At 46.3% G+C, this 71,214-nt stretch overlaps 3 protein-coding genes and 1 non-coding gene across 7 annotated transcripts; 3 read left to right on the top strand and 1 right to left on the bottom strand.

Moving 5' to 3' along the window:
- The first annotated feature begins 11,938 nt into the window (after window positions 1-11,938).
- LOC130842741 (U6 spliceosomal RNA) lies at window positions 11,939-12,047 on the top strand. Its single transcript, XR_009050539.1, has one exon. It is a non-coding gene; the product is annotated as a U6 spliceosomal RNA (small nuclear RNA).
- Window positions 12,048-34,686: 22,639 nt separating this feature from the next.
- Window positions 34,687-41,459, top strand: WAS (WASP actin nucleation promoting factor). The gene is made up of 12 exons (XM_057718380.1): window positions 34,687-34,848; window positions 35,218-35,358; window positions 36,460-36,546; window positions 36,648-36,750; window positions 36,863-36,904; window positions 36,997-37,050; window positions 37,695-37,869; window positions 38,799-38,841; window positions 39,044-39,197; window positions 39,407-39,813; window positions 40,073-40,187; window positions 41,202-41,459. Exons 1-12 carry the CDS (start codon window positions 34,717-34,719, stop codon window positions 41,255-41,257), a joined length of 1,509 nt encoding a protein of 502 aa, XP_057574363.1. The 5' UTR covers window positions 34,687-34,716; the 3' UTR covers window positions 41,258-41,459.
- Window positions 41,460-45,815: 4,356 nt separating this feature from the next.
- Window positions 45,816-57,773, top strand: SUV39H1 (SUV39H1 histone lysine methyltransferase). Of its 4 annotated transcripts, none has more exons than XR_009050494.1 (6): window positions 45,816-45,871; window positions 47,999-48,144; window positions 49,429-50,078; window positions 55,109-55,255; window positions 55,350-55,479; window positions 56,214-56,349. XR_009050494.1 is itself a non-coding variant. In XM_057719297.1 (6 exons), the coding sequence occupies exons 1-6, from the start codon at window positions 45,853-45,855 to the stop codon at window positions 56,345-56,347; spliced, it is 1,239 nt and encodes a 412-aa protein (XP_057575280.1). In that variant the 5' UTR covers window positions 45,816-45,852; the 3' UTR covers window positions 56,348-57,773. The 4 variants fall into 4 exon arrangements, 3 of the variants coding, with proteins under 3 accessions (XP_057575280.1, XP_057575279.1, XP_057575278.1); XM_057719297.1 differs by having other exon boundaries at window positions 49,429-50,091; window positions 56,214-57,773; XM_057719296.1 differs by lacking the exon at window positions 45,816-45,871 and adding an exon at window positions 46,265-46,562 and having other exon boundaries at window positions 47,058-48,144; window positions 49,429-50,091; window positions 56,214-57,773.
- Window positions 57,774-65,517: 7,744 nt separating this feature from the next.
- LOC130842712 (RNA-binding protein 3-like) lies at window positions 65,518-66,222 on the bottom strand. Its single transcript, XM_057719414.1, has one exon. The coding sequence runs from the start codon at window positions 66,164-66,166 to the stop codon at window positions 65,696-65,698; it is 471 nt and encodes a 156-aa protein (XP_057575397.1). The 5' UTR covers window positions 66,167-66,222; the 3' UTR covers window positions 65,518-65,695.
- Between the last annotated feature and the right edge of the window lie 4,992 nt (window positions 66,223-71,214).

The following is a 71,214-nucleotide window of genomic DNA, read 5'->3' as shown; positions in this document are numbered from 1 at the left end:
CCCCGCATGCATAGGCCAAATGGCCAATAAAGTAAAACAAAATAAAGAGTTGTTTGCCAAGGTGACCAATAAGCTATTTTTATTTGTATCATCATGAATTTGTGGATTTTAAACAGGTTTAGGGACTTCCCTGGCGGTGCAGTGGTGAAGACTGGGCGCTCCCACTGCAGGGGGCAGGGTTAGCCCCCTGGTCCAATCCCTGGTCTGGGAACTAAGATTCCACGTGCCGCCCTGTGCGCCCCTCCGCTCCCCCAAATAAACAAAGAGTTTTTATATTTCATGTATTTCAATCCATTACAATTACAACCTTGTTGATGCTCAAATTGTCCCATCTACAAATCAGTGGGATTGTCTTCAATTTGGCTTCTGAATCAATCACTCATAACTTCTGGTTTTTCTGTTCCAACAAAGCATTCCTTTCTTTCTTCATTTTGTTTGCTCACCTGGCTTGAGGTTTTGTTACATTTTCCTCTTGGTGGCAATGTTGCTCCAGAAATGCCAAGAAGGCCGCAATTCCCTCACCCCACCCCCATCTATATTGCTTCTTCACCCGCCTTTCGCGTCTGAAAAAAACCCCAGGGTGCTGGAAAGGAAGCTGGAAAGGTTTGCAGGAAACCTGCTCACTGCCGCACTACTTGCCTTTCTTTCTCCTTTGAATCGCAAATAATTCTGAGGTCTAAACTGCAAAGTCTCAGAGATCACTGCTAGAATTCCATTTCTACTCGACCTAGGCTTTGTAAATCCGCATTTAGTTAACCTTACATTAGATCGCCGCAATTTTCCGAAGTTGTCAAGAAACGCTGGAGGGTTAAGGCGTAAAGGAGGGCATCCCTAGCCACCAAGCCCTGAGGTCCCGGGCCTCACACACCTGCCAGGCTCCGGCTGTCCTCCTCTGTTTGTGAATCCAGACGCGAGGTGGTTCTCAAAGCGAGGATGCAGTCGCACACTGGGAACGTGTTAAAAATGTAAATCCTCAGAACCCACCCCAGACCCACTGAAGGTGAAAACGGGATGGGGCCCTGTACCCTAGGTTTTAACAAGCCCTCCAGTGGATTCTGAGAACCAGTGCACTAAGCCAGGTGTGCTAAGTGAGAAATAGCTATTTGGGGCAAGTCTTCAAAGGCCGGGTCAGAGGGTCCCCAACAATTCATCAGTGTGTACCACACGATGCTCACGCAGAGGACATGCGCATGCGCTCTAGTGGAGGGATACAATTTTGTCGTGGTTTTTTCATCATATTGGAATGTGGGGGAAAATAAAATAAAATAAAATAAAGTAAAATAAAATAAAATAAAATATTGGAATGTGGGCCCTTTCCCACCCTATTAAATAGCTTTCCATTGCTTCTTATTTCTTTTACTTTCTTTCCAGAAATGGCATTTTCTTTTATCATTAGAAAGGTAATCCACACTGCTTGCAAGTTTTTCAGAAAAGAAGGAACTACATTGTAGAAATAAATGACAAACATAAACCCAACATCCTAGAAATAGTTCTCATTTCTGTACTTTACATGTTTATATATTTCTAAATTTCTGTGTTGGTATTTACAGAAATATATTTTTGTAAAATTGGGTTCACTTGTACATGTTATTATATTTTGGATCATACTTTTTCACTTCTGTATGTATTGTTATAAAATATGCAGTTTTCCAGTAATGATAACTTCTGAATGTGTATTTCACAATTTTAAAATTAAAATGTAATATTTGATTATAGTGAAAAATTCAAAAATATAGAAACATAAAAAATAAATATTTGAAATCGCAACCTAACTTTCTAGAAATATATCCAATGTTATCATCTTGATTTGCATAATTTCAGGCTATATCTATTTGTATACAATCATTCAATCATATCTAATGCATATGCACATAGATACAAATGAGCAGAGTTTCATCAGGTCAAGCCATATATTCATCTTGTAAGATACATCTAAGTATTGGGTTGGCCAAAAAATTCATTCTATTTTTTCTATACATCTTAAGATCATATCACATACAGTGTTTCATGCCCTCAATTCATCATTTACCCTTATATGATAGCAATGCCCTTTATAGTTATTCTCAAGTGCCTGCTATTTATTTTTTTATAGATTAAAAAAAAACCCTAGTGTTTATTCTGATTGGAAAGTCAACACATTCTTTTACAAAGTTTAGAAAAATTAGAAATTATAAATGAGAAAGTCATTTACTTTTCTCCCTCATAGAAAATTACATGTTTAAAATTTCTAGGTACATTCATTTTCTGCATGAATGATATTTACATTTCACATAAAAATGGAATGACTTTCTACAGAGTTTTATATAATATTTCTCCAATCCTCATATTATGATCATTACTCAAGTTTGTATTCCAAAAATTATCTAAACCTAAACAGGCTAATCCTATTCCTTAGACTTAATTACTTTTATATTTAATTAGCAGGATAATTTAATTAGTAGTATAACATCTAATTTTAATCTATCCATATATGGCTATAAATATTTTTACAACAAAATATCAATGTATATGTACATTTGTTTCACTTCTTGGATTGATTTAGGGGTTTTTATTCTTTTTTTCCCTCAATGGCTTAGAAGTTATATTTTCTCTTTTTTTGTTTTTGTAATATATATTTCTTTACCTATTTAGGCTGCACCAGGTCTTAGTTGCAGCACGAAGGATCTTCATTGCAGCATGAATAATCCTTTTAGTTGCAGCATGTGGAATCTTCAGTTGCAGCATGGAAACTCTTAGTGGCAACATGCATGTGGGATCTAGTTCCCTGACCAGGGATCGAACCTGGGGCCGCTGCATTGGGAGCACGGAGTCCTAGCCACTGAACCATCAGGGCAGTTCCAGAAGTTATATTTTCTATTCCTATTATTTTAATGTTTGTATAGAATTCTTAAGAAACTAAAACCTACATTTTCCTACCACTGACTAAAGCTAATCAGGATCTTTATTGCCTGCTTTTTAAAAGTCTGAGGAATCACTTTAACCAAAACAGGTTTATCAGCATCACAGGACACTCTTCTTCCTCCCATCTCTCCTATTAATATTTTTGGTAATTTAATGTGTAGCTTGTTATCAAAAGTTATCAGAAGTGTAAAGTATATAATTACTGTTATCTTTTTTGATGGTCAATGTTTGTTTATCTATACCAGCATTCTGTACCAATTTCTTTGCTCACCTTTGACCCTTGCATCCCACTACTTCCTTGTGTTATTTTCCTGTTAGGTGGAGTACATTCTTTCTTTTAAAAAAAATTATTTTTATTTATTTATTTTTGGCTGCGTTGGGTCTCCATGCTGTGTGTGGGCTTTCCCTAGTTGTGACGAGCGGGGGCTTACTCTTCCCTGCGGTGCACAACTTCTCAGTGCAGTGGTTTCTCTTCTTGCGGAGCATGGGCTCTAGGCACACGGGCTTCAGTAGTTGTGGCACGCGGGCTTACTTGCTCCGCAGCATGTGGGATCTCCCAGACCAGGGCTCAAACCCGTGTCCTCTACATTGGCAGGCAAATTCTTAACCACTGCGCCACCAGGGAAGTCCCTGGAGTACATTCTTCAGTACGTTTTTCAGCTTGGGTCTGTGGGCATTGATCATCACATCCTTATTTGTCCAATCATATTGGACAAATCATATTGTCCAATCATATTTTGTCCTACTCGTTAACTGGGTAGTGATATAGATCTAGGTTTAAAGCTATTTTTCAAGCTACTACTCCAATCAGTCATATAACAAATTTATTGAGTGTCCACTAGGTGCCAGGCACTGTTCTAGAGACTGCATACATCAGAGGAAAAACAATGAACAAACAGCTCTCATCTTCACCCTCCGATTGAATGAGAAATGAGATGTCACTTTGATCCTATTCTCACAAATTTAATGTCCTTTTTTCTTTTACCTTTTAAGGATTTTCTCTTGATACTTACACTTTTGAAGTTTCACTGCCATCTGTGAAGGCTGGAGAAAGCCTCATGCTATGTGAATTATAAATGGCAGGACTACTGGAGCAGATGGTGGAAGAAGGATCAAAGAAGCGGGCGTGCTGGAGGGGATAAATGATGTGAAGCTGGAAAAACGCCAGAAAACCCTACAGGATGACTATGTCCCCTGGCAGAGCTCCTCCCTTTACCGAAGTGATGAGGAATGCCATGGCAAAGGGGCTCCAGCCTCACTTAAAGTATGGGTGGGGACACTCCTCTGTCAGACAGTGGGAGCCAGTCAGGGAAATGGAAGTGCCAGTGGGAAGTGCCAGTGGGAGCTGGTCAGGGAAGGAGGTGGATGGGGCAAGGGATGGGGGAGAGGTGGGGTAAACAAGAAAGGCCTTGGGATCAGCCTGGGGTGGTCCACCCATCCTTCAGGTTGTCCAGCATGAAGGTCCATAAGGGATTCAAGATCAACAAAAACATCTACTCTTCTTCTTACTCAAAAATAAAATTGTGTTTATCAGAAAACTTACAACACACAAATAAAAGGGAAGTAAATGGGAAAATACACAGAAATAAAAGCCAAAGAGTTAATATCTTTAATATGTAAAGAATCCTTACAAACCAAAAAAAAAAAAAAAAAAAGGTATTCAAATTTTTTAAATGGGCAAAGGGTGACAAATTATTTTTTTAAAACACCACAAGTGGTCAAAATACACATGAAAATATATCCAACAGCTGCCTGATAATCAAAGAAGTGTTATTTCTCTGTGATGCCTTCTTTGATTCCCACCGGCTCAAGTGATCATCTCCATCTCCTTGCTCTGTGCTCTCACGGCACTGTCAGTGACTTATGTGTTATACAGTGTAGGTTATGTCTAAACCTCTAGCTCTCTGATCTGCGTACTCTTCAGAGCAAGGGTTGTGTCTTTTATTTTGTTTTGTTTCTCAAACCACAGAATGGACTTTTATCCTTTTATTGTACAGTTCTATGAATTTTACCATATATTTTGTGTGAGCATCACAGTAATCAGGATACAAAACATTTCCATCACTCCCCAAAACTCCTTTATACTATCCCTTTCTAGATACACCCCACCTCTACCCCAAACCTCTGTAAACCACTGATCTCTTCCCATCACTAGAGTTTTGTGTTTTCAAGAATGTCATATAAATGTAATCATAAAGTATGTAATCTTTTCAGACAGGTTTCTTTCATTCAACATAATGATGTTGAGATTTCTTCAAATTGTGCTGTGTATGAGTAATACTGGAATAATATTCCATTATGTGGACACACCATAGTTTGTTTATCCGTTTATATATTCATGGATATTTGGATTGTTTCCAGCTTTGGGAAATTATGCTTAAACTTGCTATAAACATTCATGTACAAGTTTTTGTGTGAATATAAGTTTTCATTTTTCTAGGGTAAATACCCAGAAGTGAAATTGCTGGGTCACAAGGTAAGTGAATATTTAACTTTACAAGAAACTGAATCATTTCCAGAGTGGCTCTGCCATTTTGTTTTCCCACCAGCAATGCATGAGGGATCCAGTTTCTCCATATCCTTGCCAGCATTTGGTGTTGTCAGTATTATTTATTTTAGTCATTCATTAGAATGTATCTCATCATGGAGGTAATGTGCATTTCCTTAGTGGTGATTATGTTGAACGTCTTTTTATGTGTTCATATTCCACCTTGTATTCTCTTTGGGTACATATCTATTCAAATCTACTCCCTGTTTTAAAAACTGGGCTTGTTTTTTTTATTGTTGAGCTCCAAAAGTCCTTTACATATTCTCGATCCAAGTTCTTTGCCTGAGGACTTCTCTGGTGGTGCAGTGCAAATGCAGGGGACACGGGTTCGATCCCTGGGCCGGGAAGATCCCACATGACGCAGAGCAACTAAGCCCATGGGCCACAACTACTGAAGCCTGCGTGCCTAGAGCCCGTGCTCTGCAACTAGAGAAGCCACTGCAATGAGAAGCCTGTGCATCGCAATGAAGAGTAGCCCTGGCTCACCACAACTAGAGAAAGCCCGTGCGCAGCAGCAAAAGACCCAACGCAGCCAATAAATAAATAAATAAATTTATCTTTTAAAAAAAGTTCTTTGTCTGATGTGATTTGCAAATACCTTCTCCTAGTCTGTAGCTTCATTCTGTTCATTCTTTTAACGGTGTCTTTCAAAGAGCAAAAGTTTTTAATTTTGGTGAGGTCAAATTAATCATCTTTCTGTTATGGATCCTGTATTTGGTGTCATGTCTAAGAACTCTTCCCCTAATTTCTGGTTACCAAGATTTTCTCCCATGTTTTCTTTTAAGAGTTTGATAGTTTTATATTTGACATATAGCTTTATGATCTGCTTTTGTTAATTTCTGTCTATAGTTTGAGGTTTCCATCCAGATTCATTTTTTGCACATGGGTTACTAATTGTTCCAACACCACTTTTGGAAAAGACTATCCTGCTTCCACTGAATTCCTTTTGCAACTTTGTAAAAAATCAGAGGTAGGTGTTTATGTGAGTCTATTTCTGAAGCCTCTGTTTTGCTCCATTGATCTATGTGTCTGTTCCTTTGCCAGTATCACCCTGTCTTGAGTACTGCAGTTTTACCAAAATTCTAAAAATTGAGCAGTGTGATTCCTCCAACTTTATTGTTCCTTTTCAAAATTCTTGGGGCTGCTCTAGTTCCTTTGTCCTTCCATATAAATTTTAGAATCAGTTTATCTAAATCTACACAAACTCTTGCCAGGATTTTGACTGGTATTAAATACTTTGATCAGCTTGGGGAGAACTGACATCTTTCCTGCATTGGGTCTTCCAGTCACTGAACACAGTATGGGCCTCCATTTGTTGAGCTCTTGTTGATTTCCCTTGGGGAAGTTCGGTGGTGTGGCAGGGGTTTGCTGGGGGTGCACACCATCTGGTGGAAGTGGAGGCTGTAGGGAATGTTGGTTTCTTGGAAAAACATGTTCAGAGTGGTCTCGAACTGCCAGTGGGCCGCCTGCAGCGCAGCCTGAGGCCAGCATGAACTGGTTGACCATGACCTGGTGCCTCAGCTCATTCATGTTCAACGACGCGCCTTGGGCCGGCGTGGGACACCACCGCCCTGGACTGGAGCCCGCACCTCTGGACCCTCGCCTGCCCTCAGTCCACCCGGCGAGTGCTGTGTGTGGTCCTGATTGTGCAACCTGCCAACATCACTAACACACAATTCTTAAAATGGTTTATAATACCCAGCTGAGCCACAAGGGTAAATTCTTTAACTTCACTGCACCTTGAAAAGTAGGAGTATTTCTTGTTTGCAGTAGAACCGAATACCGAGTGTCCTATGAGCATCCAGGCCAACACCTCTGTCAGTCTTGGGATGAAGTTACTGGAAGCTTCAGTGCCAATGGGATGCCCCAATTAGCCTAATGGTTTGCCTCTGAAGTGCAGGTTCTTTGTTTTACCAAGAAGTTCCTGAATGGTCCATAGTTCCCTCTGATCTGAATGAGACCTTAGAGGGAAGTGAGAGAACACCTAGCGGTCTCTTCTCTATGTTCCAACTCAGCATCACACCTAAGATCAGATAATATGAAGAAAAATTAATCTGTGCAAAGCATAATCAAGGATGGTTTAGTTAAATTATAGGCTTTATTTCTGCACACTTTGTTGGTAAACATAAAATTCATAATCAATGTAAGTAACACCCAGAGGCCTCTAAGTATTTAATGGTTAGAAATCAAACCCAGGGCTTCCTAGGTGGTGCAGGGGTTGGGAATCCGCCTGCCATTGCAGGGGACATAGGTTCAATCCCTGCTCCAGGAAGATCTCACATGCCGCGGAGCAACTAAGCCCGTGCGCCAAAAAAAAAAGAAAAAAGAAAAAAAAGAAATCAAACCCATTTGTGGTAGATTGTGGAAAAGGCCCTAATTCTCCACTCTTCCCTGTTTCCATGTCCCTGTGCAAAGTGACTTCACATCTCCTCCCATCAAGAGGTGGGGTCTCTCACCAAGTGGGGAAAGCGGGGAGGGTTGGGGGGGAATGAATTGGGAGAGTGGGATACCAAATTGTACACTCTAAATATATGCTGTTTACTGTCTGTTAAAAAAAAAAGACTGGGACGGGGAGGGTGGGGGGGAGTCGAGGGAGGGAGGGAATACAGGGATATGTGTATAAATACAGATGATTGAACTTGGTGTACCTCAAAAAATAAAAAAATAAATAAAAATAAAAAAGAGAGAGAATGTGAAATGCCGAGACCAGCTCGGCGACTCGGGGCAAATGACGGGTGTCGCAAGCTTAAAGAAAGACACAGATTTAAGAGAAAGATGGGACCAGGGGACTCAAGACCTCTAGGATCAAGAGCCCCGCTGATTCATCCCACGTTGCTTTCATTGAGCTCTGGGCATTCAGGAAGCAAGATAGCAAAAGGTTCTCACACTCCCAGTTCTGTCCCACAATCAAGGTTTTCTTTGAAGTAACCAAATTTCTTTTTGTATATCTTTTTGCACAAAGGGCCTCACATGATTGGGGGCAGTGGTCTTTTGCAAGAACAGCAGAAGGACTATCAATGCGTGCGCTTGCACAGATCCTTGCTGTGATGAGAGGGCAGCTGCTATTGGCCAGGTCTCTGTTTGCCTCCTGGGTCCTGATCTGAGCTGGGCGTGGGAAGCAAAGCAGCCATGGGGGCAGGAGACCTCCCTCAGAAGGGGTGAGGGTACAGGCCCCTGCAAAGTTGGGGGGGTGAGGGTCTGTGCCCCACCTCTGTTGGCCCCCAAGTTCTCTCCTGATGGCCCCTCTGCGACTGTGCCTGTCTTAGGTTGTTCCTTCCCTGAGGAGTCTTACCTGTCTCTGGCTAACCAGCCATACTCCGGGGCCAAGCAGGGTGATGTGAGGTGTGCAAGTGAGGGAGGGGCAGCACCCCCAGAGAGGGTCAATTCTCTGTCTGGCGCTGACCCGGTTTTCCTAAGCCCCCACCCTTAGCTCCTCTGCTGCTCAAGCAGGACATCCTGCACCCAGTTGCTCGGCCCACACACTTGAATTACTTTTAGCCATATTTTCTGTAACATTTTCAAGGCTTCAGAAAGACTTCTGAATGTTTTCCCACAGTGAAAAAAAAGAAAAGCATTAAGATTAGACCACAGCACCTTCTGCCTTATCAACTATATTTTAAGAACTGTATTGGATTAATTAGCACTTTTGAATCAAAGAAAATATTTTTAATCCAAAAAAAAAAAGAGGTGGGGTCTCTTTCACCCCTTGAATATAGGCTGCCTTAGGACTTGCTCTGGCCCATAGGACAGTAGCAAATGTGATGAAAGCAGAGGCTTGAGGTATGTTTACATATGGTGCCCTTGGGAACCCTAAGCTTAGGCTAGCCTGCCAGGGTGGAGGTGAGCCAGGCCAGCAGAGGCCTCTCTTATACCTACCAGACTAACAACTGCCAGATATGTGAGCGAGGCCATCTGGTACCCTCCAGCACCAACTGAGCTGGCCTACGTACACCAGAAGAACCACCCAGCTGACCCACAGCATCATGGGAAGTAATTTACTGCTTATTGTTTGAAGTCACTAAGTTTTGGGGCTGTTTCTTATGCAGTAAAAGCCAACTAATACACAGTTCTTAAAATGATTTATATAACACCAACATAAAAAGGAAAAAGATATTTTTAACTAACCCCTTGTTATTGTTCAAGAATCATCAAAAATGTCTTTGCATAGAGCTTCTTCTTTGTTTTTGGCTTTTGTTTTGGGGTTTGTTTGTTTGTTTTGGCTGCACTGCGTGGCATGTGGGATCTCAGTTTCCTGACCAGGGATTGAACCCGCACCCCTGCTTTGGAAGAGTGGAGTCTTAGCCACTGGACCACCAGGGAAGTCCCTAGAGCTTCTTATTTGAAATGAAGGAAATGTTCATTTCATTAGTGTCAGGAACAGGGTGACGATGTCTGTTCTTGACATTTCCATTTAACACTGTAGTGGAGATTCTAGCCAGTACAATCAACAACTACAAAAATAAAAAAAGAAAGGAAGGAAGAAAGAAAGACAGACAGACAGACAGACAGACAGACAGAAAGAAAGAAAGAAAGAAAGAGAAAGAAAGAAGGGGGAATAAAGCCATGCACAATGAAAGGAAGAAGTAAAACTATCTTCATTCATAAACAATATGATCCTATATGTAGAAAATCCTATCCTAAGAAATCCTTTTTTTAAAATTAATTAATTAATTTATTGGCTGCGTTGGGTCTTTGTTGCTGTGTGCAGCCTTTCTCTAGTTGCAGCAAACGGGGGCTACTCTTCACTGCAGTGCAAGGGCTTCTCATTGCAGTGGCTTCTCTTGTTGCAGAGCACAGGCTTCTAGGTGCCTGGGCTTCAGTGGTTGTGGCACACAAGCTCAGCAGTTGTGGCTCCCCGGCTCTAGAATGCAGGCTCAGTAGTTGTGGCACATGGGCTTAGTTGCTGTTGCTCCACAGCATGTGGGGTTCTCCCGGACCAGGGCTCGAACCCGTGTCCCCTGCATTGATAGGGAGACTCCCAACCACTGTGCCACCAGGGAAGTCCCAGAAATCCTTTAAAAAATAACCACTAGAACTAAAAAGTGAGTTTAGCGAGGTTTCAAGGATACAAGATCAATACACAAAATCAATTGCAGTTCTACATACTAGCAATGAACAATCCAAACAAGGACCTATGGTATAGCACAGTGAACTATACTCAATATCTTGTAATAACCTATAATGGAAGACAATGAAAAAACAGAATATATATATATATATATCAGAATCACTTTCCTGTACACCTGAAACTAGCACAACATTGTAAATCAACTATATTTCTGTAAGAATTAAAAAAGGAAAACAATTGCATTGACAGCTATATCCAAATTAATAAAATACTTAGGAAAAAATTTAACAAAAGAAAATCAAGATTTGTGCTATAAGAAGTTAAAACATTGCTGAGAGAAATTAAAGAAGGTCTAAATAAATGAAGAAACAATTCATGTTCATGGGAAACACTCAGTATTATTAAGGTGGCAATTTTCCCAAAATTGATCTATAGAGTCAATGAACTCCCTAAGAAAATCCCAGAAGGGTTTGTTGTAGAAATTGACACGCTAAACTTAAAATTTATATGGAAGTACAAAGGACCTAGAATAGCCAAAACGATTTTGAAAAAGAACAAAGCTGGAGGACTTCTACTACCCAATTTCAAAACTTACTATAAACCTACAATAATCAAGACAGTGTGGTATTTGCATAAGGACAGGCATATGTATCGATGTGATAGAATTGACAGTTTAGAAATAGCCCCTATATTTACGGTCAATCGATTTCAACAAAGGTACTAAGATAATTCAATGGGGAAAAGACAGTCTTTTCAACAAACGATGCTGGGATAATTGGATACCCATACGCAAAACGTAAACTTAGACTGTTATCTCACACCGCACACAAAACTTAACTCAAAATGGATTGCTAATCTATATGTAAAACTATAAAATGTTTAGAAGAAAGCATAGGAGAAAATCTTTGCAAATTTGAGATTAGGCAAAGAGTTCTCCAAAAAGACACCAAAAAAAATCCATAAAAGAAAAAAGCTGATAAATTGGACATCATTAAAATTTGAAATGTTTGCACTTCAAAAGACATCACTGGACTTCCCTGGTGGCGCAGTGGTGGAGAGTCCGCCTGCCAGTGCAGGGGACACGGGTTCGAGCCCTGCCCTGGGAGGATTCCGCGTGCCACGGAGCAACTGGGCCCATGCGCCACAGCTATTGAGCCTGTGCTCTGGAGCCTGTGGGCCACAACTGCTGGGCCCATGTGCTGCAACTGTTGGGGCCCACGCGCCTAGGGCCCGTGCTCCACAACGGGGGAGGCCACTGCAGTGAGGAGCCTGCGCACCATGGTGAGGAGTGGCCCCTGCTCGCAGCAACTAGAGAGGGCCCGTGTGCAGCAACGAAGACCCAAAGCAGCCAATAAATAAATTTAATTAATTAATTAATTAATTAAAAAAAAAAGACATCACTAAGAAAATGAAAAGACAGTGCTTGCTTCAGCTGCACATACATTTACTAAAACTGGGACACTACAGAAAAGATTAGCATGTCCCTTGCACAAAGATGGCATGCAAATTTATGAAGCATTCTATATTTTAAAAAAATTAAAAAGTAATACCCATTAGAATGAAAAAATATACTAATTACAGAAATATTTAGCATGAAGAGTAAAAAATTTACTACCTAAAATTTCTATTTGGGACTTCCTAGGTGGTGCAGTGGTTAAGAATCCGCCTCCAGTGCAGGGGACACGGGTTCGATCCCCAGTCCGGGAAGATCCCACATGCCGCGGAGCAACTAAGCCTGTGTGCCACAAGTACTGAGCCTGCGCTCTAGAGCCCGTGAGCCACAACTATTGAGCCCATGTGCCATAACTACTGAAGCCCATGCGCCTAGAGCCCGTACTCTGCAACAAGAGAAGCCACTGCAATGAGAAGCCTGTGCACCGTAACAAAGAGCAGACCTCGCTCACCACAGCTAGAGAAAAGCCTGCACAGAGCAACGAAGACCCAATGCAGCTAAAAATATAAATAAATAAAATAAATAAATAAATAAAATTTTTAAAAAATGGAAGCAGTGGCTCTAGACCACTTGCTTGAGACTTAAAAAGATAAATAAACACAGATAATACCAAGTGTTGCCAAGGATGTGGAGAAACTGGACCCATACATTGTGGGTGGGAATTTAAAATGATACAGTTATTTGGAAAGGAGTTTGATAGGTTTCTTGAAAATTTATTCATAAGCTAACCATACAATCCAGCAATTTCGCTCCTAGGAATCTACTCAAGAGAATAAAACCATGTCCACACAAAGACTAGTATGTGAAGCAATTATACTCCATTAAAGAGCTTAAAAAAAAAAAAGACTTGTATGTGAATATTTATAGCAGCATTATTCATAATAACCAAAATCTAGAAACTCTCTGTATGTCCATGACTGGTGAATGGACAAAAAAACGTGGTATATCCAAACGATGGGTCACTATCCACAATAAAAAGGAAAAAATATGAATACCTACTACAACATGGAAGAACCTCAAAAACATTATACTGAGCGAAAGGAGCCAGATAGAAAGGCCTATGTATTGTATGATTCCATTTATGTGAAATGTCCAGAAAAGGTAAATCCACAAGGAAGGAAAGGCCAGTGGTTGCCTGGGGCCGGAGGGTCGGGAGTGGGGAGTGACTACAAGTGGGCTTGAGGGAAATTTTGGAAGTGATGAAAAACTCTGAAACTGGATTGTGATGATGGTGGTATGAGTCTATCAATTTATTAAAAATCATTGGATTGTATACTTACAATGGGTGAATTTTATGATATGTAACTTATACCATGATGAAGCTATAAAACATGTGCCCGGACCCAGGAGAGACGGCCAGGCTTTATCTTGCCCCAGCAGCCACAGCAACACCAAGCACAGTGTGCACCTGGAAGATAAGCCTCATGAGAAACCAGGGCTGAGGGGCTGCTGCTGCCACCACTGTTCTCTTGACCAAAGACTGTTGACTTCCTCAAGGACCTGCTATTAGAATCGTGAGAAGCTTTTCTGGGGTTCCTCGCAGCAAAATATTTCATTTTCTTGGCTTGTAATCGGACTTTTCCAGGCTTCCACAAATAGACCATGGTTTCTGTGTTCTCTCTCTGTTTCCTCCCAAATCATTGCCAATAGCTAGTGAGGTGCCGTCGCAGCAATTTCTTCACTAAGAAGGCATCACAGGTGCTGTTGGGCCTTAATACCATCAAAAAAAACCTTTTGTTTACCTTTGGGAAGAAATTCCTATTTCCCTCAAAAGGTCTTCCAAAATTTTACCACTACCCCCAAACTTATTTCCTTTATCTTTCCAGCAGATGTCCCATCCTACATGATCTGGGACAGTGGAATTCTCGTTACCTTTCTTCTCTCCTTCCTGCTCAGTCTTTGACATCTTCACCTCCATTACTACTTCCTTCTCTGGATCTCTGGAGCCCCAGAGATCATCTTTTTTTTAAATGTCCTTTCTCCTTTTTTTTTTAATATGAAAAAAATTTTTCTTTCTTTTATAAAAAGATAGCAAGAATACTTCGAAGTTCAGCCTCTGAACTTGGTAAAATTGAAAGCTGGCCAACCTCTACCCCCCTTCCACACATGCACATACATGGCGCTACCTGTTTTTTTGAGGAGGGGGAGGAGGATCTCATTAGTCCGTCAAAAATTTGACTAGCGTCCATGTTATATACTTAAATTCTCTTGCACTTTAAAAATGTACATAACACGGAACTTCCCTGGTGGTCCAGTGGTTAAGACTCTGTGTTCCCGATGCAAGGGGCACGGTTCTACCCTTGGCCAGGAAACTAAGACGCCTCATGGCACGGCCAAAAACATTAAAAATAAATAAAAATTTCAAATGTATTTTATATTGATAATAAATTAATCATTTATAATAAAGTCACCATAGTCTCCATATTGTCTCTGAAAGATGGCAACCTTTGCAGAAGGGTGGATTCTGCTAAAGGAACAATAGGAAAAATAGTAATAATAGCTAAAAGTTGGTTGCTGTGCCATTGCTTCAAGGAGATGGCCAGAGGCAATCCTGGAGGAATGAAGTGAAGAAGAAATGGGGAAAAAAAAGAAGGAAAAGAAGAAATGGGAGCCAGTAGGTACCCAGAACCCTGCCAAGGTGTCCTGGGGACAGCAGTAAACTTCCTCACCCAGAGCTGAGGGGACGTCTAAGAAAGTGCAATTTATGTGTTTGGTTTATGTTTTCTGCTGTGGGGCCCAATGTTATCATCCTTCTCCTCTGGCCCTAGAAACACACAGAAACAAAAGAAGGAACAAGAATTCTGGATACAGTGGAATTAGAGCTGGAGGCGATTACAAAGACATATGATCTAGGCGGTAGCTGCCAAGAAGTAAATAACACGCAATGTAACAATAAAAACAAAAAAAAAGAGTGATATGATGATGACAGAGAGAATACAAGGTAGGAAAACTTGGACTCTTGCCTAAGGGCACCTTGTTTAACTACATGGGATTGAATTGCACCTGCTTCCGTCAAAATTTTGTTCTCTGGCAGCCTCGTTCCTTGCTTTCTAGCCTTGCTTAGCCCTGTTTCCAAAATGTATGTGTCTGTGGTCACAATATGTTAAGGGAAATAACTTTCTACCTGTATTGGTTTATCTCGATTCTGCCCTTTATCTTGCATCCCTGTGCCCTTTCTCAACCAGAAATTTCTGGAGAGGAGAGCCCAGGCCTGTTTCATTATCCTTCCACATTGCCTGGCAAACTAGCCTGTGCAAAAAGGTATTTAATAAATATGTTTTGAAAAACAACTTCTAATCTCTTCAGAACCATTGGAGAACTGCGAGGCAGAATGCAGTGGCTGATTAAGGCCTAAAATGGATGCTATTTCTAATGTAAAGATTTCAAACAAAGGTGCAATGATTAGTAAGGGAATTAATCAAAAGGATGAATCTTCAGCAAGATCCCAATAGGGTTTCCCCTTGGATTCCAATCAGACATTGACTTTGGTTATTCATTTTCCCAGAAGGTGGCAGCAGGAATCTCTTCTTAGCCCAGGCATTGCCAAGCAGCGCCTTTAGGAGGTCACTCTGTGAAAGGTGATGACAATTTTGGGTTAGAGCTTCAGCCTCGGAGACACTGGTTTCTTCTCTCTTACAGGTGTGTGAAGGGCGTAGGGCCTTAGGTAGCAGGGAGAGCAGCCAGACTTCTCCCTAGCTGTCTCCCAAGTAGAAAGCCAGTGATTCAACAGCAGGCTGAGAAGACTCCCAGGGCCAGGTCTGGGGTACCCTTTGTTTCACCTCTTTTCCCATGCAAAGAACCAAAAGAGAGAAAAAGAAAAAAGAAAAAAACATTGAATGACAACAATTAATGGTGTCAAGCAAGTATCATCAAAGACAATTTAAGAATTGCTCATCTGTGTGGGAAATAAAAGAATAAGACAAAAGAGTACTTAGTGGTTTCCTTTTCACCCATTAACTATTCTCCATTTGGAAAGAATGGCTGACAGTTTTTACTATCTGGTCATTCAGCCTGATTAATGCTTACGAATGAACAGTTCAGAGATTTGTCGAGGGAACAGTTTGCCTCAAAGAATAGAGTTTTGTTTTAAGAGCTTTTATTGAGATACAGTCAACATACAATAAACTGCATGTATTTAGAGTGTACAATTTGGTACCCCAATCTCCCAATTCATTCCCCCCCAACCCTCCCTGCTTTCCCCACTTGGTGTCCATATGTTTGTTCTCTGCATCTGGGTCTCTGTTTCTGCCTTGCAAACTGGTTGATTTGTACCATTTTTCTATAGTCCGCATATATGTGTTAATATACGATATTTGTTTTTCTCTTTCTGACTCACTTCACTCTGTATGACAGTCTCTAGGTCCATTTATGTCTCTACAACAAAGCATATAGTTTTAACTGATCATGACCATAACCTCGTTTTTAATCATAACTTTGTTTATAATCTCAGAATCCCAATATGCCTAACATGACTGTGGAATTGTTTGAAAATTAATCTTTTCTTCTTTAAATTAATTATTTATTTATTGGCTGCATTGCGTCTTCATTGCTGCACGTGGGCTTTCTTTAGTGGCGGCGAGTGGGGGCTACTCCCCCTTGCGGTGCACGGGCTCCTCATTGCGGTGGCTTCTCTTGTTGCAGAGCATGGGCTCTAGGCACGCGGGCTTCAGTAGTTGCAGCACGTGGGCTCAATAGTTGTGGCTCATGGGCTCTAGAGCACAGTCTCAGTAGTTATGGCTCATAGGCTTAGTTGTTCCACTGCATGTGGGATCTTCCCGGACCAGGCACTGAATCCATGTCCCCTGCATTGGCAGGTGGATTCTTAACCACTGTGCCACCAGGGACGTCCCAGAAATTAATTTTAAAAAAAAAATACACACACACACACTTTTTTTTTAGAGCAGTTTTAGGTTGACAGCAAAATTGAGCAGAAAATTCCCATGTATCTCCTGTCCCCCACCACAGCCTTCCCCACTATCAGCATCTCCCAGCAGGGTGGTACATTTGTTACAATTGATGAAGCTACATTGACAGAATATAATCACCCAAAGTCCATAGTTTACGTCAGGGTTCACTCTTTTTAAATTTTTATTAGAGTATAGTTGATTTACAATGTTGTGTAAGTTTCAAGTGTACAGCAAAGTGAATCAGTTATACATATATACGTATCCCCTCTTTTTTACATTCTTTTCCCATATAGGTTATTACAGAATATTGAGTAGAGTTCCTTGTGCTATACAGTAGGTCCTTACTAGTCTATTTTATATATAGTAGTGTGTATATGTTAATCCCAATCTTCTAATTAGGGTTCAGTCTTGATGTTATACATTACATGGGTTTGGACAAATGTTTAATGACTTGTATCCACCATTACAGTATCATACAGAGTATCTTCACTGCCCTAATAATCCTCTGTGCTCTGCCTATTCATCCCTCCCTCTGTCCTAACCCTTGGCAACCAATGAACTTTTAACTGTCTCCACAGTTTTCCTTTTCCAGAATGTCATATACTTGGAATCAAACAGTATGGAGCCTTTTCAGGTTGGAGTCTTTCACTTAGTAATATGTGTTTAAGGTTCCCTCATGTCTTTTTATGGCTTGATAGCCCTTTTCCTTTTACCTCTGAATAATGTTCCATTGTCTGGATGTACCACGGTTTATTTATTTATTCATTCATCCACTGAAGGACATTTTGGTTGCTTCCAAGTTTTGGCAATTATGCATAAAGCTGCTGTAAACATCCGTGTGCAGGTTTTTGTGTGGATATGAGTTTTCAGCTCCTTTGGGTGAATACCAAGGAGTGCAATTGCTAGATTGTATGGTAAAAGCATGCTTAGTTTTCTAAGAAACTGCCAAACTGTCTTCCAAAGTGGCTGCACCATTTTGCATTCCCACTAGCAATGAATGAGAGTTCCTGTTGCTCCACATCCTCCCCAGCATTTGATGTTGTCAGTGTTCTGGATTTTGGCCATTCTAATAGGTCTGTAGTGGTATCTTATTGTTTTAATTTGCATTTCCCTGATGACATATGATGTGGATCATCTTTTCCTATGCTTATTTGCCATTTGTGGATCATATTTCATATGCGTCTTTGTATATTTTCTTGGGTGAGATGTCTGTTCAGGTCTTTGGCCCATTTTTTAAAAATGTTTATTTTTATTTATTTGGTTGCACTGGGTGTTAGTTGCTGCAGGCAGGCTCCCCAGTTGCGGCTCATGGGCTCCTTAGTTTCAGCAAGTGGGCTCCTTAGTTGCAGCTCCAAGGCTCCCTAGTTGTGGCATGTGAACTCTTAGTTGCGGCCTGTGAACTCTTAGTTGCAGCATGCATGTGGGATCTAGTTCCCTGACCAGGGATCGAATCTGGGCCTCCTGCATTGGGAGTGTGGAGTCTTAACCACTGGACCACCAGGGAAGTCCTTGGCCCATTTTTTGAGCAGGTTGTTCATTTTCTTTTTTTTTTTTTAAGTTTAATTATTTTTTTAATTGAGATACAGTTGACATATACCTCTGTATTAGCTTTAGGTGTGCAACATAATGATTTGATATATGTACACACTGTGAAATGATTACCACATTGTCATCTTTTTTTTTTTTTTTTGGCTGCTGCACTCTCACCTCTTTGCCTCAAATCAGAGGGGTAGAGATGGCTTCTCCTCTTCCATGGGACCCTTCCCCTGGGCTCTGACCCCTCTTGCTTCTTACCTCCTCAGTGATCTTTCTCTCAGCTATCCTCTCTTGTGTTCCTACTAGCCCTTTACCTTCTGCAAATTAAATAGCTCCCATGGAACCTGAAGCTATATATATATATATATATATATATATATATATATATATATATATATATATATTAAGGTTAATTGATTTTGTTTTATTTATTTATTTATTTATTTATTTATTGGCCACACCACACAGCTTGCGGGGATCTTAGTTTTTCGACCAGGGACTGAACCCGGGCCCTTGGCAGTGAAAGTGCAGAGTCCTAACCACTGGACCACCAGGGAATTCCCTTCTTACATTAAAAAAAAAATTTATTGGAGTATAGTTGACTTACAATGTTGTGTTAGTTTCTGCTGTACAGCACCTTCTTACATTTATTATTTATATTTTTTTACATTTAGTATGTATGCCTTTCTCATTTCTTGCCTCTAATTGTCACCAGCCTATATACACTAACCTGGGCATTTTAGAACAACTATGCACAGTAAATACATAATATCTACAAATCCTAAGAATTTTATAACAACAAATGAAAAAGGGATTTTCTCCCTTTCCCTTTTAATTTGGTCCTCAAGTTGCATTGTTGAAGCAATGTGCTCAAATTGCTTTTATTTTCCTTAATTAAAGCCACAATATTGTCTATTCTTATCTGTAAAGAAAAAAAGATACATTACAGAAGGAAAAGTAACATAAAAAAGCAATAGTCCTTTTCCTTTCATGATGACGAAAAGAACATAAAGAATAAATTCCAGGGACTTCCAGTGGTTAAGACTCCACACTTTCAGTGCAGTGGGTGCGGGTTCGATCCTTGGTTGGGGAACTAAGATCCCGCATGCTGCGCAGCCAGCCAAAAAAAAAAAAAAGAAAGACAAGAAAGAACAAGAGTTGTTGAGGATGTGGAGAAAAGGGAACCCTTGTGCACTGTTGGTGGGAATGTAAATTGGTACAGCCACTATGGAAAATAGTATGGAGGTTTCTCAAAAAATTAAAAACAGAACTATCATATGATCCAGCAATTCCAGTTTTGGGTGTTTAAGAAAACGAAAACACTGATTTGAAAAGATATATACACCCCTATGTTCACTGCAGTATTATTTGCAATAGTCAAGACACAGAAACAATCTAGGTGTCCATTGATGGGTGAATGGATAAAGAAGATGTGGTATATATATACAATGGAATATTACTCAGCCACAGAAAAGAATGAAATCGTGCAATTTGCAACAACATGGTTGGACCTTAAGGGTATTATGCTAAGTGAAAAAAGTCAGAGAAAGACAAATATTGTATGATTTCCCTTATATGTGGAATCTGAAAAAAAAATGAGCAAATCAAACCAAACCAAACTAAACTCACAGATACAGAAAATAGCTTGGTGGTTGCCAGAGGAACTGGGGGTTGGGGGTGGACGAAGGAGGTCAAGAGGTATAAACTTCCAGTTATAACATAAATAAGTCAGGGGAATGTAATGTACAACATGGTGACTATAATCAATAATATTGTATTGCATATTTAAAAGTTGCTAAAAGTAAAATCTTACAAGTAAATCTTAAAAGTTCTCATCACAAGAAAAAACATTTTGCAATTTTATATGGTGACAGTTGGTAACTAGACTTATTGTGGTGATCATTTTGCAATGTATACAAATGTACAATCATTATATTGTATACCTGAAAGTAACATAATGTTATATGCCAATTATACCTCAATAAAAATGTTTGTTGAATAAATGAATTTTGATTAGGCAGATCTAATACATTGTATAAATTTTACAGGTGATCCTCTCCTGCCTAAGATTGAATCCAAAACTCTTGTGTGATAACCTCATTGAATTATTTTAAAAGAATAACTGAGGGACTTCCTTGGTGGTGCAGTGGTTAAGAATCCTCCTGCCAATGCAGGGGACATGGATTCCATCCCTGGTCCGGGAAGATCCCACATGCCGTGGAGCAACTAAGCCCGGGCTCCACAACAAGAGAAGCCACTGCAATGAGAAGCCCGCACACCACAACGAAGAGTAGCCCCCGCTCGCCACAACTAGAGAAAGCTTGCGCGCAGCAACAAAGACCCAACGCAGCAAAATTTTTTTTTAAAAAAGAAAAGAATAACTGGTTATCGAGGATGGGTATTGCCTACCAAATCACTTTGATCAGTCCACATAATTAGGCTTTTCTCCTTGAGGTCCCTGGCCAATCTATGGTTCTACAATCCACACCAGCATGCATGCACCTGTCTGTGTGAGTGTGCATGTAAAGTATATACACACACGTGTTTGTCTGAAGAAAGGCCGTGTAAAGGTCACATAGCTGTTAGGAACATTTTCAGCTCATTAGCTGAGTTTCTGGAGGTTTCTCCGCCTTGTGGTTCAGCTTTCCCTCTGCCAAGTGGGGATGTGTTTCAGTTTCCTATTTCAATGAAGGTTTAGAAGGATTACTGTGATACCACTTTCTTGAATGAAAAATGTCACTTGACCGCAGGGAATAACTTTGAGGAAACCAAAGGCTGGAAGTTGAGAGTTAATATCTCAAGCCAGTATTATTAGCATGTAAGCCTCTATGTTGATCAAAAACAAACCTACTCACTGCTTAATCAAAATATGAAATGGAAAATCCTAGCCTGAAATTCAATGCTCATTTGGGCAGGGAAATAATAGACCTTTTAAATAACATCGCATTAGAGAATGTTTTTGAAAGTTCAGCAGAAGTCATACGGAGGGATTTCCTCTCACCCTAAATGCCAACAAGTTCCTGATGGAGTTTACTTAACAATACGGATTTGGTTTGAAATCAAGTGAAAATTCCTAGTACTCTTTGGCAGTGGAAAGAGTTCTGTAATAGCCTGGGCAAACATATTAAAACAGCTAGGCAATTTTTCTTTGCATTTTTCATAACACTTTATTTGTGGTTTTCTTTTGTTTTGTTTTTGGCTGCACTGCACAGCCTGCAGGATCTCAGTTCCCTGACCAGGGGTTGAACCCAGGCCCTGTCAGTGAAAGCCCAGAATCCTAACCACTAGGCCACCGGGGAACCCCCATTTGTGTGTTTTAAAATGATAATGAGTGACTATAATAATAAACAGTGAGTTGTTTGAGGGTTGTAGGATTATCACAGAGGTTTTCCATTAAAATATATAATTTAAAAAAAATTTTTAAATAAAAAAATAATAGTAATAAATGCATGGTTGATTTGCATTATGAGCCAAAATATTATGACAAGATTATATACTTCAGTAATATGTAAAATGGTCTCTCCCTGATACAGACATAATTAAAATCTTTAAGAGAAGGGAACAGTAATAGAAATAAATGCCAAATAAAAATCATTTAAAATTAAAAGATACCACAATATATAATTTTTAATATTTGAAAGCTGTTATTTTTAAAATGAAAATTTAAAACAATACATTAGCTGACCTATCCCAAAGTCTGCATCTCTTTTTTTTGTGTGTGACAAATATTCCTGGCATAGACAATTTATCCTGTCTTGCATTTGACCTCTGTCAAATCAATAGCCAGTCAATTTTAACTGTCTGTTCTCTATAGATCTTGAAGGATACTGTTTCTCTCTCTCTCTCTTTTTTTTAAGGATACTGTTTCTAAATTTGAAATTGTATAGCTAGCACCTTCAACTTAGTTATTCAGACTAATAACTAGGTGTTCAAGTGATGTATCGTCACTTGCCCGTAATATACCTTGCAGTGACACTTCTTTGGCTGAAGTCTCATAATTGCTTCTTTTTAAAAATAAATTTATTTATTTACAGTTGCGTTGGGTCTTTGTTGCCATGCACAGGCGTTGTCTAGTTGTGAGCGGGGACTACTCTTCGTTGTAATACGTGGCCTTCTCTTGTTGCAGAGCACGAGCTCTAAGTGCACAGGCTCAGTAGTTGCAGCACCCAGGCTTCAGTAGTTGCAGCACGTGGGCTCAGTAGTTGTGGTGCATGGGCTTAGTTGCTCCACAGCACTGGGGATCTTCTGGGACCAGGGATCAAACCCGGGTCTGCTGCATTGGCAGGTGGATTCTTAACCACCGTGCCACCAGGGAAGTCCAGAAGGCTCATAATTGCTTTAAAAAAAAACTTTAAAAAAAATATCCAGTAGTTATTACCACAATTTCAAAGTCAGCAAATACTGACTCTGAATCTGGGGAAAGAGAATTGAAGTGTACAAGTGTTGAGTGTCATAATGGGCCTCCTAGCCATGGGGCTGGAGTGTCTTCTCTGCCTCTGTGTGGGAGATCCCTGGTCTACGGACAAGAACTGATCCTTCGGCTGCCCAAAGTTTGCTCTTTAGGAATATTGTCAGGTTCACTCAGCCCTAGCCAGGGAGAGAAGAATGCTGTGTCAGTTTAGTTACTGTAGCAAAGCAAAGGACTACAAAACTTAGTGGCTTTGCACTACAACAGTATATTTGCTCACAATCCTGTGGGTAGGCAATTTGAGCTGGGATCAACTGGTGGTGCCACTCTTGGATTTCCCTCTGCTCAATCACGCGGCTGCAGTCAACTGGAGGATCGGCTGGGCGGGAAGTTCCAATGGTCTTGCTTACATGTCTGGCAGTTGCTGCCACTATCAGCAGGGGTGCTTTGGTTCTCTGTCACACTCCCTCTCATCCTCCAGACCAGCTTCCTCAAATGGAGGGCTCAGGGCAGCCCTGCGCTAGGGCCCAAGCAGAAGCTGCAAGGTCTCTTGAGGCCTAGGCTCTAGATTTCACATAATGGCAGTTCTGTTGCATTCTCTTGGCCAAAGCAAGTCGCAAGTCCAGCCCAGGTTCAAGGGGTGAGGAAATAGACTCCACCTCTGGATGGGGAGCTGCAGAGTCACATTGCTAGGGGACATGACTACAGACAGGGGAGGAATGTTTGTAGCCATCTGTATTAATCTGCTTGGGCTATCCTAATGGAGTACCACGGACTATTTGGCTTAAGCAACAGAAATGTATTTTCTCAGTTCTGGAGGTTGGAGGTCCAAGATTAAGGTGTTGGAAGGTTTGGTTCCTGAGAGCCTCTCTCCTTCGTTTAAAGATGGCTGCCTCCTCACTGTGTCCTCACCTGGCCTTTTCTCTGTGCGCATGCATCTCTGGTGTCTCTTCCTCTTCTTATAAAAACACCAGTTCTGTTGGATTAGGGTCCCGTCCTTATGATCTCATTTAACCTTAATTACCTCCTTAAAGGCCCCATCTCCAAGTACAGTCACACCAGGGGTTAGGACTTCCACATACGAATTTTGGAGGCACACGATTGGGTCCATAACTTTATCTTTGCAAACAACCTACGCAATGCATTTAGTTACAAACCAATTACAAGATATTTTACTCCATTTACTTGTTTTGATTTCAGTACGTGGTTTATTTCTTTTGGGAGAGTAAATCTTTGGAATGAGGCTCAGAAGCTGTCTAGCCACTAACTGCACTGCAGCTTGGCATCTGTTTTTACTCTTTGTGAAATCCAAACCTCTAGGACCTTCAGGGATATCACAGGCAGATATTCAGAGCTTTGTGGAGGGAGGAGAGATTCTGTTTGGTAACTGGCCTCACTCATTGCTGAATACTCGGCACTGCTGCAATTATTTTATTTTTTATTTTTCAAAATTTATTTATTCATTCATTTATTGGTTGCATTGGGTCTTCATTGCTGCACAAGGGCTTTCTCTAGTTGCGGCGAGCAGGGGCTACTGTTCATTGTGGTGCACGGGCTCCTCACTGCGGTGGCTTCTCTTGTTGTGGAGCACAGGCTCTAGGCATGCAGGCTTCAGTAGTTGTGGCACATGGGCTCAGTAGTTGTGGCTCATGGGCTCTAGAGCTCAGGCTCAGTAGTTGTGGCACACAGGTTTAGTTGCTCCTTGGCACGTGGGATCTTCCTGGAGCAGGGATCAAACCCCTGTCCTCTGCATGGGCAGGCAGATTCTTAACCACTGTGCCACCTAGGAAGTCCCTGTAATTATTTATAGTTAAAATTTTACATGAGGAGTTTATCTTTGATAAGTCTATTACTAATTATCAGAAAAAAAGCTGTGAAAGGATGAATATTTTTCTTTTTTAAATCCCTGCCCCCCAGAACGTCCTGGGCCTGCATCTCACTGCCCCATTCCACTGTGTAGCTCGCCCCCACACCCAGCTGCCTAAGTATTTGTAAACACTGACAAACTAACTTGCAGTCATAAATCAAAGAAAATCAAAAAGTTGTATTTCTTTAAAAGATTTTGGGGACTTCCCTGGTGGTCCAGTGGTTAAGAGTCCACTTTCCAATGCAGTGGATGTGGGTTCAATCCCTGGTCGGGGAACTAGGATCCCACATGCTGTGGGGCAACTAATCGTGCAGCAGTGAAGATCCTGCATGTCGCAACTAAGACCCAGTGCAGCCAAATTAATTAATTAATTAAAAAAAAGATTTTGTGGGAATTTCCTTGGCAGTCCAGGGGTTAAGACTCTGTGCTTCCACTGCAGGGGATGCAGGTTCGATCCCTGGTCAGGGAACTAAGATCTGGCATGCCGTGCACATCAAAAAAAAAAAAAGATTTTGCTTTGATTTCAAAAGACCATTGTTGGCAACAAATAAGTTTTTAAAGCTTCCCGTCCAACTTGCAGCACTCACACAAGCTATGCTAACACTATGCATATGAACATCTGGGCAAAAGACCTAAATAGACATTTCTCCAAAGAAGACATACAGATGGCCAATAAACACATGAAAAGATGCTCAACATCACTCATCATCAGAGAAATGCAAGTCTAAGCCACAATGAGGTATCACCTCATACCAATCAGAATGGCCATCATCACAAAATCTGGAAACAACAAATGTTGGAGAGGGTGTGGAGAAAAGGGAACTCTCCTGCACTGTTGGTGGGAATGTAAGTTGGTACAGCCACTATGGAAAACAATTTGGAGGTTCCTTAAAAATCTACAAATAGAACTACCATATGATCCAGTAATCCCACTCCTGGGCATATACCCAAAGAAAACCATAATCCCAAAAGAAACGTGTACCATAATGTTTATTGCAGCACTATTTACAATAGCCAGGACATGGAAGCAACCTAAATGCCCATCAACAAATGAATGGATACAGAAGATGTGGCATATATATACAATGGAATATTACTCAGCTATAAAAAGGGATGAGATGGAGCTATATGTAATGAGGTGGATAGAACTACAATCTGTCATACAGAGTGAAGTAAGTCAGAAAGAGAAAGACAAATATTGTATGCTAACTCACATACACGGAATCTAAAAATGGTACTGATGAACTCAGGGACAAGAACAAGGAAGCAGATACAGAGAATGGACTGGAGAACTCGAGGTTTGGGAGGGGGCGGGGGGTGAAGGGGAAGCTGAGACGAAGCGAGAGAGTAGCACAGACATATATATACTACCAACTGTAAAATAGATAGCCAGTGGGAAGTTGTTGTATAACAAAGGGAGTCCAACTCGAGGATGGAAGATGCCTTAGAGGACTGGGGCGGGGAGGGTGGGGGGGACTCGAGGGGGGGGGAGTCAAGGAAGGGAGGGAATATGGGGATATGTGTATAAAAACAGATGATTGAACTTGGTGTACCCCCCCAAAAAATAAAAAAAAACAGTTGATTGAACTTGGTGTACCCCCAAAAAAATAATAAATAAATAAAATTTAAAAAAAAAAAGATTTTGCTTTGATTTCAAAAGACCATTGTTGGCAACAAATAAGTTTTTAAAGCTTCCCGTCCAACTTGTAGCACTCACACAAGCCATGCTAACACTATGCATATGAACATCTTTATCACCCAATTTGATGAAAGCTCTAATGATCACAAGCTTATAAACACACGCATTGGGTTCTCCCATAGTTGCCAAAATTAGCCAATTAAAAAAAAATTTTTTTTCTTCAAGTTGCCTGTAATCAAAGTATAAACAAGTTGATGATGATGAAATCTATATAATTTAAAGGGGTACAGACATACAGTGCAAGCTATATTTTCAGAAGTTTTTTTTTTAAGCATTTTATTTTATTTAAATAGGCTCATCCTTTTATTCATAAGCTAAAGATCTTCTTTTGCCTCTGTCTTCTTTAATTGTATCACTTCGGGGTATATTTCTGTGACAGAGACTATATAGCTTATTGCATGTTAGGTTATACCATACTATAACCATTAGGGCAAGATCCCAAACAAAAATAATTCACACCTCACCAACTATGGCCCCTGAGTGGAGATACTAAATTGAAGTATATATCTTACAAATCCAGCCACCATCAGAAAGAAACATTCAGTGATGACCAAGTGCCCACACTTCAACCAACCCTTTCATTTGTTCTACCCAGCACCCCAAGTGCCCATATACACACTTAAAATAACAATATTCATAGGATTAGAGCCGATACAAAGGTCAGCTTGTGTTTTCAGCAGTGGAGGCAGTGCTGGGCATACACTTGGAGTTTCCAAGCAAATTAAGGGAAATTTGTCCTATCTGGCGAAAGCAGGGAACTCAAGGCTCAGCCTTCCTAAAATTGGGGCCACTGTGTTAAATTATCAACAGTCCCCTTCCGGGAATTCCCTGGCGGTCCAACGATTAGGACTCAGCACTTTCACTGCTGAGGGCCTGGGTTCAATCCCTGGTCTCTAACTAAGATCCTGCAAGCCCCGCGGGTGGCAAATAAATAAGTAAATAAATAAAACAAAAAGAGAGTCCGCTCCCTTTCATCATGTGACCAACCCAGGGCAGTGAACAGGGGCCCCATTGCTCCATCTATATCATCTATATCTATATCCCTACGAATCATGTATTTATTTATAGATATTTATACATTTTTACAATGCATGTAATCTATATTTATATTTTAATTTACATATATAATGTAAAAATTGCACACTTTAAAGTAGGTAACTGCCTATATTGCCTATGATGTATATTAAATAACACGTCAATCATAGCAATTCTGTCCCGTCTGAGCAGGTTTAATGCTCCAAAACCATCAGTTTGCACGCTGAATACTGGGTAAAGTGTTTATTCTCTTAAACACATTTTGTCAAAGGTCTCACCGTTAGGGCTTTTAATTGCCGTAAACTTTGTACCCGATTTGTCAGAAGGAGTAAAATTAATCATTTTAGTACATAGTATTCAAAGACCACAACATGTTTACTCTGCGATTTATGGCCTTGGGAAAGCCAGACACCCCACTGTGCCTGTCTTACTGCGGCAGGATTTAATTTTATTAAAGTAACCTCTGAGAGTTTTCCTAAAACCCTAACTCAAAGAACGCTTTTTTACTTTGAGTAAACTAGAGAATAAATGAATTGAAGAACCACTGGGCACAGGCACGAAAACCCTAGTGGGTGGGTTACAAAGTTTACGATTGTATCGTCCAGTGCACCAGGCGCCACGCCCTGATGTGTGATCTTACTAAGCCGGAGCAGTAAACTCCACCTTCTGCCCCTTCTACACTTGAAGGATCCGAACCTCTGAGGTGGTGTTCGAACCCACCATGCGGAGTCCCCAAAACCCGGCTTAAGTGGCCCAGCACACTGGCCTGGCATCCATTGCGCATGCCCCGAACCCATTGACCAATGGGAGCCCGGAGCAAGGGAGCAGAGGCGGGGCTATGTTATTCTTGGAACCCGAGCGGCTTCAAAGAATATCAGGGACAAGAATCGGCCATCGACCAATCAGAGCCCACAGCGGTCCGCGATCCTGCTCTCCCCACCTGTGAGCCAATTGCCGGCTCTGGTGCATTGCGAGCCGCTTCAAAATTAAGGAATCGAGGGGGTGGTGAAAGTGGTTAAGATGGCGGATGTGAGAGAGGCTGAGGACGAGACCAGAGAGTGAAGCTCCCCGGAAGCGGGTGGGAATAAGGAGGACAGGACGGGGATCTTGAGACAAGCAGGATGGCAACACTCCCCTCACCATCAGGGAGTGAGGCAGCCGTCGTATTCCCCCCCCACAAACAAGATAGTATGTTCCAAGATGGCCACCCCGTCCGCAGTGGTACGATCCTGGGCGGACTGCCCCATTTTGAGTTCCTCCCCGCGCCCGCAGTGGTCCATTCCAGATGGCAGCGTTAACACTCTTGGGCTCACACAGTCGAGGGTGTGGGCGGTTCTTGGGACCCACTGACTGGAAAGTGGAAACTCTTAGAATCACACACACTCGGGTGTGGACCCTTTTGGTGTCACAGACTGGGAAATAGCCACGGGGTCACAGATCGAGGTAGGGGATAGGGAGTACCCACTTAGCAAGACACGGTGACTTTGAGGTTGTGGGCAGTGTAGGGACTAGGAGGGGACCTTTAGCTCCCCAGCTGATCCAAGATTAGGAGCACAAACCTAGAAGGGAAGGAGAGAGCCAGCTGGCACAGTGTTTTCCCGTGCAGGTGGGAGGAGTAGGGCAGGAAACATGGTGGATGGGACCTCCGAGGTTGGCAGGGAGGTCTCCAGGAACACGTCACAGCCCTGGAAGAGTCTGGCTAGGCCCACACAATGGATCTCTGAGATGGGTTTTGCAGCAAGGAAAAGTAGAAAAAGGGCAGTGGGAAGGTGGTCGTGTTCTGGGTCTGTGACCATCCACCAATGGTGGGTGGGACCTGACCATCTGATGGAAGAGGGTGAGGAGAGGATTGGAGCAGGAGTGGGGAGAATGCTAGGCTGAGGGAAGGATAGTTCTTTTATCCAGGTTACTCGGCTATTTCATGAAAACAAACAACAACAATGAATAATTATAACGTGTTAAGTTCTGTCATCACTTGACATGAATTATCTCATTTAGTCTTCACAACAGTCTTAATTGCTATTTTTATCTCCACTTTATGGATGAGAGAACTGAGGCAGTGAGAGGTCACTAGACTTTAAACAGTGAGTAAGTGCCAGAGCCAGGCTGTAGGGCTCCAGAATCTGGTTCTATCCACTGAGCAATTCTTATCTCCACAGATGTCTCTGCTCTTCTGTGCACACTCCGTCCTCACTCCACCCCAACCAGGACTAGAAATCAGCCCCTCTCCTGAAGGCCCCTAAAGCACCCATCTGCCTGTAGCATAAGTGAACAGTGTAGACATCTCTATGGAAGGGGCTGGTCCCTGCACACTGAGTTGTTTTTCTTCCTTCTTTCCCCAGGCAAGGGGATTAAGAGAGGACAGGGAAGCCTAATGGGAAGAGGGCAGTAGGTCACAGCATAGATATCCAGACCATACAAAGATTATTCTACAAATATTGATTGGGCTTCTGCATGCAAGGCCTTGTGCTAGGTAGTGGGAATATGGAAGTGAACAAGACAGACAGGGTCCGGTTCCTGCCTGCTCTGCGCATGTTTTGGGAATTCCTGGTAGGCAGACTTTGGTTATTACAATGATGGGGGTGCCTTGGCATTGAATGGGCAGGGGCCTGAGATGCTGGGGGACAGCCCCAGACCACCAAGACCTGTAACATCCATGAACGTCATTCCAAGATGATAAAAAGAGGCCTCCTAAAATGTTTCTTGTGAAAAGGGAGCATTGGGTCCGAGGGTTGGGAACTGCTGTTTCCTTAGGCCTATCCCCAGGAAGCACCCCTCAATCAGGGGTAGGGAGGACCACGAGGGGCAGGAAGGAAAGGGGAGGACAAGGATGGCCTGGCAAAGGAAATCTTGCCATCATGGCCTCAGTTTGGTCTTCGAGGACAGCTGTAGTGAAACAGGAGGGAAGGGGGCAGGGCACAGCCTTTAAAAGAATGACATAGGCATAGGACATGACAAAAACTGATTAGAACCAACTAGGTCTAAGATGGCAGAAGATTCAACTTCCAGTAGACCTTGAGCCTCATTATACGCTCATTGTAGTACATTAGCATATGCTAAATGACACACCCACCAGTGCCATGACAGTTCCAAAGCTGACCATAAAAGATCAAAAAGTGGGCGATGGCCCAATTCCTGGAAATCCCTGCCCCTTCCCCAAAACAGTTGGAATAACTCACTCATTGGCCTATGAAATTACCCAGCCCATAAAAACTAACCACGCTGTATTTTAGGGCCTCTCGCCTTCTGAGATGGCCCACACTCTGTCTGTGGAGTGTTTCTCTTAAGGCCATTCTCGCCTTTTGAGACAGACCACATTTTGTCTATATGGAATGTGTTTCTCTCTCAATAAAACGTCTTACCTATTACTTTGTCTCTCACTGAATTCTCTCTGTAGTGAGACATCAAGAACCTGAGCTTCATTAAGTCCTGAGACCAGGTGTGTGATCTCAATTAAAAGACAGTGGGTTCAAGTCCCAGTGTGGGTTTTGGCTGGGTTCGAGTCCCAGCCTGTGAGGTCAAGTCCCAGTCTGAGTTGTGCGCCATTTCAGCAGGACCCTGTGCATTCCTATATCTCCTCTGTGGGGTCAATCAGGTGGCAGTGACAGGGGTGGGGGTGTGTGGAAGACACTCCCATGTCTTATCACTGACAGTGTCTTATTACCTACTCAGGACTTGAGACATGGCAGTCAGCATTTTGTAAGCAATATCCCCGCAAAATAAAGCAAAATAAGCACAAGATATAAAAAGGAAATGACTCTCCATCTGGTGATCCCTGGGGGTTGGCAGATGGAGGTGATGGGGGAACATCAGGTGGGTGTAAGTTATTGGGCATATCCTGATTCTTAGGGGTTCCTGGGTATTCATTGGATTACTAAGAAGTAAGTTAGGGACTTCCCTGGTGGCATAGTGGTTAAGAATCCACCTGCCAATGCAGGGGACACGGATTCGATCCCTGGTCCAGGAAGATCCCACATGCTGCGGAGCAACTAAGCCCGTGTGCCACAACTACTGAAGCCCATGTACCTAGAGCCCATGCCCTGCAACAAGAGAAGCCACCACAATGAGAAACCTGCACAACACAATGAAGAGTAGCTCCCACTCACCACAACTAGAGAAAGCCCTGCGCAGCAATGAAGACCCAAAGCAGCCAATAAATAGATTAGTTTTTTTTTTTAAATCAAGCTTAAAAAAGAAAAGTAAGTTAGAACTTCTCCCCGCTGCAGTAGACTGACTTGTAAGTATTCAATCCACTCTCCTGCTGAGAACAACTGGAAAAGCTGGATTAGGGTTTTTGTTCCTTTTAAATCTACTTGAAGGCCCAGGAGAGCAAATTACCTTTGAGGTCATCACCTCACCAAATACTGTCATCCAGTACAGAAAAGCAAGAATCAATGGGAACACATAAAAGTAAAATAAGCCAGCGCCAAATTATTAATGCAGGTCAACAGAGCAATTCAATAACCTGAATAAGATGAGAAACAATCATAAAATGATGAATAAATCACTGTATTCCAGGGTGGGGAAACATTCTATCAGGGACTAAAACCATAAAAGTCTACTTTAGGATGTGTAGAATTTGGTATGCCAGGGAACATGGGAAAAGTTCACAACTGAGATTCTGTGGGTTTTTATTTTGCCTCTTCCCCAAATATAATGCTGGATGCTGGGAGAGCATCATTTTCTCTTTTCTGCTGGAGAACACATCCCCTCGGGCCCTGTGAAACATTTCTTTTTATAAAGGAAAGCCAAACCAGGCCTAAAGTTCCCCCATCTCTCTCCTGATAACTTGTAAATTGCGTGGAAAGGAACCAAATATTATGAATTGCCCTTCCCCGTTATCCCAGTGAATGGCCATAAGACTAAGCTAAACAACGACAAAGTCAAAAGGACTAATACAGTCCCTTTTGTAAGGATTTTGAATGTTCTGTAAATGTATTGGTCCATGTGTTGTATTCTGTAGCCTTCCTAGTTCCTGGGCTTTAGCTTCCCTATTCTTGTATGTGTATGCATACTGTAGTTAAAGTCATGACACACAAAAAATAAAAAAAAATTAAAAAATAAAAATAAAATAAAAATCTACTTGAGGTTTTTTATTTGGAGAAAAATATAAATTGTAAGCCTGTCTGCTCCTTAGAAGTAAGAACAGGAAATATACAACTTTGAAATGTTAATTTACAAAATAACCAGCAAATGTAGCTGAGGTTTAAAGCCCCCTGATGTAGCCTTAAAGGGGACAGATCTAGGAGCAGAGAAAGAAGGAGAACAAAAGACAGAGAAGAAGCAGAGGAATTTTATCTTGGGCCCCATGTGGCATTTAACCGTTTAGGAACCTTTTCTCACATAATTGGCCTCAGCTCCACCACTCACAAGCTGTGTGGCCTTGGGCAAGTTAGCTAAGCTTCTCTGGGCCTCAGATTCCCTATCAGTAAAATGGAGATAGCTGGAGTGCTTACCTCATGGGGTCGTCTGTGCACGTGAAATGAGTACATAAGTGCGAGGCACTTAGAAAAAGATCAGAAAACACTAAATCAAATTAGACATTAATCTCTCATTCATTCCTTCAAGAAACATTTATTGAGTATCTAGTTTGTGCCAGATACTGGAAAGATGCCTGACACACAGTGAGAGCTCAATGAATAGTGTCAGCATGAATGAATGCAGTGGCTTCTAAGGAAAAAGCAGGACCGTGCCCTAATGAACAGGCTGGAAGGGGCTCCAGGCTGGGAGGCATAAAATCAGCCGGTAAGTTGGGAGCCTCATACTCTGGGTTGTGAGCAGAAAAAGGAGGGAGGGAGGCTGGAATTGCCACACCAGAAGGGGCTTTGAGCCTAGGCTTAGGAGAGAAGCTTGGCACCTGCCGGGGTGGGAGCCATACAGGTTTCCAGATAGGACTGTGGGTCCTGCCTTGAGATGCGCTGTTTCCCTTCTGGTACCTAGGAATGCCAGGCACACCCCAGACATGCTCAGCTCCCCCAGGCTGCTGTATGGGTACCTGAGAACTTGGTGTCTCCAAACAGGAAACAGGCCCAGGGAGGAGTGGGGACCGAGCTGGCATTCACTTGGGGAAACAGTCTGTCAAACTTAGAGCTATGCAAACCCTACAATGCCCCGATTCCCCTTCTGAGAGCGTGCATGCCTATGTGGACCAGGAGATGCGTACAGGAGGGAAAACAGCAGCATTGCTGCCAACCACAAAATCCAGAAACAACTCAGATGTCTGTTAACAGGAGTAAAAAAATTGTACAGTAACACAATAGAATACTGTATAACAGTAACAACTACTGCTGCAGCAAATACTAATCTTAGTAACAGAGCGGCCAGGAGCATCCTGATGAAAAGTGCACTCTCTGTACCCAACCTGCCTGGCATGCAATCTGGGCTCTACCACTTGCTAGCTGGGAGCTACTGGGGAAATCATGTGACCACTCTGTGCCTCAGTTTCCCTCCATCAAATGGACACAGTGAAAATAGTGTGTGTCCTCCAGGCTGCTATGAGGATTTAAATGAGTCAATATTTACAAAGAGGTCAGAACAGTGCCTGGCACACACAGTTCATTGCTACATGAATGTTTGTTAGGTAAAAATACAATGTTGAGTGGGGGGAAAGACAAGTTTCCAAAGATTACATACTTTCAAAAGTTCAAAAGCAACAGCAGCTAAACAAAATGTTGTCTAGGCATTTATATATATTATAAAATTCCTTTCTTACAAAAAGGGGATGATAAGCAGTAAGTAACTTGAGAGCTGCAGGGAGGCAGGGGTAGGGATGGGGAAGTTGAGTTGGGTGCGAGCAAGTTGTTGGGCTCTCAGGAGAGGGGTGGGATCCCGGGTGCTTAGCTATGTAATTAAAGGAAAAGCTTTAGTGCAGTAACCTTTCAGGGCTAGGGGCCCTGGACGTCCAGCCCAGACTAACTAGATGCTTTGGGAAGGAAGGAGGCCGCCCAGCCCATGACTGCCCCCCAACGCACTGCAGAAACGCTGCAGTGACCTAGCTCTTGCTGCCAGCCAACCAGAAGGAGGAGGGTCAGAGCCAGTTAGAGGGAGATGGGCCCCAGAGAGTAAAAAACAAAGGAGGAGGACATGAACTGGTCCAAAAGATGGGTCTAACCACTCAAATGGAGGAGGGCCCCAGTCTAAGGGAGGAGGAGGAGGCCAGGCCCACCAAGGGGCCCCTGGAGGACTTGTTTCCCTTGTGGTTTTTTGCACTTCCTGTTCCTCTTCTCACTGCGAAAGTTCCTCTTCTCACCCTGCACTCAGAACCTAGCCGAAGAGGACAAGGGCAGAAGGCACCATGAGTGGGGGCCCTTCAGGAGGCAGGCCTGGGGGCCGAGGAGGACCAGGGGTTCAGCAGAACATACCCTCCACCCTCCTCCAGGACCATGAGAACCAGCGACTCTTTGAGATGCTCGGACGGAAATGCTGGGTGAGCTGGGGATCTCCTGGCCCTCCCTGTCCCCCTTTCCTCCTCTTCCTCTCCTCCTCCTCTTCCGCCTCTTCATCTTCCCCATCCTCCCCTTCTCCTCCTCTCCTCCCCTTCCTCCCTCCTCATCTTCCCCATCCTCCTCTCCTTCTCTTTCTTCCCCTCCTCCTCTTCCTCTCCATCATCTCCCCTAGGATCCACTTACCCCCATTCACCAAACCCAGGAAGATCTTGATGTCTATTCACTTTCCCTCTGGCTGCGGCTCTTCCTTCAGAGCCATGACGGCCATGGGCAAGGAGGGACCAGGTCTGGTTCCCAGACCTCTGGCTGCCCCTGACCAGATTCCACTGAGTCCTGCTCTCCCCTCCCAGACGCTGGCTACCGCGGTTGTTCAGCTGTACCTGGCGCTGCCCCCTGGAGCCGAGCACTGGACCAAGGAACATTGTGGGGCTGTGTGCTTCGTGAAGGATAACCCCCAGAAGTCTTACTTCATCCGCCTTTACGGCCTTCAGGTGAACCCCGCCCCCCACTGGACAGACAACCCAGTTTTCAACCCACAAACCCAGAGCCGTGTCCATAGCCCTGAGCCCTCAGGCAGATCAGTGAACCCCTGAGCCCCAGAACCAAAGACTTCATCTAAATGTCAATCTCTGGTTTGTCTTTCTAAGTCTATGATGACTGACCCCAGAGTCTTCATGTCAAGATCTACAACCCCCAGTACTAATATACCTCCTAAGTCTAATGTGTTCCACAAACTCCAAAAAAATGAGTACTGTATTTTTACCTGAACCTCAAATCTGTTTGAAACTCAACATTTTGGGTCTCAGAAATCCCCCTTCAAAACTCCTGAACTCCAGAATTTTGCATAGCTCCTAAATCATAAATCTGTTCCACAAACCCCAAACCTAAATATGCCATTGAGTCTTGAACCCCAAATTTGTCCTTTTAAGCCCACTGCATGGACCCCAGAACTCCTATATGAAAACTCCTGAACACCCAAATACTGAGGTAGCTCCTAAGCCAAAAATATGTTCCACAAATTCTTAACCTAAACTCTCCATGCGTAAACCCCAAATTCATCCTTCTAAACCAGTAGAACCACATCAAGATCCCAGGGCCATAAAATATTGACCACACTCCTAAGCCATAACTCTGCTCTACAAACCTCAAATTGTACATAAGTTGGCTGAACCCCCCCCCCAAAAAAAAGTCCCAAGTCTATATGTCTGAACCTCAAATCTCAACCCCAACTCCTAATACTGGAGCCCTACCAGCCCAAATGAAGGCCCCCATAAAAGGGGGGATTTGGGATGGATTCTACGCATGGGCTATTTCCTAGGACTAGAGTCCAAAATCTTCAAATTCAAGCCCTCCAGTTTCACACCTAGGGCCCTGGACCCCAAATCCAAATCTCTCACTGAAGCATCTGACTCCCATACTGTACCCCAGTCCTCCACATCTGACACCTAGACCCCCAAATCTCTGATGCTGAGCTAGAAATCTCCAAATCAGATCCAGGGGCCCCAAATTTGTATACCATGCCCCCTGCCCAGAAAACAGAGGCCTGCCACCCAGGGCACACCTCAGTGCCAGTGTGTTCCCCACCTCTCCAGGCTGGCCGGCTGCTCTGGGAACAAGAGCTGTACTCACAGCTGGTCTACTCCACTCCCACCCCCTTTTTCCACACCTTCGCTGGAGATGTAAGTGACCACCTAACCTCTGGGCCTCAGTTGGGGTGCAGGGAGGAGATGGGAAAGGTGTGGGGGGCCTGGAAGGCTGCTGAACCCCCAGGCATGTGCAGGACTGCCAAGCGGGACTGAACTTTGCAGACGAGGGCGAGGCCCAGGCCTTCCGGGCTCTGGTGCAAGAGAAGATACAAAAACGAAATCAGAGGCAAAGTGGAGGTGAGGAGGCCTTGGGGGAGGAAAAGAGGTTGAGCAGAAGTGAGTGCAAGAGTGGGGAGCTGGAAAAGCCCCTCTCATGGCTCCGGTTCCCAGTCCACTTGTCTCTCCACAGACAGGCGCCAGCTCCCCACTCCACCAGCGCCAGCCAATGAAGGTGAGTCTTCCAGTACAAGGAGGAGTAATAAGGGCTAGCCTAGGAACCTGTGGCAGGGTTGCGATAGCTCTCTACCCATTCCATTTTTCCAGAGAGAAGAGGAGGGCTCCCACCCCTGCCCCCGCACCCAGGTGGAGACCAAGGGGGTGAGTGCTGATTCTTCCCGGTGTCTCTACATGGGCAGGAGTGAATGGATACACAGATGGGGAGTGGGTGGATGGATGAGTAGGTGGGTGAGTGCAGCGATAAGTGGGTAAATGTGTGGGTGGATGGATTGGTGGTGGATAGATGGTTGAACGGGGGCATGAACTGATGGAAGGATGAAAATATAGATAGATGTATCGATGGGTATATAGATGTATAGGTGAGTGGGTATGTGGATACATGGATGAATAGATGGATGGATGATTGAGTAAATTAATGGATGAATGAGTGATTGAATGAATTCAACAGCGAATAAATGAATACGTGACATAACATTTCAATCAGTGAAGAAAGCAATGACTGAGTGAGTGAACAAATAATTTAACAAATTAGTCAATGAGCCAGTGAATAAATGTCAGTACTTAAGTGAAAAGCATGAGTGGATAAATAAACGAATCAGGGAACGTATGGATGCTTTGGGGCACCCACCCACCCACTTCTCCATAAACCCTACTTGGACCCCTCACCCACTCCCTCCATGACCATCAAACACACAGATTCCCCCAACCATCTTCCTGTCTCTTGCTCCTATGCTCTGGTTGGTAGGTAAGTGGGTCAATGGCCCAGTCACCCATTTTCCCCACAGGCCCAGCAGCTGGCCCAGTGTCGCTGGGGCTGGCGGCAGTGGACATCCAGAATCCAGACATCACGAATTCACGATACCGTGGGCTCCCGACACCTGGGCCTGGTTCAGGTGATAAGAAACGTTCAGGGAAGAAAAAGATCAGCAAGGCTGATATTGGTGCACCCAGTGGATTCAAGTGAGAACCTCTCCCCTGCGGGCCCCCAGATCCTGGGGGTGGGGGACCAGATGAGCAGGTGGATAGGAGGAGAGCTGGGTGGATGGAAGGATGGGGAAAGGGATGGGTGGGTGGGCAAGTAGGTAGATGAGTGGATGGGTGGGTGGGTGGGTTCAAAGCTGGGACTAGGGAGAGGCACCAAAGGCACCAAGGTTGCAGACCTTACCGAGGCAGTCACTCTCCGGGTCATGCAACTACAATTCATGACTCTGAGAGTGAGTGGGCTGGTGGGTGAGTGGATGCGTGGGTAGAGGGATAGATGGATGGATGAATGAATGGGTGGGTTGGAAAATGAATGGATAGGTAAATGGGAAATGGGTAGGTAGATGGAGAGGTAAGTGGATGAGTTTGTGGACAGATGAATATATAGGCTGATTGGTTCACAGACAAGGTGGATGGGGATGGATAGATGGCCAGATATGTGGGTGAGTGGACAGTTCAATGGATAAATGGACAGAAATGTGTGGTTGAATGGGTAGTCAAGTGACTGAATGGATGGAAAGATGGGCACATGGGTAGATGGATGGGTGGATGGACAAGTATGGGTTAGAACAGACTGGTGGACAAATGGATAAATAGATGTATGTGGACAGATGAGTGGAGAGACAAATGTATATAGATCAGTGGTCTGACAGGTGAATGTGAATGGGTAGGTGGACAAATAGATGGGTAGATGGATGGTGGAAAGAGGCATGAGTGGACAGATGGGCACCACAAACTATGGACCTCTGCTAGTTCCATAACTACTGCTCTCATTCATTCACTTAAGACTCATTCATTAATTCTGGCCCCTCAGAGTCCCTCTGGGCAGGAGAGGGCAAGAGGGCTTCACTAGGAAGGGAGGGAAGGAAGGGCTGTAGGGCTTCACTGTGGTCTCTCACCTCCCCCAGACATGTCAGCCACGTGGGGTGGGACCCCCAGAATGGATTTGACGTGAGTAACTCCAAAGTCCTCTGGACCCCACTCAACTCCCACGTATCCTTCCATAGTCCACTGCCCCAGACCTACCCCCAAACCCCACCCTTCCCATTCCCCTCTCAGATCCCTCTCTAGGGTGGACTCCATGATAATGTGTGCCCCTTCCCTCCCCACCTTATTCCCCCACCCCTGTCCTGGCCTTTTTCCTCCTGGGCAGGTGAACAACCTGGACCCAGATCTGCGGAGCCTGTTCTCCAGGGCGGGAATCAGTGAGGCCCAGCTCACTGATGCCGAGACCTCCAAATTTATCTATGACTTCATTGAGAACCAGGGTGGGCTGGAGGCTGTGCGGAAAGAGATGCGGCGCCAGGGTGAGCCCCCCTCTTTCTGGACACCCCCTTCTTCTCCAACCCTGGTAGCTGATTTCTAAGACATACATTGCAGGCACTCAGTCCTCATGGAAACCCCTATACTGCTTGAATTGGGAGTTGGTCGGTTGGGGTACCCATTTTACAAATGAGCAAAACTGAGGCTCTGAAGAAAACTGTAATAATATCTATGTGTTATCTTTCCCCCTCAGAGCCGCTTCCACCGCCCCCACCGCCATCCCGAGGAGGGAACCAGCCCCCCCGGCCCCCATCTGTGGGGAGTAACAAGGGTCGCTCTGGCCCACTACCCCCTTTACCTTCGGGAGGTGCTCCTCCTCCACCAACTCCGCGGGGACCCCCACCCCCGGGCCGAGGGGGCCCTCCGCCACCACCCCCTCCAGCCACTGGACGCTCTGTACCACCTCCCCCTCCTCCCTCTGGAGCTGGGGGGCTGCTCCTGCCTCCGCCACCGCCGCCGCCACCACCACCACCTAGCTCTGGGGATGGACCAATCCCTCCCCCACCCCCTCCTTCTCTGGGGCTTGTGGGGGGCCTGGCCCCTGGTGGGGGTCGGGGGGCACTTTTGGATCAAATCCGGCAGGGAATTCAGCTGAACAAGGTGAGGACCGGCGTGATGGAGGATTGGGGAACTGGGACCCTGGGGTGTGCTGCCCAAGTCAGGGTATTAGGGGGATGAGGCCGAGACGTATGGGAGTCCCAGGATTTGGGGGTTCAGTGATAGGGTTGGAAGGTTGGTGGGGAGAGGTGGGCTTGAAGGGGACTGGAGCGTGTGGGAGGAGAAAGAATGATGAAGGGGTCGGGAGAAGCACTCCTCTCACAGGCCCTGAGCCCTGTGTGCTGGACCCTGCTTGCTGCAGACCCCTGGAGCCTCAGAGAGCTCAGCACTGCAGCCGCCACCTCAGAGCTCCGAGGGGCTAGTGGGGGCCCTGATGCACGTGATGCAGAAGAGAAGCAAAGCCATCCACTCCTCCGGTGAGAGCCCACCCTCCCCTGCGAGCCTGCCATTTGTAGCCCATCCTGCCAGGACCTTGACCCTGGTTCCCAGCTAGTGTTGGCCTTAAAACACCCCCAGCTACCACCAATAGTAACATTAGCCCCATCTGTTGAGGAGAGCATGAACATGAATCTTGTATCAGTATCTTTTTCGACAATGTTAACTGTCATTATGTAACGCGATATGATTAACTCTATCTTTGACAATAATATTAAGATTAATCCCATATGTCCCATAGTATTAACATTAGCCCACTATGTGATGATAATGCTATAAAGAACCCCATCTTTGACAATCATATTAACTAACTCCATGTGTCAACAGATTAACATTAACTCATTATGTGATAATACTATAAATAACTCAATCTTTTACAATAATGCCGACATCAATCCCTTAATGTGTCAACAATATTGTCATTATATGACAATTATATGAGGATAATATTAACCTCAACCTATTATGTGACAATAATATAATTAACGCCAACCTTGACAATAATACTAGCATCAACCCCAGAGTCTGTTCACAAGATTAACATGAATCCATTACATGACCATGTTATAACCAACCTCATCTTTTGACCATGACATCATCATTAACCCCATTCTATGTCAAGAATGTTAACATTAACCCGCTATGAAACAATAATACTGTAATTTCCTCCACCTTTGCTAATATTTAAATCTACCCCATTAAGTGACAAGCCTGTTAACATTAACGCTTTGTGTGACAATAATATTCCAACTAACCACACATTTTTGACAATAATCTTAACCTCGACTCCAATTAGAACCCAGACTCCAACGCTCCCTCCTCTGAGGGGGCCCCTTCTTCATCCAACACACAGGCCCCAGATCTAATTTCCAAGCAGCAGATCTCAGCACCCCAGGGCCCTGAGTCCTAACCTCCAAGGCCCTAGTAACCCCCCTCCCCAGGGCTTTTGAACCCTCCTGCCCATCTTGAGTTCCACTCTTTCTCTCTCCCTCCAGATGAAGGGGAGGACCAGGCCGGCGATGACGATGATGATGACGAATGGGATGACTGAGTCACCACCACCCCCATTGTTCTGTGCTCACTCCCCTGGAAGCCCTGCTCACCACCCCCCACTCTCGGCCTCCAGGCCCCTGAGCCCCGTTTCTTCCCCACCTACTCCTTCGATGCTGTTATCTCTGACTGCACCCCCCACACACACACACAGTCGCCCTAGCAATGGTAGGGGACATTTTTATACAAAATTTCTCAGTTCTCACTCAAGGATTTTGAAACAAAAATAAAATAATTGTCATTTTGTTTCTTTAAATCTTAGTTCCTTTTTATTCCAAATGTGGGAATTTGGGGTCCTTTTCCCTCGAAGTCCTTTTTATTCTCATTTCATTTACTTAGACTTACATGTATACATTCATTCATTCATTTGTTCCCTCGGTCATTTAGCCTGTATTTCTTTGTTTCCTTCTGCCCTTCTTTCTTTCCACAGATATTTATTGCCAGGCACTATTTTAGGGGCTAGAGATAAAGCAGTGAGAAAAAAACAACAAAAATTCTTGGTTTTGTGAGGTCGATATTCTAGGGCAAGAGGCAGACAAGAAACAAGGAATTAAATAGAAACAAAAGATAGTTGTAGATCATGATAAGTGCTATGATGTGCTGAGGGGAAGTGACAATAAGATGGAGCATTCAGGGAAAGCCACTTGGAGGAGGTGACGGTTATCCTGGACCTAAAGAGAGATGAATCAACCATGTGAATATTTGGGGGGAAGGGCATTCCAGGCAGAGGGAACAGCCAGTGCAAAGGGCCTGAGGTGGGGAAAAGCTTGGTGTGAGGCTGAGTGTGGTGAATGAGTGAGAGAGTTATTTGCTTATTCACTTAGTTTTTTTTAAAAAAAAAAGTTCAATCAATACAATATTAGATCAAGAGAGTACTCGATGGTCAGACTTCCCCACTCTCCACGCACACAACTCACACACTAGGGTCCTAATGGGCAGGATCTCCCTCTCAATTTTAAAATTTGCTTCTGCCCAGTTCCCAATGCAAACCAACTCCTGGCCAATGGCAATGGAAGAGGCAAAGACTTAATAATCAGATAGATCTGCTCTAGAACCAGGGCAAGATGCCTCACCTCTGAGCCTCAGTTTCCTCATCTATACAATGGGGGCAACAATATGTAACCTATTTCCAACTGGGATCCCACTGGGTCACCCTCCTTCTCTAGAACTTGCTCTCCAGGAAAAAAAAAAAAAGCACAACTCAAAGCTGTCTGTGGTGTTTAAAGCTGTTTCCAAGGGAGTAATTAGAAACTCCTGTACATCAAAGCCTAGAATAGAGGTGCCTACCCCTTCCCATTTCTGAAAGCTAGTGGATTCAGGATCTCAGGTTTTCTACCTTTAGAGGAGGAAGAAAGGGGGCGGGGAGGAAGATAAAGGTGAGGGGAGATTCAAAGAGGGCAGACTTCTTCCATCTGCATGACCAGTGGAAGAATTTCTGAACGATCCAAGGGCAGCTTGAGGGGTTAGGAGAGGGTGGAGGTATGGGGAGTGGGAGCTCGCTTTGCCCCTTAAGGATTCCCCTACAGCCATAGCAGCTGGAGAAGGGGGGGGGAGTCTCAGGTTCCCTTTAATTCTTTCATTATTCTTCATCCCCTACTCCACTCCCCACCCCACCCTGGTCGGGTTCCCATGGCGAGCACTGAGTCTAGGAAGGGCCTGTCATATCACTTCCCGCCACCCCCCACCCCAACCCAGAGTTCTGTAACCCCCAGGGCAGGCTTTGTCCTGGAAAAGACCTTACATCACACAACCTCTGAATCCCCAGGAGCAGAGGCTGGAGCAGGCACAGACCTGTGGTAAAATAGTTCACTGCGGGCAAGCTGCTTAACCTCTCTGGACCTCAGTTTCCTCAGTCTTTAAAGTGAAGATAAAAATGCTTACTTCACGGAGTTGTGGCAAGAATTAAAGTAGATGGTGTCTGCAAAGTTCCTGGCTCCTTGTAGGCATCTATAAGCGTCAGTTGCTGCTATTTCTGTTGTTACTATTGTTATTACTGAGTGTCACCGATCCTGAGTCACCGCTGATTACAAAATACATTGTTATTCTATGTATCGCTAAGAAAGACAAAAAAGTACTGCCAATTAAATTATGACCCATCTGTGCTTGTGAGACACAGCCTGATTTCAGAGATGTTAAAAAATTAAATGCTTCTGGAGCCCTGGCTGGCGATGTTGTTCCTTAACCTGCGTTCCGGTTCCACATGTGTGTTCCCTTGTGAAACTCATGACACGGGTCACCTATGGTCTATGTGCTTTTCTATATGTGTGGTACAGTCCAATATGACGTTTACATTAAAAGCGGGTCAAACTTGTGCGGCTTGGAATGGATAAAACCTTGTATTGGCCCCCCACTGGGAAAGGCAGTATATATACAGTAGGCACTAAATTAATGCTTAAAGAACAGACGAGTGGCTGGGAGTAGGACACAGTAATAAAAGGGTAGCCTCTTACTTTGAGGTTTCCTGAAAAGGTGCTAGTCCAGATGAGCAGGAGATGCCCACCCAAGGTCACTCATCCAAGGTTCTACAGATGAAGAAACTGCCTAAGGTCACATCCTTTAGTAAATGGTGGAGCTGGGACTGAACCCAGGTAGTTGGGCTCTAGAATCCAAGCCTTTACCCACTACACTACACTGTTTGGGAAGACCAAGGGATGCTCCCCAACACCCATAAACCTCTACATCTTCCCCAGATTCAGGCAGAAAGAGGTCATGCCTTAAACCACTTTCATGGATTGGACAGGCCTCCTGGACTCCTGGGAGTGGGAGGGTCCTGCCTGCCTGGGGAGACTGGGAGCATGTGAGAACCAGCATCGGACTCTGTTCTAGAAGGAATAAGGGAGGGAAGGGGAATCCATGGTGGGACTTCACTGTTAACAGTTCCATTTATGGCAAACAGGGGCTAACAGAACCTCAGCCTGACCAGCCACTTCTCCAACTGGCTCACAGCCGGACTGGCAGGCACAGAATAATTGTTTGGTCAACTGTATAACCATTTGGTTGACTACATAACCCATGGACCGACAGAGAGAGGGGCAATTTGAGGAAATGACAGTGCGGTTTCTTGACACTGTGAGCTACTGAAAATCTAACTGACTTACAGCCCGCCTGGGACAGGCTGGGGCTGGTGACCTGATGGTGCAAAAGATGGGCAGCCCCCTGAGGGAGTTACAGGCTGGCTGACTGATGATCCATGCTGCTCCTGCCTGCCTGGGTGGCGGGATGTTGTGAATGGCTGACTTGCTAGAAATCACACCTGGCCCGAAGGGGTGTCTGGATGTCACACTGTCTGGCGATGTGTAAAGGAGATCTACCCTGAGGGAATTTCAGGCTGACTGATGGACAGATGTCTGGCCACCTGATAGGAAACTGTACCTGGTGACTGACTGTCTATCCTGACCAAATCACAGCATGCTTGGCAGACCGTGTGGTCAGTCAGATGCTGAGAATGGCTACCTGGCTGACTGATATGGGGAGCAGACTGAACGAGTCACAGGCAAGCTGGTCCACTGAAAGATCAGTATAGCCGCCTGACCCCATGGCTGTCCACATATAGAATCACAGCCCCAAGAGGGCCTCAGGGTCAGAGGATGCTGACTGATTGGCCAATGGGGGCCATGCCTTGCCTGAGAAATGACAGATTGCTGACCACTGACAGGTAGCCTGGAGGCTTTAGTTGTTGTGACTACGTGCTCTGAGGGAATAAACTGCCTGATCATGGTGTGAATGTGGAGGAACCTGAGGGAATTACAGAGTGACCAAATGACAGTGGAGAGCGTGACTGCCTGACAACAGGGCTACATTAGATGCTGACAATGACAGCCTGTCCTGACATAATCACAGCCAGCCCGAGGGCCCGGCTGGTTGCTGTGGCTTTCTGGGCGGTGGTGAGATGATTCTCCCCAAGGGATTCGGAGCTGCTCCCAGGGCCAGGGTAGATGGAGAGCCCCGCTGCTGGACCGACTGCCCGTGTGATGAAGGGACAATCTAAGGGAATGACAGGCTGGCTGACGAGCAGCGCAGCTGTTGTCAGCGCCGTGTGTCTGCCTTGAGGGCCTCGCAGCTGGCCCGAGGGCACGAATGGACGCTGCTATTGACAGACTGACAGCGTGAATGGGGGTCGGGGGTCTGATGAGACAATCGTGGTGATTGTTTGATTTGAGTTGGGTGACTCCCTGAGCAAGCTGTATGTGGCGGTAGTCCACCTGGGGAGTCACGGCCTGCTTGGGGTTAAAATGTGGTGACGGGCTGATTGACAGCGGTAATTGGGGGTCTGACAGGACGAAGAATCCCCTCGTGCAGCTGGCTGACAACGTGATTGGCTGACAGCGTGACAGACAGACCGGCGTACGCGCAGGGCCTCCGGCAACCTCAGCCGCCGCCGCCGCCCAGACGCACTCTGGGAAAGCGCCGGCGAGCACCCGCTTCGGGACCGAGGCGGGTAGCGGGGAGGGGTCCGGTCACGGCTCGCCGGTTGGTCCGCGCGGGCGCTGCTCGCGGCGCGGCGCGGCCAATAGGCTGCGCGTTCTCGGCCACGCCCGCGCGAGCTCTCTTCTCGCGAGGCCGGTTAGGCCCGAATGTCGTTAGCCGTGGGGAAAGATGGCGGAAAATTTAAAAGGTGAAGCAGTGGCGGCAGCGACGCGGGCCCGCTGGCCGGGCCGGGTGGGCTGGAGGGGTGGCGTCGCTGGCTCGGGGCCCCGGCGTCCGAGACCACGGGGCCGGGAGCCGGAAGCTCGGCGCCGAAAGGCTGGGGCTCGGGGCGCGCGGGCCTGGCGCGCGGGGCTGGGCGGGGCTGAGGGGAGGGGGCGCGTGCCTCGGAACGCAGCGGGCACGGGGCTAAGTGGGGACGCGGGAGGGGGGTGCGCGCCGCAGATCGCGACCGGACGGCGCGCGCACGCGCTGCGACTTGTCGGGGAGGCCGCGCCCGCGCGCGGGAAAATTGGCCGCCGGTGACCGTTACCCTCTTGGTGGTGTCCACGCGAGACGCCGGAAGGGGAGGGGAGGGAAGGGGACGGACCTCCTTTTCAGAGTTGGGGGACAGGGGACTCTTAAGGGGGAGGGTAGCTTCTCGTAGCGTGATGGGGGAAGGGTTTGCGGCAGGGAGGACTCTCCCAGGAAGAGGGGAAGGGGGCTTCCGTAATGGGAGAGCTGGACTCCCCCATGCGCAGGGAAAGAGGGGTGACTCCATGTGTTGGGGAAGGGGCTCCTCTGGGTGAGGGAAGCTGCGGGGAGAATGGGTTCCACAGGTGTGAAGGGGAGCTTTAAGGGTAGGAGAGTCCACCTGTGGTCAGTGCGGAGACAGCACTGATGTGAGTTGGGACCACGTTAGTGAGGCTTCAAATGCAAGTTAAGGGTTTGAAAGGGAGAGGCATCATAGGGAAAGGAAGGCGTGGGCACAGGCCGAATCTCCACTAGGCCTGACTAAGTGGGGGGGCGGGGGGAGATGCACACGTAATAATTTTGCAAAGCTCTTGTACATTTGTAGGTTGACATCTAGAGTATTTCATCATGAGTTTAAACGTTTGGTTTTTGTAATGGAAGGTAGAAAATATTAGACATTTAATAAAAGATGAAATAGGATGAGGACTGACGGACTGTATTTGGAATGAGGGTTTTGTGAAATGATTTGGTAAAATGGCTTCTAGAGCACAGTAATTAAGAACATGCCTTGCACCGAAAGAAGCCTTTTTAAATAAAAAAATCTGTGTCCTGAAAAATTTTGGTAGTCCCCTCAAAACATTCCAGGTATATTTAAAATAATTGCTGTCACTAACCTATATTGTTCTGTCTGTTCTTGAATTCAGAGCACACCCCTCTGGGCGAGATTTACCCTTCACAGAAATGTGGATGAGACAGAGAAAATCAAAAGGCAGCGTGAAAAAATATACCTTGTGGGTTTAAGGGACCCAGACTAATCATTTGGGGAAGCTTCCTGTAATCTAATACCACTCCACAATCTCTTATTCATAATTCCAAAATCCAAAAAGTCCCGAAAATTTAAATTTGGTATCATTCAGTGGTAAAACTAGGCTACAAGAAGGGACTGTTCAGTGCCACTATCTTGCATCTTTATTTCTCCCATTTAATGTGAAAATTCAGACTTTTGCTGCAGAACTATTAATGTGTTTGATTATGGCTTGATGCCCCTGACCACACTAGGAGTGTGTTAGGGGATGTATGGGATATACCTAGAACTACACTTGTAAAATCCGAAAAAGAAATTTGGATTCCAAAACATCTGGCCTCAGGAGTTTCAGATAAGGGATTATGGACCAGTCTTTCCAGTTATGCCTTTGTTTGGTGCCCTAGAGGTTTTAATCCCATCCCTACCCACCCCCCTTGGGGCAATGCACCCTACTGAGATGGGAGGGTTGTTCTCTTTCTTTTGCAAAGTGGGGAGAAGGACGATTAGGTCCTGAACTCCAAGCAGGTTTGCAGGCAGCTTAAGGAATGGTATAGAGGGAGCTGGAAGCTCTGGGAATAGATTCCTTTAGGACAATCCATGCAGCAGATCCCACTTGGAAGTCTGCTGCTCCAGGGGAAGCGTTGGACAGTGAGCATTGGGGTGGATGGGAGTGGCACATTTTTGTTGTAGAAGGGTCATAGCATTGGGAAGGCCTGTGGATTAAATTTCACTGACTCTGAGGTAGTCCTTTGGAAGTCCCAGGGAGGATTTGAGGGTCCTCTTTAACCCCTGGCCTCACCAGGATGCCCAGGAATAGTTTTCTGGCCCCCTTTGTTCTAGGCTGCAGTGTGTGTTGCAAGTCTTCTTGGAATCAGCTACAGGACCTGTGCCGCCTGGCCAAGCTCTCCTGCCCTGCCCTTGGCATCTCCAAGAGGAACCTCTATGATTTTGAAGTCGAGTACCTGTGTGATTACAAAAAGATCCGCGTGAGTTTGGGGTGACCATGGCTGGGGCAGGGGTGACTCAAGGAAGCTGGCTTCCTGCCCCTTATCCCCCATTACCTGCAATTTTCTCCTCTGATCTTAAAAAAAATAGGATTAGTAGGCCCTCTTATCATCTCCATTTTGCAGGTGGGAAAACTAAGTGGCTTTCTGAGAGGGGCAGGAGCCAGAATGAACCCCCAAATCAATCTCTCCGCCCACCTCCCTAGGAATACACAAACCAATTGCAAAGATTGAGATGCTGAGCCCAGGAGTGGAGATGATAGCTAATGGTTTTGAGCACTTTGTGTGCCAGGCACTTCCTTTCAGAAACTCATTTAACCCCACCAGCAACATTGTAAAATGGGAACTATTACTGTTGCCAGAGGAGGTAATGGCAGGATAGTTAAGAGAACAGCCTGGAGCCAGCATGCTTGGGTTCAGAACCTGGCTACGTAACCTTGGGATACTTACCCCAATGCTCTGTACTTCATTTTCCTCATCTATGAAATGGGGATAGTATCTACCTCATACAGAGCTGTGAGGGTTAGATTAGTTAACAATACACGTAAGTTGCTTGGAACAGGACCTGCTACATAATGAAGGCTAGAAAAATGTCAGCTTTTTTTCCTATTTACAGATGAGGAAACTGAGGCCCAGCGAGGTTAAATAACTGCCTGAGTTTACACTGCTAGGGAGCGGCAGATTCAGGATTTGCACCCAGGGTGTCTAGTTGTAGAATCTGTGTAGTTAAACTCTGTCCTACAGTTGCCTCTCAGCAAGAAAAGATCCTTCTGGCTGCTGTGTGGAGAACAGACTGAGGGCGAGGGTGGAAGCAGGGGGACTGGTGAGGGGCTGCTGCTGCGCTCCGGGTGAGCCGTGACACTGGTGACAGTGACAGAGGTTTGAAGTGTAGGATTCTGGATGTAGCTTGAAGGCGGGGCTGACAGCATTTCCTGAGAGTGGATGTGGGGAGTGTGAGAAGGAGTCAAGGATGACTCAGAGAGCTGGGCTGAACAGCTAGCAGGAGGGAATAGGTTTGGGAGATTAAATTAAAAGTTAGGATTTAGACAGATTGTAAGGGGGAGAGGGGGATTTGAACCCAGTGAGCCTCACTCTAGAGCCCATGCTTTTTAACCACTGCACCGAGTCATTCCAGGAAAGGGTGGGGGGGGGGTGGTTTGGGTATTGTCCACAGGCGTTGGGATGGAAGACCCACAAGGGCTGGCCCAAGGGTCTCATCTGTCACTTATGGTGACCCCATCCCTCCCCACCTCCCCCCACCCCCAGGAACAGGAGTATTACCTGGTAAAATGGCGTGGGTACCCAGACTCAGAGAGCACCTGGGAGCCACGGCAGAATCTCAAGTGTGTGCGCATTCTCAAGCAGTTCCACAAGGACTTGGAAAGGGAGCTGCTCCGGCGGCACCACCGGTCAAAGCCACCCCGGCACCTGGACCCAAGCCTGGCCAACTACCTGGTGCAGAAGGCCAAGCAGAGGCGGGCGCTCCGGCGCTGGGAGCAGGAGCTCAACGCCAAGCGCAGCCACCTGGGACGCATCACCGTAGAGAACGAGGTGGACCTGGACGGCCCCCCGCGGGCCTTCGTGTACATCAACGAGTACCGTGTCGGTGAGGGCATCACCCTCAACCAGGTGGCTGTGGGCTGCGAGTGCCAGGACTGTCTGTGGGCACCTGCCGGAGGCTGCTGCCCCGGGGCGTCACTGCACAAGTTTGCCTACAATGACCAGGGCCAGGTGCGCCTGCGAGCCGGGCTGCCCATCTACGAGTGCAACTCCCGCTGCCGCTGTGGCTACGACTGCCCCAACCGCGTGGTACAGAAGGGCATCCGCTATGACCTCTGCATCTTCCGCACGGATGATGGACGTGGCTGGGGTGTCCGCACGCTGGAGAAGATCCGCAAGAACAGCTTCGTGATGGAGTACGTGGGAGAGGTAGGGAGACGGGCCTGGGCGGGTGTGTGCAGCTCTCCCCACCATGTGTGCCCACCGTGTGCGCCCAGCTCTCCCCACTGCGTGCCTGCGGCTTCCCTGCTTTCCCTGTGGGAAAGGTGTTGAGGAGGTTAACCTGAGTGTAAGAGGGACATCCTGGCAGGGGCGAGTATTCCAAGCTGGTAGTTAAAGGCACGTTGAAATACCTCCAGACTGGGTTGACTTCATAAGGGTACCTAGCGAAGAGGAAAGTGGGAACTGAAATCCAGGCAGCGTTCCTTTTAACAGGCCATGTGGTCTGCACAGGATTGCGTCACCTGAAAAGGCACTTCCTCTTCTCATTTCATGAGGGTCCAGCTTATTACCAAGCAGTGTCTGCCTGGAAGGAGCACCTTTTACTAATCTGCACAAAAGGAACACAGTCTGGAGTAGGATGTAGAAGTGCCTTGGGGAGGTTGGCTACCTCCTCTAGCCATGCAGGACACTGGGGAAAGGCCGGCTACGTTAGGCAGGCTAGCCACTGGACCAGACAACCCCCACAACTTAGCGGCTTTGCACCTTATAAGTCTGATTTCTCCTCCAGTGTGGGCATTTGGGTGGTATCCTTCCACACGATGGCATGGCCACCTAGGTTCTTTCCCTGTTGTGCCTTTGCCGTGTCTTAGAGCCGCCTTTGATCCTCAGCACTGCCTGGCAAGTGGACTGAGGGCTGGCAGAAGGGGAGGTTTCTAATGGGCCGGGCGGGCCTGGATGCGGTACACGTCATGTCTGCCTGCACCTACTGGCTGGAACCGAGTCACCGGCCTTACCTCAGTGCAAAGGCAGCTGCAAAGTGTGATTTACCCATATGCCCAAGTGGAAAACAAAAAGAGGGCTGGGTGAATAACTAGCAAGTGCCATGCTCTAAGGTGGGATGTGGTGGGCATTTGGGGTGGGGCAGTTCTTTGTTCTGTAGGACCATCTCATGCACTGGGGAACATTTAACATCCCTGGACCTTGACCATTTAAATCCGTGAGGGTGCCTTGTCATGATGACAGCCCAAAGCACCTCTGTATTTCTGTGGGTCTCTTAGGGGTGTGATACGGCTGGGAAGTGATGGAACTGGCCTCAGGGAGACACACCTGAGGATGTCCACACTGTAGTGATAACACTGATGAAGAGGAGAGGCTTCTGCTCTGAGGAACTATAGAGTAGACAGCGTCATGGCCCCCGGGGGTGGAGTGGGTAGAGGCCGTCTAGAGGCAGAGCAGTCCACACTCTGACAGTCTGGACAAGGAGAGGTCCACACCCCAGATAACCCCGGTGGCCGGGTAGAGGAAATGTCCACATGTCAAAGGACCTGACAGTCTAGAGGAAGGAGGAGGTGGCCGCAACCCAGAGAGTTCCTGACAGTCTAGAGAAGGGGGCATCCTGACAGCCTGTAGGAAGAGGTGTCCATGTCCCATAGCGACCTGAGGAAGAGAGCGGGCTCTCCAGAGGACCCTGGTGGTCTGACTTAGGAAGTGTCCACGCCCACACTGCCCTGACACTCAGGAACATGAAGTGTCCTCACCCCAGAGGGAGAGTGACAGTCTGAAGGAGCTCGGGTCTACACCCAGGAGACTCTGACAGCCCGGAGGAAGTGTCCACACCCTCAGTGCCCTGACACTCTGGTGGAGATGTCCAGACCTTAGAGGGACGGTGACAGTGTGGAAGAGATGTCATGCCCCAGAGGAATGTTAGCAGTGCAGGGAGGAGTCACCAGTCCTAGAGGAAGTCCAGAGCAGAGGGTGTCCCTAGCTTCACTGCACTGACAGTCTCTGGAAGAGCTGTGAGCAGCACAGGAGAATCCTGACAGGCGAGGAGGAGGAAGAGTTTTCAGCTCCTTGGCACCCCAAGGTCCCCTGGGCCCCATACTTTTCCCGCCATTCTTCCTTAGTGCCCTTATTCCTCCACCCTGTAAACATGGCGGTTTCTGGGGACCCTGTGGTGCTGTCGCACCGAGTGTTATATAATCAAGGGCGTACCCCTGGCCCGGTCACCATGCTGTCCTCCTCCAATCTGCACCCCCGTTCGCTGACAGTCCCTCCACGTGAGCTGCCCTTCCACGTTCTGTCTGAACATCCCCACCCTCACCCAGCAGAGAACACAGCCTGTTTTATCCGTTCTGAAACATGCACTTTCTTCATATTTCAGCAACTCTGAAATGAAGGTGAGTCTCACTTTAATTAGTTTAATTAAATGATGGCATATCATCACTTAATTAGCAGTTTTTCCTTTCTTGGGGAAGGGCACACAAAATAAGGGAGCCTATTAGATTTTGACAGGCTACAGTACTCATAACCATTCCTAACACAAAAACAAACAGAAACCCCTTTCATATCTGTGATCTTGTTGGATTTTTACAACAGCCCCTACCAGGTTGGGATTACTGTCATTGTCTTCCATTCTACAGATGAGAAAACTGAGGCCCAGAGACATATAGTAAAGTGCTCAGAGTCACCAAGCTAGTAAAGTGGGTAAAAAAGGCCCAAGTACCTAAAATTGGTGTGCTCCCAGACCTGGTAGGGTGTTGTTTTTTGGATTTTTTTTTGGTGGGGGGGGGGGGAGGGTTGGCTGAGGAAACAAGGCGCAGGGAGAGAACATTCAGGATCCCGTATCCGGGAGGAGGCAGAGCAGCAACTGGACTCCGAGTCTCCTGCTTCCCATTCCCATCAAAACGCTTTCCCAGCTGCCGGCTTCCAGCCCATCTATCTTCCCCAGTCACTCTGGAGAATTGCTGGGGAGCAGGGACATGGACTGATTTGTTCTCAAGTTTTCAGGGTGGACCAACCCTTACAGAGTGGGACTGAAAAGAAGACAGAGAGAAGGAACCGTTTGTGCCCTGCAGGGTTTGCAGTGTGACTCATTCCTGGGGAGACTGGGGGAGCAGGTAGGGGCAGAGCAGGCAGGAGGATGGAGACTGGGGAGGAGGTGGGCATTCCCTCTGGTTGGGGAGGGGCCCAAAGGGAAACACTGGCCCAGACACCACCCAGTATGCTCATGAGCCCAGGAGGGGCTGTCCTCTGATCCCAGGTTTCCAAAGGCTGTGGTGGGTGGGGATTGGGAGCTTCAGGAAAGCTGCACAGAGAAGTGACATCTGTTGGAGCTGACGTCACAAGGAAGAGTATGTGTTCTCTGGGAGGTGGAGGGAAACTGACCTTGACTACTCTTCTTGACGTACTCTTCCTCAAAACACTTCTCAATCTAGTCAAAGCCCTTCTGTGATCTGCAGTTTGCTTTAGATGGTGTATCTCTTTTCCATTGCCCCTCAAACTCTAAGCACTGTGTGTGTCTGAGTCCATCTCTGTCACCAGATTGTGACTCATGAGGGCCAGACTGGGCCTGGTCCCTGTGACTATCCCACCAGTCTGACCCCTGAGGGCCAGGACCAAGCCTGATTCCTGTGTCTCCCCCACCCAGCTGTGACCCCTGAGTACTGAGACCAGGCACAGTGTAGGCCTCATGAAAACGCACTGAATGAGTGAACAAAAAAAAAAAATTGGGGGTATGAGGGAGCCAGGTTACTCAAGGAACAGAGCTGGAGAATGGGGCAGTGGGCAGTGTGGCCTGAGGGATAGGCCTGGTCTTCTAAGGGGGTTGTTGGTCAGCATTCAGCACGGAGCAGAGACTGGAAGTGATGGTGTATGAGGCAAGGAGGAGCGTAGAGAAAACCGAGGCTGGTCAAGACCGCAAATAGGAAGAGCAAGGTCACTGGCCGGTGTAAGGATGAGCAAGGGAGGAGGTCCAGGGTGGGTCTTGGGCGTATGTCCAGTGTGGCAGGAGGGTGGTGGTGAGCAGTGGGTCTCTGGCAAAGGGAGAGGGAAGGAATAAGGGGTGTGGTCAGAAGACAGTGCCTGAGCTGCCTGTAGGACCCCTGCCGGACAGAGGTCAGGTCTCCGAGCTAGAAAGCAGAATACAGATACCGGGCATCTGCTGTGTACTGCGTGGGCACTGGTGTCTGAGGGGCGGGCAGGAACCTGGGCGTGGAGAACAAGGCCGGCCCTGGTCTAGGGGCACCCAGGCTGAGGAGGAGGCAGTCTCAGCTACCGTGGGACCTCACCCAGAGGCATGGGCCAGGAAGAGCGGACGTGAGGGATGGGGGGTGGGGTGGGGTGTGGCGGGGTTGGCGTGGGGAATCCATTGTCAGCACTTGGGAGGCAAGGACAGGCTGGGTTAGGATAGTGGTCCAGTTATAGGACAGACAGGGACCCAGCCGGGGAGGAGGAGATGCCTGCTGCTGTCTGAAATACCAGTTGTTGGCAGTGCATGGTGTCAGGGCTGAGTGAGGCGTTCTGCTCTGTGCTCTGGTCTCCTTTCTTTCCTCTTTCGTCTCTTGAGGTTTTGGCCTCTGCCTCTTTTCTGTGATCTCAGTCTCCTTGGGGTCTTGGCCTTTTTTCTGGACCTGGATCTTCTGCGTTAAGATTCTGTCTGTTTCTAACTCTCTGCCTCTAGCTCTTTCTTCTGAGTCTCTTTCTCATTCATTCAGTCTCCCTCTTCCTGGGCCTCTCTTCAGCCCACTCTCCGTGAGCTTTTTGCTGTCTGTACTGCCCTGCACTGGCTTGGTTCTCTTGTGCTAGGTCCTGTAGTGCCTCAGGCTCTCTTACCCAGGATCAGTCAGCCTCTCTCACCCCCAGTCTTCCCGCCCCTCTCTGTTGAGCCCTCGGTCTTTTTCCTCGCCCTTGATCTGGGTCCCCTCACTATGTCCTACTATGGGTCTCTCACTGTGGGGGTCTCTGTCTCTCACTCCTGGGCCTTGTGGCTGGCCTCTGTCTACCACTGAGACTCCCTATGCCATCCTGAGAAGGGCTGACAGTCCCTGTGCATTGCTGCCTCCCATGTGTCCACGCTGCCCAGCCCTGCTGAGCCAGCCACAGGGGTGCAGGTGCCTCCTTGCTCCCTTGTTCTCCTCCAGGGGGCCCAGTCTAGGGGGTTGGGAGCTATGCTGGCTTTCCTGAACCTTCTTGGCCAACCTCGCCTCCCCCGTGGCCTTCTCTCCAGATCATTACCTCAGAGGAGGCAGAGCGGCGGGGCCAGATCTACGACCGCCAGGGCGCCACCTACCTCTTCGACCTGGACTATGTGGAGGATGTGTACACCGTGGATGCCGCCTATTACGGCAACATCTCCCACTTTGTCAACCACAGTGTGGGTACCCTACAGGTGGGCGGGGGGGGGGGGGGGGATCGGGAGGAACAGGCTTGGGCCCGTCCTCACCCTCCTGCTGTTCTTTTTTGCCCAGTGTGACCCCAACCTCCAGGTGTACAACGTCTTCATAGACAACCTTGACGAGCGGCTGCCCCGCATCGCTTTCTTTGCCACAAGAACCATCCGGGCAGGCGAGGAGCTCACCTTTGATTACAACATGCAAGGTGGGGGTGGCAGGGGACCGCGGGCAGGGACACACAACGACATGGGGCATGAGGACCCCTCCCCAAGGAGCTTTAAGATGCTCTCCCTCACCCCCAGTCTTCTATCTGGACTCCTGGACCCCTGCCTACCCTTTGGGGGGTCCCTTCATTCCCCACCACTGGCCGCCAACTCTGAGACACTCATACCACTTTCTCCCAAGGCTCCTGGGGGAGGATGTTTGGCTCATGAGTTATGACACCACTCCTGACTCCAGTCTTGTCTGAATTTCCCCAGTCCCCCAACCCTCCCCGCTCCTAACCCCGCTCCGGCCTTCCTCATTCTAAGCCTCTGGACACCCCTGTGGCCTCCAACCAGTCCCCTTCTTGACAAACTATCCACCTCTGAGAACTCGAGGGGGGATCTTTGGCAGGAGAGTTCAGATGCCCCTCTGGATGCCCAGGTGACCCTCCATTCCTGACCCCTGCTTGACACAACCCTCTTGGTTGCCTCTGACAGCTCCCTGCCTCCCCCAAGAACCCCCAATCCCTGGCCATCTTCCTAACACCTGAACACCCCTCTAGTGCTAAGCCCTGGCCCTTGCCTGAAACCACCAACCCCATGGCCCATTCCTGACCCAGATCCCAGACCTCCTCCCAGCCCCTAAGTTCCCTGGGACCTGTGGTAAAAAGGGCAGTGGGACACCTTCATCTAGGCCTTCTATCTAACAAGTACCCTCCCGGCTGTGACTCCACAGTGGACCCCGTGGACATGGAGAGCACCCGCATGGACTCCAACTTTGGCCTGGCTGGGCTCCCCGGCTCCCCCAAGAAGCGGGTCCGGATCGAATGCAAGTGTGGGACTGAATCCTGCCGCAAATACCTCTTCTAGCCCTTTGAAGTCTGAGGCCAGACTGACCATGGGGGCCTAAAGCTGCCCACCCTACCCACCCACTGCTGCCCTCCTGTCGAGGAACGACTGCCAGGGCCTCCTGCCTGCCTCTGCCTGCCTCTGCCTGCCTCCACCTGCCCCATGCTTGGGGCTGCGGGGCCTTAGGGAGAACGGACTCCAGGAGTCCCCTCTCCCTGTCCCAGCCCCATCCGTGGGTTGCACTTACAAACCCCTGCCACCTTTGGAAGTGATTTTCCAACACCAGGACTTTCTGCAGTTGGGACTTATGGCCTAGCAAGGAGGTCCAAGGGCTGAGCCCCAGCCCAGACCCAGAATAGAAAGATGTTTGTTTGTTTTTGCACCTGCTTCTGCCTGGAGCCTGAGGGGTCTGTTGCAGGCCCTCTCCCCACTGCCCCAAGGGTGTGGGGAAGCAGCCCCAGGACAGGATGATACCAGAGCCCAGGGTTCCCAGCCCACTTGTGTCCCCTGCCACAGCAACGTTTTGCTGGTGAAAGAAGAGGGATCTCCAGCGCTGGGAGCTGAGGCTGGTGCCTGCTCGTGCTCGCATGCTGGCTCGTGTCGGCCTAAGAGCCGTAGGGTCTCTTTTTCAGGGCTGTGCATCTGAAAAGTGGATACTACATGCCACTGAAAGGAGAGTGGATGCCTATGGCCTGTTGGCCAGTGAGAGACTTTCCCAGCCCTTAAGGTGGGCTGGGACCGAGCTCTGCCTCTGGGAGTACACAGACGGTGCCCAGGGCTCTCAGGAGCTCGGAGGGTGCTGGGAGCCCTAACCTGGGGTGTGACAACTGCTGGCAGTACTCAGAGCTGGACCCGAGACCTAGCTAGGCTGTAGATAGCACTTAGGACAAAATGTGCATTGATGGGGTGCTGATGAGGTGCCAGGCACTGGACAGAGCACCTGGTCCACGTGGATTGTCTCAGGGAAGCCTTGAAAACTATGGAGGTGGATGCCAGGAAAGGGCCCGTGTGGCAGAGGGCAAAGCACAGGCCAAGAGTGGGGGTGGGGATGGCTCATCCACGAGGGTGTGGCGAGGTGAGGGAAGCCTCTGCCGCCTCCCAGCCCCAGCCCTTCGCGCTCACCTGGGGTCCACTGGTCTCAAAAGTTACCTGCCCACAAATGTACAAAAGGCGAAGGCTCTGATGGCTGCCTCGCCTCTTGCTTCCCCTGTGAGGTCTTCTCTAGGAAGCCTTCCCTGACTACCTGTGTGCAGAGTGTCCCTACGTGAGACTGTGTGCCCTGGCACCAGATGCCAGATCTGTGTGTCCGTTTGTGTGTCTGTCTGTGTGTCCGTGCTCCCTACCCCAGACTGACCTTCAGGCATGGACCGAATCTGATTCTCCTCTTGTATATCCCTCAGCCCTACCTAGCCTGGGATGGGCATCAATAAAACAAATCATTGACTGAACAAGCCAAGGTGTGGGGATTGAAGACCTTGTGTAGGTGGGGACTGGGGAGATGAGAGGCTGGGAGTGGGGGCACCCAGGAATGTGTTCCTCCAACCTCAGCCATTTGACTAACACTCCCCACAGTGCACCACTTGTACCATCGTCTACATAACATCCTGACCTAAAATAAGCTTGCTTTATACTTAAATTTTATAATGCACTGAAAAAGCAAACTAAACCCTTTGCTGTTTAAATGGACGAACCATTATCACTGGCCATAAAAATAACCAGAGAAATAAATACAGTGGAGATACAGAAATATGACACAATTCTAGCTGGATCCTCCCTGCTCTTCAAAGTTTTGAGCCCAAAGCCTGCCTACTACATTCAAAGAGAAAAGTCTGTGCTGGGGGAAGCTTTTTCTGCAGATACTTATTGAGCACCTATATGTGCCAGGGTATAAAGCAGATAACAAAGAGATGGTGTTTCAAGTATATGTACTTGTTTTCATCATTCCTCAACCTGAAGGTGAGCCAGTGCCCTTTGGTTTTGCTCAGAGATGGCACATGCTGTGACACAGAGACCTCACCCACAGGTGACAGAATCCTACACAGCTCAGAGACCTCAGGGCATTTAGGACACGGGCCTCCAAAACAGCTCACAGACCTTATACCCTGGATATTGACCCCAAACCTCAGGGACCTCATATGCTGGGACACACATCTCCTTACAGCTCAGTAATCATACCTGGACACAAACACCACATAATTCAGGCTGCACTGAAGCCAGGGGCCACAGACTTCCGAAGAACTTGAGACCTCAAATAACTGCCTCACGCACTGTATCAGATTTGTGGGGTAGAGGTACACAGACATCTCGAAGATCTCACAGCCTGGAATACTGCTCCCTAAGCTATTCGGAGCCTTCATACCCTGATCATCAATTTCCAAACGGCCCAGAGACCTCACAGCCTCAGATACACCTCCCCCTAAACAGCTATGTCACTCCGGACATGGACCACCCAAACACCTGAGAGACTTCATACTCTGAACACAGACCCCTAAATTAGTCTAAAACCTCATACCTTAGACATGGACCCCTCAAGTTGCTAAGACACCCTGGAACACAGAGCACTAAACATCCCAGAGGCCTTGCTCCCTAGAACACAGTGCCGCAGATGACTCAGACTGAAGTCTTGGACACAGACCCCAAAGAGCTTAGAAATATCACAGCCCAGAAACAGACCCCGTTCAGAGAATTCCGACACTGGGGAACAGATCTGTACACGGCTCAGAGACCGCACACCTTCTGACACAGACCCCTAAACAGTTCAGGGTCAGGGCATCCTAGGAAAGACTACCAAGCATTTCAGAGACCTCATGCTTTGAAACCCACATACCCAAAGAGCTCAGACACCTGAAAATCTGACTACAGGCCCCCACAAAGCTCAGAGACTTCACAGTCGGGGATAAAGACCCACCAACTTCTCAGAGAACTTACAAACTGGGATAAAGATGGAGAAACGGTTCAGAGACTTCACACCCTCTTCTCAGACCACCAGACAGCACAGAGACCTCACACCTCGAACTTGATGCTAGAGAGCACCAAAATCACATCTGCTGGGACATGGGCCCTAAACCAGCTCAGCGACCTCGCACTCTTGACAGATTCCTGTTCAGAGATGTCACATACTGGACACAGATTTCCCCCAAATAGCTCAGAGCCTTCATACACTGAGACAGATCCCCAAACAGCTCAAAGACCTCACACATTCTAGTTCACAGAAGAGCTCAGAGACCTGAAAATCTGGGCACAGATCCTCTACACAGCTTCTAGACTTCACGTCCTGTGATAGAAACCCGAAATAACCCTGACGTCACACATCCTGCGCACTCAGACCCCAAACAGCTTAGAAACCTCACATTCTAGGCTAACATCCTCAACAAAAAACACAGACCTCCAAATGATTGAGAAATAGCACACCCTGGACTCAGACCTCAAAACTACTCAGAGAACTTGCACTTTGTACTCATATCCAGAAAGATTTCAGACACCTGACCCTCATGCACACAGATCACCAAACAGCCCAGCAACCTCACATTCTGGGCAAAGTCTGCCACGAATGGCAGAGAGACTTCATCACTGGGACACAGACCCAAGACCCACAACAGCTTTGGGACCTCACATCATGGAGGCAGGCTCTCAAACAGCTCAGACAACTGGTCACCTGGGAGACAGACACAAAAACGGTTCAGACATAGCACACCCTGGCTACGTGTGCACACACACAAGCGCCTCACATTGTGGGACAGAATCCCTCAAAGAGTTCATTAACCTCATAACCTGGAAAGTAGACTCGCAAACAGGCCAGAGACCTCACACGTCAGACATACAACACCAAAATGCTCAGAGTTAACAAACCTTACACCCTAGGAGACAGACCCCTACACAGATCAGAAACATAACAACCTGGACACAGACCCCCAAACACCCAAGAAACATTATAAACTGTTGACAGAACCCCAAACCACTCAGAGACCTCAAATCCTGGAAACAGACCCCCTAGTAAGTCAGCGGCCTCACATGCTGGGATGGAGACTCCCCCAACAGGAGCTACCTCACCCTTGGAAACACACTCCAACAGTTAGGGACTCAATATCAAGGGATATAGAGATCAGATATCTCACACTCTGGGACACAGAGGCCTGAAACAGTAGAAAGACCTCAAACTCCGCAGGCAGATCCTGAAACTGCCGCGAAAAATCACACCCAAAGACAAAACCCCCAACATCAGAGAGAGCTCATTCTGGGACATGGACTCAAAACGGTTCAGAGGGGTGACACCCAAACAGTTCAGGCCACCTCACCCCTGAAAAGAGAGACTTGTAAGTAGTTCAAAGACATCTGCACAGAGACCACCACAGAGTTGAGAGATTTCACACACTGAATAAAGACCTCCAAGTAGCTTAGAAAACTCACTAACTGGCACCCACCCCCCGATCCCCCCATTAAAAGCTCAGAGAACTTGACCCTGGAACAGATTTCTAATGAATCAGATAGCTCACAGCCTGGGACTGAGGCCTCCTGAAAAGAAGAGACTTCACATCTGACAAAGAACTCACAAACCAAAAGAGCTCAGGGACCACAGACTCTAGGATAGTCACCCAAACAGCTCAGTGAACTCACCCCTGGAATGTAGACCAGAAAAAGCTCAGAACTCCCAAATCCAGGATTCAGAAGTCCTTCTGAGACTTAAGATATAGACTCTAAAATATAATTCAAAGAAAATATGCTGGATGCAGAACATCAAATAACTCAAGAGACCTCAAATCGTGGGACATACACACCCAAACAGATCAGGAAGCTCACGCCCTGGGACACACACACACAAACAGCTCAGAGAATTCAAATTCTAGGAAATCATGCCCCGAAAGAACAGACCTCACATCCTGTGACATACAAAAAGATCAAAAACCACACAAGCTGAGATATACATTCACAAACATTTCAGAGAAACAGCATCCAGGGACATATACCTACAAACAGATCAGAGCACTCATATCCTGGGAAATAAATCAAAGAATGGACCCGGGACTGACACCTACAAAGAGACTAGAGACTCAAATCCTGGGACACAAACCTAAAACATCTCTGAGACTTCACATGCTGGGACAAAGAAAAACAGGTCAAAACCTTGTGCCTGGGACACAGAGCCCCAAAGCGATGAGACACCACACACTGTTGATGGACATACAAGAACAGACCCTCACCACTAGGGATCAGGTATCTCACAACTTGAAGTACACCCACAAACAAATGTGACACCCGGGAACACGGATCCTCACACAGATCAGAGACTTCACACCCTTAGACATACACCCACAGACAGGTAATAGACCTTGCAAGCTGGAAATACACACAGAACTAGATGAAAAGACCTCTCATCCTGGGACATAAACCCCAAAAGAGAATTCGTGTCTTGGGACATATGCCCACAATCACAACAGAGATGTCAGACCCTAAGACACAAAACATCAGACAGAGAGCACACACCATGGAATGCATACCCACAAAGGTATCAGATATTGCCCACCCTAGGACATACATCAAAAAAGATCAGAGGGACTTCCTAGGTTGCGCAATGGTTAAGAATCCCCCTGCCAATGCAGGGGACACAGGTTCGATCCCTGGTCCAGGAAGATCCCACATGCCATGGAGCAACTAAGCCTGTGCACCACAACTATTGAGCCTGCACTCTAGAGCCCATGAGCCACAACTATTGAGCCCATGTGCCACAACTACTGAAGCCTGTGCACCTAGAGCCTGTGTTCCACAACAAGAGAGGCCACCACAATGAGGAGCCCGTGCACCACAACAAAGAGTAGCCCCCACTCACTGCAACTAGATAAAGCCCGTGTGCAGCAACGAAGACTCAACACAGCCAATAAAATAAATAAATAAAAAATAAATAAATTTATAAAAAAAAAAAAAAGACCAGAGAGGGACTCCCCTGGTGGCGCAGTGGTTACGAATCCACCTGCCAATGCAGGGGACACAGGTTTGATCCCTGGTGCAGGAAGATCCCACATGCCATGGAGCAACTAAGCCCGTGTGCCACAACTACTGAGCCTGTGCTCTAGAGCCTGTGAGCCACAACTATTTAGCCCCTGTGCCACAACTACTGAAGCCTACGCACCTAGAGCCTGTGTTCCGCAACAAGAGAAGCCACCACAATGAGAAGCCTGTGCACTGCAACGAAGAGTAGCCCCTGCTCGCCACAACTAGAGAAGCCCGCACACAGCAACGAAGACCCAACAAGCCAAGATTATATATATATGAAATATACTTTAAAATCCTGGGAAACAGAAAAATATACACACGAAGTGGAGAGAGACACACATTCTGGAATACTCACCCACAAAGAGATTAGAGACCTCAAACTCTGGGACATACACCCACAAACAGATCAGAGACCACACAGCCTGGGACACACACCAACAAACAGTTTGGGATTTCACATCCTGGAACAAACAGCAAGAAACGAATCAGAGACCTCCAATGTTGACAATACACATGAAGATATCAGGGCTATCGCATACTGGGACACACAGTGACAAAATGTTCACAGACCTCACATGCTGGGAAATACACACAGAAACAGATCAGAGGGAATTCCGTGGCAGCCCAATGGTTAGGACTTGGCACTTTCACTGCCGGGGCCCGGGTTTCGATCCCCGGTTGGGGAACTAAGATCCTGCAAGCTGAGCAGAGTGGCCAGAAAAATAAAAAAAAAAGAAAGACATCAGAAACCTCACATCCTGGGACACACACCCTCAAATAGATCGCAGACATGAAATCCTGCAAAATACCCACCAACCGTTTACAAACTTTGCGCCCTGGAACATACAACAAATCAAAGACCTCATATCGGATGACTACACCCAAAGAAAATACAGATAACAGATTCTGCGACAGACACCCAGAAGCATATCAGTGACCTAAAGTTCTGGGAAGACAACAGCAAACAGATCAGAGACCTCCCATGAGCAAAATAAAACACACAAAGTGGAGAGAGATACGCATTCTGGAATACTTATCCACAAACAGCTCCCCCAAAAATCACATATTGGGAAATACACACACAAATACCTCAGAGACTTCACAACCTTGGACATTCACCAACAAATCAGACACATCAAAATCTACAAATTGCACATGGAAAGCAGTCCTCACGTAAAGGGGAATACACCCATAAATAGATCCGAGGGCTCAAGTCCTGGGATGTACATTGACAAAAAGATTAGAGACCTCACAGCCTGGAACATATGAAACAAACAAACAAACAAAGACTTCAAAGCCTGCAACATCCATCCACAATCAAGTTAGATACTCCATGAGCTGAAAAATACACCCAGAAAACACACCAGATGGTAGACGTGACATCTTGTGGCACAGTCCACAAAAAGGTCAGAGGACCCAAGCATTGTAGCTTCAAATCTCTCTCTCCCTGACCTCAGCTTCTGTTACCCCATCACCTTTTGTGACTTTACTTATATCATCACACAGCCCTCCCTGTCTCGACATACACAGTCACTTGGTCTTCTCTGATTCTGTAGGTTCTGCCTCCCTCATATAAAGATTTTACTGTGACTATACTGGACCCTCCTAGGTAATCCAGGATAACTGCCCCAACCTCAGGATGCTTACTAATACACGTCTGCCAAGTCCCCCTCTCCAGGTAAGACAACATATTAACAAGTTCTAGGAATGGAGTGAGGACATATTTGATGATCCATTATTTGAGCAAACAATATACACACACAAACAAAAAGAAACCTCACATCCTGGGACACACACCCATGAAGTGCTTAAAGAATTTGCATCTGGAGGCACACACCTCCAAAGAGATCAGAGGCCTTCCACTCTGGGAGATGCATGCAAAAGATGAGAGAGCCGCACATTCTGGAACATTCACCAAATAATGCTTAGAGCCCTCACACTCTGAGAATTAAACTCACAAAGACATAAGAGAACTCAGTCTCTGGGACACCTCCCCCACCCACAGAGACGAGGGACCCGACATACTGGGATATACACCCACAAAGAGATCGAGGACCCACATTCCAGGACCTCCAAACAGATCAGACCTCTGACTCTGGGACACACACAAAGAGCAGAAGAAAAGCCCACATTCTCTGACATACACACACAAACAGATCAGGGACCTCACAAACTGGGACACATAACCCCAAATAGAACAGACCTCACATACCCTTTCACAAACACACCCAAGGAGATGACACACTCACATGTGACATACATGCAACAGATCAAAGACCCAATCTGAGACAGACAACCCAAACCACACCAGAGACTTCCAATCCTGCAACATGAACTGACAAACAGGTTACAGACCTCACGTGCTGGTAAATGCACCCAGATAAATACAGACACCAGAAATCTTGAGACACACAGACTCAAGGAGATCAGAGAACTCAGATTCTGGGATACACACCCACAAACAGAGATCCTCCCAGAAATAAGGGCACGGAAATAAACCCAGAAGCACATCAGAGAGCTGTCAACGTGGGACATGTACCCACAAACAGATCAGAGGCCTCACATCCCAAAATAAACACCCAGAACAAGCTCAAAGACTCACATTCTGTATATATCTATCTCTAACCCTACCTATCTACCTATCTATCTATCTATCTATCTATCTATCTATCAATATCAATATTGATATATATAGACTTTAGTAGATAAATATATCGTGCCACTCCCTTCTGGCTTGTAGAGTTTCTGCTGAGAAATCAGCTGTTAACCTGATGGGAGTTCCCTTGTATGTTGTCATTTTTCCCTTGTTGCTTTTTTTTTTTTCCATGAAACACAACAGAATATTTTTTTCTTCCAGTATTAAAAAAAATGACATACACAAATATCTTTAAGAAACTTCTATATAATCAAGGCAGAGATCTGGAGTAAAAAACACCTCTAAGTAATCATGTCCTTGAGTTCTTATAGTTACAGTCGGAAATTGCTTCTAATCACGATGAAACATTGTGTACAGGTTTTTAAAATGTCCCTAGATGCACATTATTAAAAAAAAAATTAGTCCGGCCAAACATTTTTTGCCAGAACCAATAATCCTGAGAGCCTGAACTAAAAAACTGGTAAAAAAGGAAAAAATATTCAGATTCTACAAATGTCTCAGAATTTGCCTTTAAATGGAAGAAAAATTTAAAAAAAACACACAGAACTTTCTGAAAGGTCTTTAATAAGCTACCTTGGGAGCTCAATTCAAAAAGAGGTTGATATAACTAGAACAGATGTTTCAGTGCAGCTCCAAAAATCTTTATAAATACAGCCATTTGGAGGGATGGTCCTGGATCAGAAGAAGTTTTATTCCTTGTGTATATTAGGTGTGCATGCCTCATCTCAGTTGTCATAATTGTCCCTGTAATTTCCTCCTGAGTAGCGCTCATAACCACCCTGGCTTCTGCCGCCATAATCTCTGGACCTTCCATATCCATATCCATATCCTCCAGGTCGACTGTCATACCGGCCACTTCCATAGCCCTGGTCCCCACCACCTCTAGAGTAGCTGCGACCACGCCCATAGGACCCGAAGGCACCCCCTCTTGTTCCCCGGGCCGACTTGCCTGCGTGGTCTACACGGATCTGACGACCATCCAGAGACTCTCCATTCATGGCTCTCATGGCATCTGAGGCATGCTCTGGATTGGTGAAGGTGATGAAGCCAAAACCCCGGGATCGCTGAGTCTCCCGGTCCTTGACAACGACCACCTCAGAAATAGGTCCGAAGCTGTTGAAGTGGTCTTCCAGAGCCTGTTCCTCAGTGTTGAAGTTGAGCCCGCCAACGAAAAGCTTCCCTTCTTCAGAGGACATGGCAGTAAATTCAAGTCCTGGAAATTAAGAAGTAAAAAGACCGAAGAGACAGCTACCGCCAAGAAGCCGAGCGACTGGGAATCCCTTGTTGCTTTTAATGACTTTTCTCTGTCTTTAATTTTTGTCAATTTGACTACTATATGTCTTGGCGTGTTTCTCCTTGGGTTTATCCTGCCTGGGACTCTCTGCACTTCCTGGGCTTGGGTAGCTATTTCCTTTCCCATGTTAGAGAAGTTTTCAACTATAATCTCTTCCCGTATTTTCTCATGTCCTTTCTCTCTCTCGTCTCCTTCTGGGACCCCTATAATGTGAATGTTGGTGTGTTTAACATTGTCCCAGAGGTCTCTTAGGCTGTCTTCAGTTCTTTTCATTCTTTTTTTCTTGATTCTTTTCCACATCAGTGATTATCACCATTCTGTCTTTCAGGTCACTTATTCGCCCTTCTGCCTCAGTTAATCTGCTATTGGTTCCTTCTAGTGTATTTTTCATTTCAGTTATTGTGTTGCATATCTCTGTTTGTTTGTTAATTCTTCTAGGTCTTTTCGATCTTTGCATCCAATCTTTTTTCAAAGTCCTGGATCATCTTCACCATCATTATTCTGAATTCTTTTTCTGGAAGGGTGCCTATCTCCTCTTCATTTAGTTGTTTTTCTGGGGTTTTATCTTGTCCCTTCATCTGGTACATAGTCCCCTGCTTTTTCATTTTCTCTGTCTTTCTGTGGCTGTGATTTTCACTTCCACAAGATGAAATACTGCTGATACTGCTTGATTCTGCTGTCTGCCCTCTTGTGGAGGAAGCTGTCTAGGAGGCTCGTGGGTGCTTCCTGATGAGAGGGACTGATGGTGGGTTGGGCTGGGTGGGTGGAGCTCAGTGACACTTTAATCTGCTTGTCTGCCAATGGGTGGGGCTGTGTTCCCACCCTGGTGGTCATTTAGCCTGAGGCGACCCAGCACTGGAGCTTACAGGCTCTTTGGTGGAGCTAATGGTGGACTCTAGAAAGACTCACGCCAATGAGTACTTCTCAGATCCCCTGATGCCAGTGCCCCTGTCTCCTCGGTGAGCCACAGCTGCCCCCCACCTCTGCAGGCAACCCTCCAACACCAGCAGGTAGGTCTGGTTCAGTCTCCTATGGGGTCACTGCTCCTTCCCCCTGGGTCCTGGTGAGCATACTTTTTTGTGTGCCCTCCAAGAGTGGAGTCTCCGTTTCCCCCAGTCCTGTGGAGTTCCTGCAATCAAATCCCGCTGGCTTTCAAAGTCTGATTCTCTGGGGATTCCTCCACCCGTTGCTGGACCGCCAGGTTAGGAAGCCTGACGTGGGGCTCAGAACCCTCACTTTAGTAGGTGGACTTCTGCGGTATAACTGTTCTCCAGCTTGTGAGTCACCCACCCAGCATTTATGGGATTTGATTTTAACGCGATTGCGCCCCTCCTACCGTCTCATTGCAGCTTCTCCTTTGTCTCTGGATGTGGGGTGGGTTTTTTTGGTGAGTTCCAGGGTCTTTCTGTCGATGGTTGTTCAGCAGTTAGTTGTAATTCCGGTGTTCTTGCAAGAGGGAGTGAGCGCACATCCTCCTACTCTGCCATCTTGTTTCTTCCTCGATTTTAGTAGATAAGAATTTCACTTCATGGCATATATGCCAACAAACAAGTAAAAAATGCTTAAAATATCCCCATAAGACATCAGACATCTGACAATCTGGAATAAATACCCACAAACAGCTCAGAGATCTCACACTCTGGGATGTACATTCACAAAACATCAGGGACCTCACATCCTAGGACATGCATTGAGAAACAGATCAGAGAAGCCACCTCCTGGGAAAACACTCTCAGACACATCAGAGATCTCATACCTTTGTTCATTCCCCAGTGAAAAGATCAGACACTTCACACTATCATACAAATACCCACAAACAGATGAGGGAATTCCCATCATGGCATATACACCTGGCTTCACTCCCTGCTTCATTCACCAGCAAACATACCAGAGGCCTCACACCACAAGACTAAGACAAACAAATAGATCAGGAAGCCTCACATCCTGGGACATAAACCTAGAAACAGATCTGGGGTTTCAAGCAAAGGGAAATGTGCCCACAAAGGGCTCAGAATCCTTATACCCCGAGTGTGCACACCTCAACAGCTCAGAGAACTCATATCCTGGGACCTGTGCACAAACTCCGATCAGAGACCTCCTCTCCTAGGACATATACCCCCAAACAGCTGGGCCTACAAATTCTGGGACACACAACATCTAAGAGGTTAGAGACCTCACACCCTGGTTCAAACACCTGCATGCAAATCAGAGACCTCCCACCAGCAGACACACACTCACAGATAGTGGAGTTCACGTCCTGGGATGTGTACTGACAACCAGATAGAGACATCGCAACCTGGGACACTGTATTCGTCTCTTTTCTCTTTCTCTCTCTCTGCCCTACTCTCCCCTTCTCCCCTTCCTTCCTTTTCCTTCCTCCCTTCCTTTCCTTCCTTCCTTCTTTCTTAAAAGAAGGCCACATTTATTGCATTTCTTTTCTTTTTTCTTTTTTTTTGGCTGTGTTGTGAGGCTTGTGGGATCTTAGTTCCCCAACCAGGGATTGAACCCAGACCCTGGGCAGTGAAAGCGTGGAGTCCTAAACACTGGACCACAAGGGAATTCCCTATTCCATTTCTTGAAGGTGCAGACCTTTTATCTCCTCAGGACTTGGTGCTGTAACAAATCACCACAATTTTATTGTCATAAAACAACACAAATTTGTTATCTTACATTTCTGCAGATCAGAAGACTGGCAAGGAGTCTTAAAGATAAAAGTCAAGATGTCAGCAGAGCTGGTCTCCTTCTGGAGATCCTAAGGGAGAATCCAGTTCCTACAGGCCGCCCACATTCCTGAGCTCATGGCCCCTTCCTCCGTCTTCAAAGTTAGCAATGTTTCATCTTCAAATCTCCCTCTCTTTGTATTCATTTATCTCTATCTCCATCTCTCTTCGATCTCTGCTTATGTCATCACATCACCTTTTCTGACTCCACTTCTGTCACTACAGTGTGTTCTCTGACTCTTGCCCTCATGCTTCCCTCATATAAGGACACTTGTGATTACTTACACTGGGCCTACCCAGGTAATCTTGGATAACCTCCTCATCTCAGGATGCTTAACTTAATCATACCTGCAAAGTACCCTTTTCTATGTAAATTAACATAATCATAGGTTCCAGGGGTTAGGAAGTAGACTTCTTGGGGGGGGGGTGGTGCTGTTATTCAGCCACCAAAGACATACATGCACAAACAGCTCACAGACCTCACGCTCTGAGTCATACTCTTCCAAATAGATGAGACACCTCCCACCCTGTCATACACTTCCAAAAAGAACAGAGAGACACATATTCTGGAACAAATACCCCCAAAGTGCTCAGAGTCCTCAATCACTTGGAATTAAACTCACCATCTGGGACATACACACAAATTGCAGAGAGAAACACATTCTTAGACATAAACCCACAAATAGGACATGTAGCAGCAAACTGAACAGAGCTCATACTCTGGATAAATCCATACAAAGAGATCAGGCACTTGGGGATATGGGGATATATGTATAAATACAGCTGATTCACTTTGGTGTACCTCAAAAGCTGGTACAAGAGTGTAAAGCAATTATACTCCAATAAAGAGCTTAAAAAAAAAAGCGATATCAAGCACTCACATACTGTGATAAATACAAACAGATCAGAGACTTTATATGAGAAATACCACCAAAACAAGATCGTAGCCCTCAAATCTTCCAACATGAAACTACCTTACATACAGGAAATACAACCAGAATAAGTACGGAGACCTGGCATCTTGACATACACATCTACAAACAGATCAGAGACCTCACATTCTGCAATATATACCCGCCATCAAGTCAGAGACCTCATATGCTAGGAAAAAAGTGCCAGAAACCAATCATAGACCGGAGATCTTACAACACATGCCCATTAAAAGGTCAGAGAGTTTGTATTCTGGGACACCCTCCCAGATAGGTCAGAGGTTTCAAAACAAGAGAAATGATCCACTGAGAGCTCAATAACCTCACAGTCTGGACATACACACCTTCAGATCAGATAAGTATACAAATATAGACATAGATATACAGACACAGACACAGATGTATATCAGCATGCAAACCAGAAATCTCATAAGCTTGGACGTATCCTCCCCAAACCTCAGAGATCTGACAACCTGGAACATGCACACCCCAACAGCCCAGAGAACTCACATCCTCAGGATGAACAACCGTAAAGAGTTCAGAGCCCGCACACTTGCTAGGGCATCCCGAAAGCAAATGGACCAGAGAACTCAGATCCTGGGGGAACACCCTCCCACAGGTTGGAGACTCTGCACTCTGGTTCACTGGCTAGTGAACACATCATACATTTTACACCATCAGATGCTACCCACAAACAGATCAGGGCATTCACATCCTGGGAAATAGATCAACAAAGAGATTACAGACCTCACCACCTGGATATGTAGCCACAAACAGATCAGAGACCTCAAATAAATGGTTCAGAGGCCTCACACCATGTGACATACACCATCAAACAGATCAAGGAGCAAAAATCCCAGGATATGTATCCACACACAGATTAGAGACCTCACAACCTGCATGTGAAGTCACAAAAAGACCACAGACTTCAAACTCTGCCACACAGACCCGCAAATAGATCAGAAACCTCAAGCCCTGGGTCATACATAACAAACAGATCAGAAAGCTCACATCCTGGGATATAGTCCACAAACAACGTTGAGATCATAGGTACCTGAGACCCACAAATGGATCAGAGACCTCAAATCCTGCAACACACAACCACAATCAAGTCAGAGGCCTTACAGGGTAAGAAAACACCAGAGGGACTTCCCTGGTGGCTCAGTGGTTAAGAATCTGCCTGCCAATGCAGGGGACACAGGTTCGATCCCTGGTCCGGGAAGATCCCACATGCCATGGAGCAACTAAGCCCATGCACCACAACTACTGAGCCTGAGTGCCACAGCTACTGAAGCCTGCTG

The sequence above is a fragment of the Hippopotamus amphibius genome, chromosome X, assembly GCF_030028045.1.
Source record: "Hippopotamus amphibius kiboko isolate mHipAmp2 chromosome X, mHipAmp2.hap2, whole genome shotgun sequence".
Classification (NCBI taxonomy): Eukaryota; Metazoa; Chordata; class Mammalia; order Artiodactyla; family Hippopotamidae; genus Hippopotamus; species Hippopotamus amphibius.
This window is presented reverse-complemented; position numbering and strand designations above follow the sequence as displayed.

Coding starts and splice junctions, on each gene's coding strand:
- WAS (XM_057718380.1), top strand. CDS start 34,717: ATGAGTGGGGGCCCTTCAGGAGGCAGGCCTGGGGGCCGAGGAGGACCA. Junction 36,751..36,862: donor AAATCAGAGGCAAAGTGGAG/GTGAGGAGGCCT, acceptor GTCTCTCCACAG/ACAGGCGCCAGCTCCCCACT. Junction 39,198..39,406: donor GAAAGAGATGCGGCGCCAGG/GTGAGCCCCCCT, acceptor TTTCCCCCTCAG/AGCCGCTTCCACCGCCCCCA.
- SUV39H1 (XM_057719296.1), top strand. CDS start 47,962: ATGCCCAGGAATAGTTTTCTGGCCCCCTTTGTTCTAGGCTGCAGTGTG. Junction 48,145..49,428: donor GTGATTACAAAAAGATCCGC/GTGAGTTTGGGG, acceptor CCCCACCCCCAG/GAACAGGAGTATTACCTGGT. Junction 55,480..56,213: donor CTTTGATTACAACATGCAAG/GTGGGGGTGGCA, acceptor GTGACTCCACAG/TGGACCCCGTGGACATGGAG.
- LOC130842712 (XM_057719414.1), bottom strand. CDS start 66,166: ATGTCCTCTGAAGAAGGGAAGCTTTTCGTTGGCGGGCTCAACTTCAAC.